Source organism: Salvia splendens, chromosome 17 (genome assembly GCF_004379255.2).
Source record: "Salvia splendens isolate huo1 chromosome 17, SspV2, whole genome shotgun sequence".
Classification (NCBI taxonomy): Eukaryota; Viridiplantae; Streptophyta; class Magnoliopsida; order Lamiales; family Lamiaceae; genus Salvia; species Salvia splendens.
In genome coordinates, this window is record NC_056048.1 from 21350040 (window position 1) to 21422128 (window position 72089).

At 39.1% G+C, this 72089-nt stretch overlaps 4 protein-coding genes and 1 long non-coding RNA gene across 10 annotated transcripts; 1 reads left to right on the forward strand and 4 right to left on the reverse strand.

Moving 5' to 3' along the window:
- The first annotated feature begins 21451 nt into the window (after positions 1 to 21451).
- LOC121774461 (cytochrome P450 98A2-like) lies at positions 21452 to 21919 on the forward strand. Its single transcript, XM_042171333.1, has one exon. The coding sequence runs from the start codon at positions 21452 to 21454 to the stop codon at positions 21917 to 21919; it is 468 nt and encodes a 155-aa protein (XP_042027267.1).
- Positions 21920 to 22935: 1016 nt separating this feature from the next.
- Positions 22936 to 29472, reverse strand: LOC121774954 (dr1-associated corepressor-like). Its single transcript, XM_042171875.1, has 6 exons — positions 29074 to 29472; positions 27887 to 27959; positions 27701 to 27794; positions 24612 to 24719; positions 24476 to 24533; positions 22936 to 23638 (listed from the first exon to the last, which is right to left on the reverse strand). The coding sequence occupies exons 1-6, from the start codon at positions 29104 to 29106 to the stop codon at positions 23165 to 23167; spliced, it is 840 nt and encodes a 279-aa protein (XP_042027809.1). The 5' UTR covers positions 29107 to 29472; the 3' UTR covers positions 22936 to 23164.
- Positions 29473 to 36112: 6640 nt separating this feature from the next.
- LOC121774172 lies at positions 36113 to 37202 on the reverse strand. Its single transcript, XR_006044944.1, has 2 exons — positions 36820 to 37202; positions 36113 to 36316 (listed from the first exon to the last, which is right to left on the reverse strand). It is a non-coding gene; the product is annotated as an uncharacterized LOC121774172 (long non-coding RNA).
- A 2190-nt stretch (positions 37203 to 39392) lies between these two features.
- Positions 39393 to 42585, reverse strand: LOC121775223. Of its 2 annotated transcripts, XM_042172259.1 has the most exons (8): positions 42350 to 42577; positions 41265 to 41294; positions 41098 to 41143; positions 40639 to 40734; positions 40196 to 40249; positions 40064 to 40129; positions 39707 to 39785; positions 39393 to 39636 (listed from the first exon to the last, which is right to left on the reverse strand). In XM_042172259.1, the coding sequence occupies exons 1-8, from the start codon at positions 42507 to 42509 to the stop codon at positions 39559 to 39561; spliced, it is 609 nt and encodes a 202-aa protein (XP_042028193.1). In that variant the 5' UTR covers positions 42510 to 42577; the 3' UTR covers positions 39393 to 39558. The 2 variants fall into 2 exon arrangements, with proteins under 2 accessions (XP_042028193.1, XP_042028194.1); XM_042172260.1 differs by lacking the exon at positions 41265 to 41294 and having other exon boundaries at positions 42350 to 42585.
- A 444-nt stretch (positions 42586 to 43029) lies between these two features.
- On the reverse strand, positions 43030 to 59921 carry LOC121774052 (exportin-7-A-like). 5 transcript variants are annotated; one of them, XM_042170969.1, is made up of 30 exons: positions 59721 to 59921; positions 59435 to 59511; positions 58638 to 58958; positions 58225 to 58385; positions 57217 to 57282; positions 56879 to 56996; positions 56671 to 56777; positions 56382 to 56477; positions 55739 to 55862; positions 54334 to 54401; positions 53245 to 53331; positions 52689 to 52841; positions 52511 to 52606; positions 52355 to 52414; positions 52154 to 52272; positions 51974 to 52061; positions 51056 to 51160; positions 50863 to 50967; positions 50732 to 50784; positions 50583 to 50646; positions 50350 to 50484; positions 49161 to 49273; positions 48986 to 49079; positions 47366 to 47585; positions 46445 to 46575; positions 46026 to 46172; positions 45219 to 45347; positions 44057 to 44155; positions 43919 to 43957; positions 43030 to 43723 (listed from the first exon to the last, which is right to left on the reverse strand). In XM_042170969.1, the coding sequence occupies exons 3-30, from the start codon at positions 58876 to 58878 to the stop codon at positions 43586 to 43588; spliced, it is 3156 nt and encodes a 1051-aa protein (XP_042026903.1). In that variant the 5' UTR covers positions 58879 to 58958; positions 59435 to 59511; positions 59721 to 59921; the 3' UTR covers positions 43030 to 43585. The 5 variants fall into 5 exon arrangements, with proteins under 5 accessions (XP_042026903.1, XP_042026901.1, XP_042026902.1 ...); XM_042170967.1 differs by having other exon boundaries at positions 59709 to 59921; XM_042170968.1 differs by lacking the exon at positions 59435 to 59511.
- Between the last annotated feature and the right edge of the window lie 12168 nt (positions 59922 to 72089).

Consider the following 72089-nt stretch of genomic DNA (forward strand, 5'->3'; position numbering starts at 1 on the left):
TTTTCAAAATTTCTATTTTATTAATGCGGGAGAACTGTGTGCTGTAGGCTTTTGATCAGTTGCTTTTTAGCTGGCGCTTCTGGCTTGGGTCTCCAACTGTTCAGTATCATCTTGTGGCTTTGCCACCCTTATTCCTTCTCTTTTTTTTGTGGTCAAGTTTCTGACCATTTTTCTCCACAATCTTCTCTCTCTTTTTTTTCTCTTTTTTTTTTTTTTTTGTGGCTTCGCCACCCTTATTCCTTCTTCTTCTCCCTTTTTTTTTTCTTTTTGTGGACCCGGGATAACTCCCTGGTCGATTTTCTTCCGAACCTTCTTGCCCAGCTGGAGTCTGCTTCCTTGTACATCTTTCTGGCCAGTAGGCTTCATTCGCCTCACGCTTTGCGCACACACAGTCCCAGTGGCTAGGGGTATTTATCTGGGTAAAAGAGTTAGGAAAAAAGGTTCTAAGGCTCCTTCTCCATTCCCAATCGAGCTTGCCTCTCCTTTTTCTTTTATTTTATGTACCAAAAATTTGATACCTTCTTTGGTGATAATTTGTAGGTACCATGGCTACCCATGTTTGGACTCTTGTGGGTGCCAAAATCGAGGGGAGGAAGAGGAGAAGATGGAAGTAGGAGTTGACTAGTATACTACTTGTCCCTTTGATAAAATAGTATAATTGCTAGAGTGTAGTGATGGAATCTTCAAAGTGAAGATATTGCATTCCAAAATTGTTATGCCTCATGGTGAAATTCTTATATGTATAGTCCTTTTCCCAATGTACTCATATACTACTTGTAATTCCATCATTCTTGTATATCTTGTACTCTTCAACTTGCTTATTAAATCGAAGTATAACCTCCACCTTTACTCTTTGCATAAATTCTCCTTGTATTTCGTTTCCTTCAAAATCGATACACTTTATTCCAACGTTTGGAATTACAACAGAAAATCCTACGTTCACACGCTTTCTGAACGAGAATTTCTCGAGCTAGTAAATCCGACTCAATCCAATTAAAAGGAATAAAATCTGGGGTGTAACATTCCACCCTCCTTAAATGAAATTTCGTCCCGAAATTTGTACGGCTTCACTCGAACAACTCGGGATATCGCTCCCTCATCTTGTCTTCCAACTCCCACGTGACCTCCTCCTGCCCGTGGTGTTCCCAAAGTACTTTCACTGAAGAAATGGATTTATTTCTTAACTGCTGCACCTTTTTGTCCAGAATTGCCTTCGGTTTTTCCTCATAGCTCAGATCCGGGTTTAATATCATCTCTTCCTGATGAATCACGTGCTTCGGATCAAACACATATTTCATAAGCTGGGATACATGGAATACGTTGTAAACGTTTCCAAAACTCGGTGGTAACGCCAATCGATAAGCCACTGGTCCAACTGCTTCTAGGATTTCATACGGTCCTATGTATCGGGGTCGGAGTTTTCCCTTGACTCCAAATCTAGCTCTCCCCTTCGAGGGCGATACTTTCAAGAAGACTTTATTTCCCACTGAAAATTGCAAGTCAGTCCGTCGGACATCCGCATAGGACTTTTGCCTGTCCTGAGCCTCTTTGATTCTTTCTCTGATCTTTCTGACAATTTCTATCATTTCCTCAATTACTTCCGGACTCAAAATTTTCCTCTCACCAACCTCGTCCCAATAGAGGGGTGATCTACACTTCCTCCCGTACAGTGCTTCGTACAGAGCCATATCAATCGTTGCCTGGTAACTATTATTGTAGGCAAACTCTATTAGTGGCAGTACTTGTTCCCAATTGCTTCCTCTATCAAGCACTACTGCTCTCAGCATGTCCTCGAGTGTCTGAATTGTTCTCTCCGACTGTCGGTCGGTCTGTGGGTGAAATGTCGTGCTAAAATTCAATTGTGTCCCCAGCTCTTTCTGTAAGCTCTTCCAAAATCGGGATGTGAATTTGGCATCTCTATCCGACGTGATCGTTGCCGGTATACCGTGCAGGCGAATGATTTCGTTCACGTATATCTGAGCTAACTTCTACGTGACAGGGATTGGTATAAAGTGAGCGCTCTTAGTGAGACGGTCGACTATTACCCAAATTGCAGTATTTCCTCTCTGAGACTTTGGCAGTCCCGTCACAAAATCCATGGCTATGTGTTCCCACTTCCATTCGGGAATTTCCAATGGCTGTAGCTTTCCATATGGTCGCTGGTGTAGTGCCTTAACTTGTTGACAGGCAAGACACCTCTCGACGTAGGAAGCTATATCTCTCTTCATGTCGTCCTACCAGAATTTCTTCTTTAAGTCTTGATACATTTTCGTACTCCCTGGGTGGGCGGTGTATGGGGTATCGTGTGCCTCGCTCATTATCTCATTTCTGAGCTCCTCTTGGTTGGGCACTCACAGTCTCCCTTCAAACAGGAGCGCATTGTCTGCCTCCTCCTGGAAATTCTCTTGTTTGCATGTTCTCGATTTCAAACGCCACTTCTCTAGAGTCTCGTCCCGTCTCTGGGCTTCTACAATCCTGGCCCTTAAATCGGGAACAACTACTAGAGTCGAAATTATACTTTCCATCGTTTCGGGCGATTGCACCATCTCCAGACTCATCCTGTCAAATTCTCTTAGCAGTTCTTCTTCCTGGGTGAACATGACTGCTAATTGGTGCTGACTTTTACGGCTCAACACATCTGCCACGACATTAGCCTTGCCCGGGTGGTAGTTTATGCCACAATCGTAATCCTTTACTAGTTCGAGCCATTTTCTCTGTCTCATGTTCAAGTCCTTCTGTTCGAAGAAATATTTGAGGCTCTTGTGGTCCGTGAAAATCTCACACCTAACTCCATATAGATGGTGTCTCCAAATTTTCAACGCGTGAACCACTGCTGCTAGTTCTAGGTCGTGTGTTGGGTAGTTGAGCTCGTGTGGTCTGAGCTGCCGTGATGCATAAGCAATCACCTTTCCATTCTGCATCGACACACACCGAAGTCCGCTCTTGGAAGCTTCCGTACAGACAACGTAATTCGTCCCTGTCTCTGGGACGGCTAGTACGGGTGCACTGGTCAATTTTTCCTTTAGTAGCTGGAAGCTTTCCTCACACTCGGGAGACCATGAGACTTTGGTTCCCTTCTTGAGTTGCTGAGTCATTGGCCTGGCGATTTTGGAAAATACCTCAATAAACCTTCTGTAGTAGCCAGCTAGTCCGAGGAAACTTCGGATCTCGTTAGGCGTTGTCGGCGCCTTCCAATTCCGTACTGCCTCTACCTTGGCAGGATCCACTCGGATTCATTCTGCTGTCACAATATGTCCGAGAAAATTCACCTCTTTGAGCCAAAATTTGCACTTGCTGAATTTGGCGTACAGCTTTTCTGCCCGTAGTGTTTCTAGGGCAAGCCGCAGGTGTTCCTCGTGTTCCTTTTTGTTTTTAGAGTATATCAACACATCGTCGATGAAGACTAGGACAAACTTGTCCAGATAAGGGTGGAAAACGTGGTTCATCAGATCCATGAATACTGCTGGTGCATTCGTCAGTCCAAATGGCACCACAGTAAATTCATAGTGACCGTATCTAGTTCGGAAGGCCGTTTTGGGCACATCCTCTGCCTTAATTTTCAGTTGGTGATATCCTGACTTCAGGTCCATTTTGGAGAACACACTGGCTCCCTTGAGCTGATCAAACAGATCATCGATCTTGGGTAACGGGTACTTGTTCTTGAGAGTCAACTTGTTAAGCTCTCGGTAATCTACACACATTCTCATGGTTCCGTCTTTCTTTTTGACGAACAGTACAGGTGCTCCCCATGGTGAGACGCTGGGTCTGATGAATCCCAGGTCCAGGAGTTCTTGCAACTGCACCTTAAGTTCATCCAGTTCCTTTGGAGCCATTCGATACGGTGCTTTCGACACCGGGGCGGATCCTGGTCCTAGATCTATCGTGAATTCCACTTGTCTGTCTGGCGGTAGGCCAGGTAGAGTGTCAGGGAATACGTCCGGGAATTCACGAGCGATCTCGACTTCCTCCAATTTTCTCTCATCTTTCTCTTCTTTGTTCAAGTAAGCAAGGTATGCCGGGCATCCCTTCTTTATCAACTTGCTGGCTTGCAGCATTGATACTACAGACTTTCGGGTTCCCATGGAGATTCCGTGAAAACGAGTGGTTTCTCCTTCGGGGTTTCTAAAGGAAATTTGCCTTTCCTTGCATAAGATGGTGGCATGGTTTTCAGCCAGCCAGTCCATTCCTAGGATTATGTCTATGTCCCACATAATCATAACATTGAGGTTGTTTGCTACAACCTTAAGTTCACCCAGAGAGATTTCTAAGTTCGAGCAAGTATGAGATAATTCTATCCGTCCTCCTACTGGGGAAACTACTTCCATCCTATGTTCAGATTCTTTTGTATCGAGTTTCAGAGTAGTTACGCAATGAGCAGATATAAAAGAATGTGAAGCACCAGTATCAAACAGAAGCATAACGGGTGTGTTGAGAAGCTTACCCATGCCTGTCAAATTTCCCTGGTTTAGCTCGGGCTGCTTCTGCCTCATTGCATAAGCTCGAGCCTTTGTTGGGAGTTTCGGCCTCTGCTGTTGATTCCTTGGTATCTGCTGTGAATTTGATCCATCCTGGACATTCATTGCGCGCAGTTGCGGGCGCTGAGCTGACGGGTTAGGTCTTGCTCCTGTCCCTGAGTTCTTGCTTGGACAGTTCTTAGCAAAATGTCCAGCTCTCCCACAGTTGAAACAGGTATCAGCCCTTGCCTTGCAGGTGCCTCCATGCAGCCTGTTGCATCTAGGACACGGACTGGGTCCTGCCACATTCCCTTGGAATGATCCAGGGTTAACTTGGTATCCGCCATATTGTGGCCTGCTTGGTCCGTAACCTCCTCTTTTTAAATCAGGTTGAGCTCGTGGTCCTTCCCACTTTCTCTTGTCCCTAGATGGTTGGGACTGAGTAGGATTCACGGCTGGGGCAGTCTTTTCCCCTGGCATGGCTGCCTCGATGTCCAGTGCTCGTCCTAGAGCCTCAGTGTAGGACAGTCCTTCGTGGCTAGCCAGCGTCATGCGTATCTCATGTCTCAAACCAGTACAGAATTTCTCAGCCATCTTGGCATCGGTATCTACCTGATCTGGGGCGTACCGTGCCATCTCACAGAACATTCGGTCATAGTCTGTCACCGACATTTGTCCTTGCTTCAGATGATAGAATTCAACCTCATTTTTCTTCCTGTAGCTCTTGGGAATATACTTCTCATAGATCTCAGTTTTAAATTCATCCCAAGTCATTTCCTCTACATGCATTGGACCCATAGTCTTTTTCCTTGTTTCCCACCAGAAATCTGCGGGTCCAGTTAATTGGAAAGTCACACAGGACAACCGCTCCTGGTCCGTGCAGTGTAAAAAGTTAAATATGCGTTCCAGTGCACGGATCCATGTTTCTGCCACCATTGGGTCTCCCAACCCGTTAAACGTTGGTGGGTTCTGCCTCAGAAACATTTCCTCAACCCGATGATCCTGTGGTTGGGGTGGTGGTGGGGGTGGAATTGGCGATGGAGGTGGTGTTACTTCATCCCATTCCTCTCGTACTTCCCCTTCATAAACCGGAAGGTTGTTTTGGGCTTGTCCTCGGCCACTTCCACGTCCTCGGCCTCATGGCCTGCCAACTCTTCGTGGTGGCATCCTGGTGGTTTATGAAACTCCTTTAATAAATGCACAACATTCGCGATGGCTAAACAGAAAAACGTGGATTTTTTCCAAGATATAAATGAACACTGCTTTTCAAGATAACGAGATTTCATATATATCGTAAATCGAGTACATCATCAAGAAGTTTGCCTCAAGAGGTCTTTTACAAAAGAACGCACATCCAAGTACGCATCATGAAGTCCCGGTACTACGGAACATCACCAAAAGTACTTAGCCACTGCCCTTCTAACAGATCGGGTCTTACGTGCTAATCAAAAGTAATCTGCTGAAATCTCCAAAAGAACACACTACATCAGAACGCCATCATACTAGGACGTTTCTGATGGTACATCCCACCTACTGCTCCTCAATACCAAACCCACTTCCCAGAAGGGGTGTAGTAGCCACAGTCCCGGATATCATCACTGTCGCTGTCACTATCGCTGCCCGGTGAGTGCTCTCTCTTTGGCCCGCGCTCCTCATCACTGTTGACGAGTATGGGGTTGTTCTCGTTCTCTCCGCATGCCCATTCCCAGAGGAGGTGCGGGTCCTCCCTGCTCTCCTCAGTGAGGGCTGGCGGCATGGCCTCATTCTCGGCCTTCCTGAGGTGAGGCCATATATCATCCACACGCACCATACGCCTCCCCATGTCTGGGTGGTCCGCCTCAGTTGCCGAGCGGATGTGCGAGTAACTGCTCGGAACTGTGATAGCCTGCAGACGGAAGCTCCCGACTGGTGCGACCACTGGCGGGTCTTCCTCCTCATCCTCCTCTGAGTCAGCCGCAGGGGCCTTCCCCTTTCGGGCAGCCTCCTGCGCCTCATGCTCTGCCTCTATAGGGAAAGTGGGGTCCCGCATAGAAGGTGGGCGTGCCGGCGGTGCCCTCAGAGTCCTGCTCCCAACTGGTCGCCGAGATGGCCCTGCTTCGGACTCCTACTGGCTGGGACGTCCTGGCTCCCTCGGCGCCAGAGGATCCTGTACCTTAGGTGCTGGCGAGTTGATCAACAAGGGTGAAACCGACCCGTAGCACACAAAGCGAGTGAACACTGCTAACAGAAATCTAGGAAAATCCCCTACCAAGTCATAAGTAGGGTAGGCAGTGATTATGTACTTATCGGCCACCATGGTAGCCCACTCTCTCCATCCATCGGGGAGCAAACTCAGCAGACGAACTATGTCGTCGTATCCGGTGACGCTGCCATGGAAGGCCGCATCCTACCATAGATGCTGGTAGTGCGCCAAAAACTCGCCCAGTGAGTCACCATAGCACCTCTGGTAGGTCTGGTAGGCCCTCACATATTCTTCGGGGCTAGCACCTCTCCTCACCCGTTTCCGGGCGGTAAAACGACGACGACCCATCTACATAAAGACATGTCTCGAGTCAGAGAAGGCAACGCAAGAGAACAGAACGCGAAAACACAGCGTAAAGCGGTGCATGCGAGTCTAAGGGGTCATCCTCTAGAGCCACTATACTGCGTGATCTAAAGTCATCAGACTAAGTTCTCATCTCAAACTTATTGTTCCATAAGGCTTTTGTGGTGAAGAACACCATTCCTTTGGATTTAAACGGGTGACTTGGTCACCATGAGGGTCCATCTTGTGCTATTCCCTTATAGCACCGTTCCTTGTCTTTCTGTCTGAACAGTTGCCCCTCTTGTGCCCTTATGCACTGGGCGTTGGCTTTTCTGGTAAAAACTCGTGTTTCCTTGGCTCACTCTTTCATACTCAACCTTGTCTCCACCTCATTTCAAAAACAAATTGCTCGGGAAAGCAATAATAGGATTTATGGTTCATCCTTTGTAGTTCCAGTTTGAACTACATCCTTTAGGAAAGTACTTGTCCTTTCCCTGTCCTTTCTATTTTCTTTACGAGGTGGGCATCCTCGTCGCACTTTGTGTAGTTATTTCAAAAGTTTTCTTTCTCTTTCGGCTTTCAACTTGGTTGAACGTCCTGGAGTATTGATCGAGTCGATTGCTTGGAAGGATCTAGCGAACAAGTCTAGATCTTGACTGAAGGAGTGTGTGGATATCAGAGTAAGAAAGAAACTGTTGCTCTGATACCACTCTGTCACGACCCAATTCTCATTAAGGATAACAAGAATGGGTGATTCGCGACTAACGGAGGGGATTAAAGAAGCGGGGATAGAAAAGGGGTAAAATCTGAAGAACTTGTCGAAGGACAAATGTGATATTACCAAAATAACAGTCAAGTATTTGGTACAATCTCAAAATAGGATGTTTGATATGTCAACTGAATCAGAGTTCAATGATGAGACGATACTATTCTCTTTCAACAAAACACAGCGGAATAGGTCCCAACTGAACGACTTCATGTATGAAGACACGAATCGTCGAGATACCCACAGGCTTATTTAATAGCATCGACTCCGATCAATCTTTTCTCCATCCTGACGTTCAACCTGCACGTTTATAAATACATGCAGGGCTGAGTACAGGAGTACTCAGTGAACACGTGCCGAAAACAAAACATACAATATAAGTTGTCATCCATCCACAGTATCACCCGGGGGTTTTTCTTAAAAGGCCCGAGCATACTAAATTCTTTTGTGATCTTAAAAGTCCGACTGCAGTCTAAGTTCTTTTATATTCTGTCATGTCTGAGAAACTAGTGTGCCGTGAAGGTGGCCACCTTCAACGAACACCCTCGCCGGCCAACCTCTCTCTAGGATGGCTCACAGCTCTTGTGCACTTAATTCCGAATAGGATTTGCGGTCCTATTGGGAACCGAATTCGTTACTAACCTTTTGGCATCTCCAAAAGTCTCGGCATATAGCCCTATCAGACAGGTCTCAAAAATAAATATTTTCTGGCATGACAACAACTTTAAAGAGATGATCACATTCTCATTTTTCAGAAAAGATATTTCATACTTCAAAACATTTACTTTATATCCACACTATAGTGCTGGATATTAAAAGAAAGCCCACCTCTTGTGCTTATCTTCACTTAAATTCCTCGTTAGGCCTCTCTTACCCTTGACTGTTTTCTCCCTTGAAAATAGCGTAACACGCTAATTAGTACTTGAACTGTTTCTCTGAAAAAGTATGCATGCATCCTACAGGATAGCATCTATCTCTTAGTCTCGGCTTATAGGATTTTTCTTAAATCCTAACTCGCCTTTACTGCTCTGTAGCACTTAATCATTCTCTTTTACTTCTTTTGGAGAAATTCTATTTTCTCAAATAATATGGATTCTTAAAATCCCTCCTTAAACTCCTTTTTCTTTGGATTTTTCTTAAGGCTTCTTAAGACCTCTTAAGGCCGCCCATGGCGTCGCGGGGCGACGCCGGTCGGCCCTCGCTTCCCATATTTTAATATCTCCCTTCCTCGGAATAAATTATCCAGAAATTAAATCCTCAACTTCCGAGTCTCCCACATTAATACTTTCTTTCCTCGAAACTCAATTTATCCGGAAATTAATTTAATTAAGCTCCAAGCTCAAACTTTAAATTAATTCCACTCTAATAATATCTAAATCTCTTCCCAAGACAATTAATCGAAGCCCTCAACTTAATGGCCCAACTATCAAATTATTCAAGAGGCCCAAACAAAAGAAATATGGAAGCCCAAAAATATACTCCCTTCTCCATCGACATCATCCCTCTTCCCAAATCACTTTCCCAAATCAAATCCCTAAAAGAAAAAATTGAGGAGAAACGGCGGCTCCTCCCTTCTTCCCTCTGCGACATTATCACTCCCGACGGCTTCCGGAGTCTCATCGGCGTATGCTGCCCCTACCTTGACGGATTTTCAGAGTCCGTCGGGCACTCCCTCTGAATCGCTCCGTCGGGTTCCCCGGGAGGCAGCGTCTCCGTCTCGATCTCGACCTCCCTTCGATGGTGTCGACGCTGGATGCTCCATCGCGCTACTGCTCCGGCAGCACCTCCATCCTAGCCGGATCCCTCGGAGCTCGTCGCTGCTCGTCCGCCGCCGGACAGCCCTGCCCACCTAAAGCTAAGTCCTTCTCCCCTACCCACTTTACTTAGTGTTCTTTACTGGAGTTAGCATTTCTCACTTTTCCTTGGTTATTAGTGTTGATCTTCTCATCTTGGCAGTAGCTATGTTTTGAGTTTCCACGATGAAGTCTTAGTATGCATAGCTCACTGGATTGAGCAATAACTTTGGTATTTTACAAACTATGATGAGGTTATACTTGGTTGATTGTTACCGCCGATGTTGATACTCATCCTATGTGCTACTTACTTGGGCCATTATTGTGAGGATCCTAATGAGCTTCTATGTTCTTGGCTATCTACTTGGTCTATATGATGCGATGGTGTGGTGTTGTGGGGATTACCTCACTTGGTGAATCCTCGGTTTGTGCGGCTGTTCCTTTGTATTGCCGCTGCTCCGCGCCGCCGCTACTCACTCCGCTGCACTCCCTTGCCTTGCGAGAAATTTGCAGAATATGTGTGTGGAGTGGGGAGGGGAGGGCGGTATTTATAAGCCATTCCTTTGGCTTCTTGTGGCAGCTTATGGGGCATTGAGCTCCTATTTTCGGTATCAAGCTCAGCCCCCTTTTAAGGTGGATGATTGTGCTCTTTATGCTATTTTGGTGATTGTTTTGGTTGCTTCCTCAGGGCTGCTACCTCAGCCTCGGATGGTGGGAAAGGAGGGTTCTAGATCAGCTTATTTTGAGCATAAACATTGGCTCCATTTACCATGCTCATTTGTTCTAACTTGCACTTTGGTGTAAGGTGGAAAAGTGATAAGGTGGTTGTTTTACAGTCTATTGTGGCAGCCTCTTGGCTGTACCATTCGGCTGGCTCCTTCTCCATTCCCAATCGAGCTTGCCTCTCCTTTTTCTTTTATTTTATGTACCAAAAATTTGATACCTTCTTTGGTGATAATTTGTAGGTACCATGGCTACCCATGTTTGGACTCTTGTGGGTGCCAAAATCGAGGGGAGGAAGAGGAGAAGATGGAAGTAGGAGTTGACTAGTATACTACTTGTCCCTTTGCCAAAATAGTATAATTGCTAGAGTGTAGTGATGGAATCTTCAAAGTGAAGATATTGCATTCCAAAATTGTTATGCCTCATGGTGAAATTCTTATATGTATAGTCTTTTTCCCAATGTACTCATATACTACTTGTAATTCCATCATTCTTGTATATCTTGTACTCTTCAACTTGCTTATTAAATCGAAGTATAACCTCCACCTTTACTCTTTGCATAAATTCTCCTTGTATTTCGTTTCCTTCAAAATCGATACACTTTATTCCAACGTTTGGAATTACAACAGAAAATCCTACGTTCACACGCTTTCTGAACGAGAATTTCTCGAGCTAGTAAATCTGACTCAATCCAATTAAAAGGAATAAAATTTGGGGCGTCACAGATATCCCCTGCATACTTCATCGGGTTTGGATGTCTCCGATCTATGGAGATCCATACATCATTCAATTTGTTCCATATCTCCTCTAGTGGCTCTTCCTTCTGTTTTAATGTGATTCCCATTGCGTACAGGTCGTAAACTTGGATTCTGTCACTCCCGCTGGCGTAAGTGACTTCTAGGCTAGCCCATATATCTCTGGCCGTCGGATATTGAGTCAATCAACTCACCAGCCTCTGCTCCACATTCTGGATCAGCCAGGTGAACACACAATGATCCGTCTGCTGCCATTTTCCTAATGCTTGGTCGGTCTTTGCCGGGGGATGGGACTCCAGTGATGTGAGAAATCATCCCCTTCCCACTACTTGCCGCTTTCATGAGGACGGACCACAGGGGTAATTGTCACTATTTAGTTTCTCTGCAATAACTAATGGTGAAGAATCGATTTTGTAAGTTTCTGGTGTTGGATCTGGAGTTTTGGTGGGTATTATTTGGTTCTGATTTTGTGCGATACTCACATGAATAAATTTAGCAAACATTCGAGCAAATTGCTCTGTTTCCGTTGGTTTTGGTGGTTCGTCGTTGTCTGACATTTTTTGTTTTTGCAGAATCTGTCGGGTTTTGGTTAAACAGTTTTAGATTGGTCTGAGACAGTGATGAGACTACTCTGAGTCTCAGCCCTGCTCTGATACCATCTTGAATGATGTATTAGACATGATTTAGTAATAGAGACACAATGAGAGGAATAATGAGATCGATAATTTGATGATGTTTTATTACTGCAGAGACTAGCCCTTTATATAGGGTTCATACGTGTATAAGTATGGTATAATTGTGGAGTATAATTGGGATTATTCTTTGATATATTTCCTTTCTTAACAACCAGCTCCTCGACGGACCGCCACCAGGCTCACCAAGTACGGCCAGGACCTCATTTGCGCCGACTATGGCCCACACTACGTCAAGGTGCGCAAGGGCTGCACCGTCGCGCTCTTCTCCGCTAAGAGCCTCGAATCCTTGAGGCCTATTCGCGAGGATGAGGTCTCTGCCATGGTCGAGTCCATCTACAACAATTGCACCGCCCCTGGTTCGTATCTCAACCTTCGATTCGTTGAATTGGTGATCCAGATTTAGTTCAACTCCTCTGTTCGATCTCAGCAATTTTGGATTAATCTGAATGGTTTAATTTTGGTTACCTGGAATCACTGCATTGCTATGAAGTTCTGTGATTTTGTTGATCTGTGTTTTTTGTTAATTTTAAGCTTACCTAATTAGTTGATTTGATAGAAACTGTATGATCTAGATCTCATTTTGCAACATTCATGAATATGTCTCTGATTTCTTCAATTTTTTTAGTGTTTTCTCTATTGCTCAATGTGAAGTGCGATTTTGCAGGAAACTCGGCTAAGAGCCTGCTACTGAGAAAATATCTAGGAGCAGTGTTATTCAACAACATTACCAGAATTGCATCCGAGAAGAGATATGTGGATACTGAAGGGAGGATACTGTTGACAAAAACGTGAGATACAAGTCTTGCCGGGCGAAAATTACAAGGAAAAGAAAACAATGAAAATTACACGTTAAACAACTGAACAATTACACAGAAAAATGTTGTGGAAAGCGGTAAGCCGAGTCAAGGAGTCCTCTTTCCGCAAGATGAGATACGCCCCGGTAGTGCTCTCGGTTTGGCGTGTCGTCCCCAAAGATAAAATGGCTTCGTCTCTGGAGTAGCAGCAACGCTAGCAACAGAGCTCTGACGAAGGGGAGTGAGGCGGGGGCAGAGCTTCGACGGGAAGTTATGAAGAGAGGGAGTATGCAAAAAATGCTTGTGTTATATATCTAGAATGCAGAGGATGCATGCCTATTTATAGGCCAAGTCCACCTGCAGGGCATTGACGGAGTCAACAACCATTATGTGTGCCATGATGGCTTGACTGTAACCGCCGGGGGTTATTGACTGGTGCACTAACCAGTGGGAGCTGAAGAGACACGACGCACCTGGACACGCTACACGACGGGATACACCATGGACCCGTCGGGGTCCATTGGGGACCTTTTGTCTCCCGTTATGGGTCGGGGTCCAGCGGGGACCTTTTGATTCCCGTTGTGAGTCGGGGTTCAGCGGGGACCTTTTGACTCCCGTTGTGAGCCGGGATCCAACGGGGACCTTTGGTCTCTCGTTATGCGTCGGGGTCCAGCGGGGACCATGACGTGAACCAGGACCCGTCGGGGATAGCGTGGAGTTTGTGCTGGTCTAAAAAGAACAAGCGGGGCTCAAACCACGCTCAACGACCAGCTCCAAAGAATAGCCCAAAGACCACCCAAAGACCAATTTCCAAGATCCAAGATCCAAGGCACAAGGCACCAGGGGCACGGGTCACGAGTCACGGGACACTGGACACGGGTCACGGTGGGCGGTGTGTGGGTCACGGGCGGGCGGTGGCGGCGCGCGCGTGTGGGCTCTGTCACCCATTTTATTCCACGATAATTATCACACATGATAATTCATCTGATTAAATACTTCATCAAATAAGTCTATCATCCATGATGTGGGATAATTAACACTTAGTTAATTAATCCCTTAGTCTTTTCACATAGCTCATTTCTAGCTTTATTGTGACCAACTTTAATATATTATTTCTCACTCACCGGGAATCGGATTTGAGAAAATGAATATACTATGGTCATCTACTCGGAACGTAGATCGACGTTATAGCATTTAATTTCACAAAATTAAATATCTTGTAACATTTATTATTAGTAAAAAATTATTTGACCAAGCACGATTCCAACAATCCCCCACATGAGTGGAAATTGCCAAATGCATATGTATGCAGACACAAGCTCAACCCTCAAGAGGTATGTAAGCATAAGGATAGGTAGTTTTTGGCTTTGAACCATCCATAGTCAACACCATCGGATACACAGGCGGACTAATAGCGCGATGCTTTGAACTATTCCTCCACGGCGTGCACCGAGACAATGATGTTAACACTTAAACACCTCAACCTCATCAGTTCTCATGTTTTGTGTCCATTTCAGGCCTTGGACACCACTTTGGATTCATAAGTGTATTGTTTGAAGCGGCCCCACTTCACACTTACATAGGTGATTCCTCGTTGAGTATCTTGCCATACTCGTTCTCCTTGAGAACTTTATCTCAACGAGATCCTTTAGGAATCATTAAAAGTCATAGACTTAGCCTCACCACTAGGCAAGTTTTTTCAACACTCTATTGCTCTCTAGGGAATAGATATAGATGAGTGTTTCACACGAACTCTCATAGCTTAGTTTTCCCATTGAACCAAGTTCTTGGGATCTCCAGTCATCATGGTTGGGTTACCACTATGACAATTCTTTAGTTTGTGGATTTCAAACCCATTCTCTCTAGCAATTTATTCATTTGATCACGATTTAACCCTTTGGTTAGCGGATCCGCTAGATTATCCAATTACTTCACGTAGTCAATTGTAATCACCCCTGTTGTGATCAAATGTCTCACGGTATTATGTCGTCGACGAATGTGTCGAGACTTACCATTGTACGAGCCACTGTTTGCCCTCCCAATAGCGGCTTGGCTATCACAGTGAATTAACACTGGAGGCACGGGCATTGACCAACATGGAATATCTTCAAGGAAGTTTTTAAGCCATTCGGCTTCTTCCGCGGCTTTATCTAAAGCTATGAATTCAGATTCCATGGTGGATCGTGCTATACATGTCTGTTTCATGGATTTCCACGAGACAGCACCACCCCCAATAGTAAAGACATATCCACTTGTTGAAAGTGAGTCTTTGTTATCTGAAGTTCAGGAAGTAATGTATAGGAGCGAGTGTGTTTTCAGTAAAAATGCGATGTGTTACGCTGGGTCGAGATACCAAGACCTATGAATCCACTAGATCACTTGGTCTAGGAACTCAAGGGAACACGGAATACTCTGTCGTTGTACACACTAACCTCCCCTTCAAAGATCCCTCAACCCGAATACTATGGATTAGTATAGAGAAGCAGGGGTCGATCCCACGAAGATGGATACGTAAGAAAGCATTTAGAGACTCTTGACAAAGGCGGCTGTTGCCACACAAACAGGGTTGAGATATAACTATAGGCAGGAAATATAAACACTAGACCTAGAAAGCTGTAAACATGCCGAGACCAAACATCATCAAGACTTCGATATTTTAAATTCACTTCCTAGACCGTGTAAACGACTACCTAATTTAGCTAGACATGAAACAACTAACAGTGGGGACCATGACCCAGAAATAGCGAGTACGGCAGAAAAGCTGCAAATAACTGACTGAGAAAATAACTAACAACGGCATGCTTTTCTTCAACGGATTTAAACACGAAGATGGAGTAAACAGAGCACATACCCAGATTCGAACAGAATGTAAAAGTTTGATCGTCAGAAACTTACGACAAGCCAGAAATAACTCAGATCTACATATACTAGACGAAGCGAAATGAAAACTCAAAGACTAGGCATCAAAATAAACCAACTCTGCTCAGATCTCACGTCGAACGCTTAATCCACTTCGGATCCAAGCAATCCAAAACCAACAACAACTAGATTCCACTCCATAACTTCCGATCTAACAGATCTACTCCGATCAACTCCGAATTTAAACGTTTCCACAATCAAGCTACAAAACCAAATTCAAACCTCCGACTCATTCACCAACAAACTCCGATCATTCCGATCCAGCCATTACTCTGCTCAGTTTTCGTAAACAATTGCGAAACGCATCCAAAACAAGTAAGCTAGCTCAAACTCCAGAAAATCACAACGGCAAAAACAGAAATCAACATTATCGACATAACAGAAAATTAAACTTGCATAAAACACGGGAATAGTTTATAAAACAGAATGTCGAGCTTCGAACAGCGAAGCTCGGTGGAAACTACTAAATACGAGAAATTAAACGGGAACTTGTTTCTTCACCCTCAACAGGACGGTGTTACACCACAGCTTGAAAATACGAGAAAGCAGAAAGTGAACCCAAGTGAGAAACCCCATGAATTTCCCTCGAAGAACCCAAGTGTATAGAAAAGTGAACTAGCTGCAGACTGTTAGTGTGGTCTCCACCTCAGAAGATCCCTCCAGAATGCATGCATCCTTCCTTTTATAGACACAGACATAATCTTCTAGAACCTTCGTAGAAATCTCCATTCTACCCTTCAGTTCTGAGATTTACTCCGTCTTGCAATTTCTTTCACAATGTTCACTTATTCGCCAGTTTCCTCGGGCGTGTGATTGTCTCCTTCTTTTCCTGGACCTAGCGAATTTCTTCTATACACCTGGCTTAAGACATGTGTTAGACCCAGCAAATTCACGAATTTATCCCCTAGACCTATGCATGAAATTAGCCTTATCATTATCGGATATCCAATTTGCATCACAGTACCCTTCAAGTATCGGAGGGTATCTCGAAAAGTGTAGCCCATGATTTTGAGTATACTTGAGATATCTCAAAACTCTTACAAGAGCTTTCCAATGCTCTTTGCTTGGATTGCTCGTATAACGGCTCAACTTATTTACGGCGCAAGCAATATCAGGTCGAGTGCAATTAGTAAGATACATAATGCATCCAATGACCCGTGCATAATCTTCTTGTGCAACAAGCTCATCTCTGTTCTTGCTCAAGTGAACATTGAGCTCTATAGGTGTCTTAGCCAGGACGCCATCATAGGCGTTGAACCTCTTTAATACTTTCTCAGGTCGAGTGCAATTAGTAAGATACATAATGCATCCAATGACCCGTGCATAATCTTCTTGTGCAACAAGCTCATCTCTGTTATTGCTCAAGTGAACATTGAGCTCTATAGGTGTCTTAGCCAGGACGCCATCATAGGCGTTGAACCTCTTTAATACTTTCTCAACATAATGAGATTGTATTAATGTGATTCCGTCGGATGTACTTAGAATTTTCATTCCAAGAATTACATCGGCTAGACCCATATCCTTCATGTCAGAGTTTCTCTTTAACATGGCTTTCGTGTCGTTAATCACTTGGGTGTTACTACCCATGATTAACATATCATCAACATAGAGACACACTATAACATATCCATTATCAGTGTTCTTAATGTAGACACATTTGTCACATTCGTTGATTTTAAATCCATTTGATAACATCACGTTATCAAATTTCAAGTGCCACTGCAACGGCGCTTGTTTCAATCCATAGAGGGATTTAACCAGCTTGCATACCTTTTCTCTTGTCCAGGTACTACAAAACCTTCAGGTTGTTCCATATAGATTTCATCTTCGAGGTCACCATTTAGAAATGCAGTCTTAACATCCATTTGATGAATCTCAAGATTGTGCACAGCAGCAATCGCTAGAAACACTCGAATTGATGTAATCCTCGTTACAGGTGAGTAGGTATCGAAGAAATCGTACCCTTCCTTTTGTTTAAAGCCTTTGACTACCACTCGAGCTTTATACTTATCCACTGTTCCATCGGCCTTAAACTTTCTTTTAAGGACCCATTTGCATCCTAAAGGTTTAGCACCTTCAGGTAGATCAACCAACACCCACGTGTGGTTTAGCAAAATTGAATCAATTTCGCTTTGAACAGCTTCTTTCCAATGCAACCCGTCTGGGCCTGCAAAGGCTACTTTTATCGATGTTGGTTCTTCATCCAACATAAATGCAATATAGTCAGGACCAAATGTCTTTGGTGTTCTGATCCTGCTACCACGTCTTAGTACCGCATCGTTTGGATCATGCCTTGTTCGCTTGCGCGATTCAGGCTCTTCATCCACTGATTTAGAACTAGTGGCTTCATCCTCAATTCTCGTATCAGAATTGGGTGCAATATTTTCCTTGTCTTTGCGAGGAAATATATTTTCAAGAAATACAACATTTCTTGACTCGATTGTTGTTCCCACGGTCACAGTCGGTATTTCAGACTTGTGGACAACGAATCGATATGCACTACTATTAAGTGCATACCCAATAAAGATACAATCAACCGTTTTAGGACCGATTGTAACTTTTTTGGGCGGAGGAACCATTACCTTAGCCAAAAACCCCCACACTTTGAGGTATTTGTAGGATGACTTCCTTCCCTTCCACAGCTCATAAGGAGTAACATCCTTACCTTTACGTGGAATTTTGTTTAGGATGTAGTTGACTGTCAAAACAGCTTCCCCCCACATGTTCTGGGGCATCCCCGAACTGATCAGTAACGCATTCATCATCTCTTTGAGAGTTCGATTCTTGCGTTCTGCAACACCATTAGATTGTGGTGAATATGGTGCAGTCGTTTGGTGAATTATACCACTTGCGTTGCATAATTCCTCAAACGGGGCTACGTATTCACCCCCTCTATCACTTCGAATCATTTTGATTTTACATCCAAGTTGATTCTCGACTTCGTTCTTATAATTTTTGAACGCTTCTATTGCTTCGTCTTTACTTCTTAAAAGATAGACATAACAATATCTTGTGCAATCATCTATGAATGTGATAAAGTATTTTTTACCATCTCTTGTTTGCACCAATTTTAAGTCACATACGTCCGTGTGAATTAATTCAAGGGGTTTTGTGTTCCGTTCAACCGAATGAAACGGCAACTTAGTCATTTTCGCCTCAAGACAAGTTTCACATTTGTTTTGAGTTTCTACTTCATTTGTCTTTAGTAAATCTAAACTTACTAATCTTTTAATGGCATTTTGATTTACATGTCCCAATCTATTGTGCCACAAGTTAGAACACTCAGTCAAATAAGAAGAAGTAGATGCATTCTTATTATTAGCCAATGGCTTAGGGACATGGCGTACAGCTACACTAAGCTTGAAAAGTCCGTCGGTTACAAAACCTTTTCCGAGTGACTTTCCAAACTTGTACAAAGAAAACCTATCAGATTCAAATACAAGTTTAAACCTTTTATTCACTAGTATTGATCCTGACACTAGGTTCTTGCAGTTGTCTGGGACTTGCAGCACATCCTTCAAAGTGATGGTGACGCCGGACGTCATCATGAGGATCACGTCTCCAATGCCGAGGACTTGAGACGAGGCTTGATTCCCCATATTGATCTTCCTCCCTTCAACAGCGGTGTAGGAAACGAACTTGCTTTTATCGGCACAGACGTGGGCAGTAGCTCCAGTGTCGATATACCAGCCACCTTTGTTATCAACAAGGTTGACTTCTTCCGTGACCACAGCAACAAGGTCACTTTCATTCCAGTCCTTGAACTCCTTTTCAACAACGTGGGCAGCCGACTTCTTCTTCGGCTTGCGGCAGTCCTTGGAAAAGTGGTCAGGTTTGCCACAGTTGTAGAAGTTGCCTTCAACCTTCCTCGCATGCTGCTTCTTCTTGCCCTTGTCCTTTGCAGTTGGACGAGAGCGTTTGTTGGAGGGACCACCCGCTCCAACAGATTGGCCTTAGCAACAGGTGGGCCATGGCCCTTAGCCAAACCATCGCGTTTGCGCACGTCTGACTCGATGCGCAACTTCACGATCAAGTCTTCAAGATTCATCTCCTTTCGCTTGTGCTTAAGGTAGCTCTTGAAGTCCTTCCAGCCGGGTGGAAGTTTTTCAATGACCGTGTCTGCCGTGAAGGCTTCAGGCAGGGCCATTCCCTCGGTGGCGAGGTCGTGGATGATCAGCTGGAACTCTTGCACTTGGTCCATGATCGGTCGGGAGTCGACCATTTTGTAGTCCAAGTACTTGGCTATTACAAATTTCTTAGTACCCGCATCATCACTACGGTACTTCTTATCTAGCATTTCTCACACTTGTTTTGATGTGGGAATAGTGCAATACACGTTATAGAGACTATCATCTAAAGCACTTAAAATAAAGTTTTTACAAATATAGTCTCCTTTGCGCCAAGCGTCATACTCGACGTACATCTCAACGCGTGCCTCGTTCTCACTTGGCGGGGTTGGCTCGTTCTCCTTGAGGAAGTTCAAGACGCCCAACGTTGTTAGGTAGAACAATATATTCTGTTGCCATCTCTTGAAGTCCGTTCGAGTGAACTTCGACGGCTTCTCAGCGGGTGGCATCATCCTTGGTGCCATTGGCGCCGAGGTTGTCCCATGAAAGAGACCAAGTCCGTTGCCCCCGTAGGAGCTAACAATTGGTTGGGACACAGTACCCCCCATAGTTGCGTGGAGCATGGAGGCCCCCGCATTTGTGCCGACCCCGAAGGATCCAGCACACGTGCCGACCCCGATGGATCCAGTACTCGTGCCGACCCCGATGGATCCAGCACCCGTGCCGACCCCGATGGATCCAGCACCTGTGCCGACCCCAAAGGATCCAGCACCCGTGCCGACCCCGAAGGATCCGACACCCGTGCCGACCCCGAAGGAGCTAGCACCCGTGCTGCCCCTGAAGGAGCTAGAACCCGTGCTGCCCCCGAAGGAGCTAGCACCCGTGTCGTGCCCGAAGGCCACGACACTCGACCCACTGAAGGATCCAATGGAACCACTGAAAGTGGAACCGACCGATCCACTCGAGGTGAATCCGGTAACCGTCCCGAATGGGTTGTTGATGAAGAAGTTGAGAAGCCAGGGGTCGGAATCATCGTTATGTCCGACGACGTGTTGACGGGAGCGACGGGGAACACGGTGGAAGGAACGGTGGCAGCGGCGGTAGACGGGTCAGTCGACATCTCCAAGCAAAGGTGTTGATTTCAGTTCAGTTGGTGTGTGTAAAGTCGTTTAGTGGCAAGAATATCTCGTCTTGCGATTGTTGACAAAAACGTGAGATACAAGTCTTGCCGGACGAAAATTACAAGGAAAAGAAAACAATGAAAATTACACGTTAAACAACTGAACAATTACACGGAAAAATGTTGTGGAAAGCGGTAAGCCGAGTCGAGGAGTCCTCTTTCCGCAAGACGAGATGCGCCCCGGTAGTGCTCTCGGTTTGGCGTGTCGTCCCCAAAGATAAAACGGCTTCGTCTCTGGAGTAGCAGCACCGCTAGCAACAGAGCTCTGGTGAAGGGGAATGAGGCGGGGGCAGAGCTTCAACGGGAAGTTATGCAGAGAGGGAGTATGCAAAAAATGCTTGTGTTATACATCTAGAATGCAGAGGATGCATGCCTATTTATAGGCCAAGTCCACCTGCAGGGCATTGATGGAGTCAACAGCCATTATGTGTGCCATGATGGCTTGACTGTAACCGCCGGGGGTTATTGACTGGTGCACTAGCCAGTGGGAGCTGAAGAGACACGACGCACCTGGACACGCTACACGACGGGATACACCATGGACCCGTCGGGGTCCATCGGGGACCTTTTGACTCCCGTTGTGAGTCGGGGTCCAGCGGGGACCATGACGTGAACCAGGACCCGTGGGGGATAGCGTGGAGTTTGGGGTGGTCTGGTCTAAAAAGAACAAGCGGGGCTCAAACCACGCTCCAACGACCAGCTCAGCTCCAAAGACCACCCAAGGCACGGGACACGGGTCACGGTACACGGTGCGCGGGCGGGCATTGGGAACGAACGTGTGATGACAGAATTGGACTGTGCAAACCTGCCCTACCTACGGTGTGTGGCCAAGGAGTCACTCAGATTGCACCCTCCAACCCCACTCATGCTTCCTCACCGTGCCAGTACGAATGTGAAGATTGGAGGGTACGACATCCCCAAGGGCTCAACTGTGCACGTCAACGTGTGGGCAGTTGCTCGTGACCCCGAGGTGTGGAAGAACCCCTTGGAGTTTCGGCCGAGGTTACTTGAGGACGATGTTGAGATAAAAGGACATGATTTTAGGCTTCTGCCATTTGGTGCTGGGAGGAGAATATGCCCGGGCGCACAATCCATGCTAGGTCGCCTTCTGCACCACTTCAAACGGGGTGAGCCTAGAAGCCATCAACATTGCAGAGAGACCTGGCGTGGTCACCTTCATGGGCACTCCGTTGGAGGCAGTGGCTACTCCGAGATTACCGGGGAACTTGTACCAACGTGTCGCGGTTGACATTTGATTTTTTGGTATGGCGTTTGACTGCCAGCATGAGGTTAGGAGAGAGAGGACCAGCAATTTTCATATGTTTCGATTGATTTTTCAGCTCAAAAGCAGTGAATAATGGCAAACCATGCAGTTTGGTGTAACCAAAGTATAGATATGTAGATTCGTGCTTTTCTTTTTATCCTTCTGTTTTTTTAAAGGCATCTGATCAAATTAGCATCACATTTATCTTCATTTTGGTGAATCATAGTAGTAGTATAATTTTTGCAGCTATGTCTACAATTATGAGCAACTTCTTATTGCACATTTTACTTAATTCGGTCGTCCACTTTACTTAGAGTTACTGTTTTAATGTGTATTTTGAGATTAAACAAAAAAATAGAGGGACTTGCAGAAACAAGACAATTGTACAACAAACTACTCCATAAAGATATTTTTAAAATATGTAGACAAAAAAATATGATTTTCTTACATTTACTACACATATATCGATTTAGGATTCAAAGCAGCATAGTATATGCATTCGATAATTATTTAAATACTCAAATTACCATATACCCCATTTTACATAGCATGTGAGTGGCGTATTTTCGACAGTGGTGAGATTTTTCCTAAAAATGACTAATATAATGTCATAACAATTGAATAATTTTTTTGAGTATTCTAATTTATTTTTTACTTAATTGGAATAACTGAAATTATGAATTTAATTTCGGGTAATACCTTCAATATCCTAGATTCAAAATACAATTAGGGTGCGTTAACTATAAGTTACATGCGCTATTTACCATTTTATATCTCGTTTATTTCTCAAAATTATCTTCAAACTCCACCCAACCTCATTTTGCTGAATGTTCGTCTCCAACAATGCTTACTTCCAAAAATAAATATTTTATTTGTCCATTGCTTAAATATGGAAAACATAGATGCTAAAATTCAAAACCATTACACTGAATTTTAACGTAAAAAAGGTTATTTAAATATCACCAAAAAATAAAAGTATATCCACGCCAACTATTTTAGGATTTAGGATAAGCTAGTCCGAGGCGATTGTATTAATACAAAACTAAGTGTTTGATCTGTGACAGTAAACACATAATGATACATGTGGAGCAAACATAGAATAAAGCTAACAAATTAAACCCCCTTACCTTAGCATTGATGTTTTGTCTTATCAAGTTTAGCATTTACCTAAATCTGATCCTAGTGGATTAGAAACAAGCCCATCTTCTTCTTCTTCCAATTCAAACTACTCTAACCTTCTGCATCATAATCTTCCTCCTCTTCATCCCGTGTAGAACCGAGCTGCGCAAGATGAGCGGGATCTATAGCCATCCTATCCATTTCAGAAAGGCCAGGATACTCATCACTTTTCACAACAGGGGTAGGTTCTGTTGATGTAGAGGCTGCTGCTGAAGCTGGTTTCTCGGAGTTGTCTTCAGTGATAACTCCAGCATTCAGGTCAAAATTCCTCGAGTCTGAGCTGACACCGTCGTTAACTTTGTGCTCTTTTGGTGATTCCTTCAACTCTGAGCCATCTTCCATTGGCCTTCCTGGACTTGGGACTTGTTCTTGTTTGACGCTTTGTGGAGTGTTAGTAGGGCCACCGGGTTCAACCTCAAGTCGAGGGAGGTCTCTCTCTGCCGCTCCGGCTCTGCCCCGTCCCCTCCCTCTTCCTCTACCCCTTCCTCTCCCCCTGCCAGTGCTACTTGGCTGGCATGTTTCAGGCTGCAAGTAGAACATGCAATTTTAGGTGAATATAAAGTGGACTTCAATCTCGTAAAATAACACCTTGCAAATTCATTCCATCTTATCAACAAAGTGGGTTGCTGAGAGTGAAAGCAGACTATCGTCTATCGCCATGGGAATTAAACAGAACATTGGTTTAACATCACAAAGTAACACATTACAAGACCCATCAGTTTAACTTCACAGAACTAATCAACGATTCGATTGGGTGGTTAACGAATACTCATTATACCAATGTTTATAGAGACATACTGATGTGAGCAAAATTAGCAGACTCAAACAACCAAATTCAGGGAAAGTCACACCAAAGCATACCTTAGGTTCAAAGAAAAACAACCATGTCATTTTTATGTTATTGATTAGATCCTAGTCATCTTACATGTACAAAATAAGGGCAACACGAAACTGGTGATATAACAATAGAATTATCATTTTCAAGAAAAAAACAGATTGCACTACAAATGAACTCTTTTGAGGATTCACTGTACCTGCAATTTGGGTCCTTGTAGTCTGATTTATGTTAAATTTGCCCTTGGCACTACAAAGCATGTTAAGATTTGGTCCTTTTACTACATGAAAATTAGAAGATGAAGTAGGGACCCAGTCTCAACTCAAACAAAAGTACCAAAATACATGAACTTTAAATCTGAGAGTAGAAGACTCGATTCAAAAGGACTGGAAATACATGGATCAAATTCAAAAATAAAAATGAAATTAACGAAATAAATCGAATCCAATTAAAAATCAAGTCAAGTTAAACTAAATTAGAGAGCAAAAAGTATACTTTATTCCTAGTCAAAATAAAGCAAATCTTACCATGATGTTCCTTTTGGGCTCTTCATCACAGTCATGAGATTCACTGGCAACAATTCTCCTGGTAAAACAATTAACATATTGATTTCAGCCAGCAGTTTGGGGATTTCAAACGAAACAGTAACAAAATACCGCAGACCTTCTCTTTGACACATCAGCAGCAGAATCTGAGTGACCGTAATCAGGAACTTTACTGACTACTTCCTTGAGAAAGTCAAACACATTATAACTATGTACACAATGTTTCCTGCAGGCAGGGAGAGAAACTTAGAAGCTGTACCAAATAAATGATAATTGAAATTCGGTAACTAAAACATGTACTTATTGCTAGTATAGACAGAGTCAATAACAAACATTAATTTAACAACAGTCGAGCTCAGTCCAAATGAACTAAACTAAACCTAACTTGAAATAACAATATGTAGAGAGTTTACTTTTCTTTTCTCCAGCTTTTCTTCAAAAGTATAGTGTGAGCAATGAGAACATGTAAGGTTTGTGATATCAGGAGTATTTAAATCATGCGAAAGATTAATCTCATTCATTCTACAACTTGCATGTTGATACTGATTACTGAGAGCCAAAAACGATATCAGCAATTCAGCAGCAAATTTCAGCAAGCCGTTAAAGCATATATGCATAGATGCAGATGAGTAAAAGAGGCACAAAAAGTTGCTTGAATGGTGAAGCTATTATTATGAAATCCATACATATAATGAATTTCCTAAAAGGCATTTTTTGATAAACACTCACATCATCCCATGATTCATACAGAAACTTCCAACAATGACGAACTTATTTCCTTAAAGGATAGCGAAACCCTTGATATAAAATTGGTAAGCAATTAGCAAATTGTAAAGAAGAAACTTCTAAGCAAGGAAATCATCTTTCTTACAGACATAGAACAGTGAAATAATTGGCTTCTCCAGTAACGTCAATTTACTTTCTTGCGAGCATTGGAAAGAGATTAACATAAATGGATTCACCCATGACGTAGTTTTGATAAGGAGCGACAAAGAGTTTGTCTTCTCAACTGCGTGCAATCAGGTTCCCTGCCCCAATAGCTTTGCAGGTCAGGGAGAATTCTTCGAATGCACAAAAACCATGAATTTAAATTGAAATCGTCATCACCAACATAAGCATCTAGCATTGTTCTAAGTATAAACATTGATTTTCTTAATAAGAAACAGAAAAGAAAAAAAGAATAGTGAAAGGTTAATTTGTTCATTTTCTTTACAATTATGACTTAAATACTAATTTGGTTTAAAAATGAATTTTTAAACTATCTCAGTTACAACATAAACTAAGTAAGTTTTGCAATTAAAACACGAAAGCTATAATGAGAACGAACTAATCTAACACACCCGGTAAGACATAGGAGAGAGCATAGTGGCGGCCAGGTAAAACATTGTTATTTTACTTAATAATCTATTTTAATCCAAAAAGGGAGAGAGCAATTTCTCCTCCCTCAAATTTTGTCATCCGGGAAATAACAGTGGTAAAATGACCCAAGTGGCTACAATATTGTGAATTTAACAGCATGTTCATTATTAATCATAAAAAAAATATTGCTTGAACCATTTCATTCCCCTTGTTTTTCCATCAGCATCCTAGCGCCGCATTGCACACCAATTGACGCACTGAGATCTCCGTTTTCTGTCCAGCATAGCAGCTTCATCTCAACAACATTTCTTCTCCACTGCCTGAACCTCTAAGACGCCACAACTGAGCCCTAGTCTTCATTAAGGTCCGTGCCAGAGCTGTTGTAAGCATTTTTGTACATGACTGCATCTCGAACAACTGCTTGTCTGTTCTTCGACTTAATAGTCGACTCAGCTGCTGCTTTTCTTTATTTTCCCATCACAAAAGTCACGCCTTTGCTTCAGTTGTTGTCGTCTGAACAACACAACTGTGTCACCACTTCTCAGTTGCAGGGTGGAATTTTCAGGATTTGACTTTTTCATTCCCTTCCCATAACTCCTGCTAACGCTTGCTCATTGTTTCAAATTGCCACCTCTTGGTTTTACAATGTTATTGGTTTTTGTATCATTGTATGAAACATCTACTTTGGGTGTATTGATTAGGGGAAACTCAGTTAAGACAGAAGAATAGATTACTTGGGAGTCCTTTCTCCTTTCTTTTTTGAATCCACGGTCTTCTATACAACTGTCAACTGCGTGGAGAATATTTTTCTAGGTAGAAATTAATTTAGTTCCAACTGTACTAATCTTCCTAAAACATCTATTAAAAGTACATAAATTAATCATAGCAGGCTAGAAGCCATGTTTTGCATTTGCATCAACTCCAAAGTTCAGGTAGCTTGTGAACCTCCTCCAGGGTATGTTGGCCAACTTCTCTGATAGTAATTTGCAACATAGAAACACATTTCCCAACTCCCAAGTGCATAGATTAACGTGTACGAGCATTGCATCTTAATTCATATAAACACGTTTAAAGTAACTAAAAATTTCGGAGCCAATGGTGTACAACTAACTGCACATTGTCATTTAGACTTTGAACCAACATACCAAAAGAAAATAATCCGAAAAAAATCAGGAATTTTGTGAATTGTTGCGCCCTACACAAACTGATTCTCACAAGAAAATCCATAAATACTGGTAGAAGAGAATTCCACGACATTCTTTTGTTAGCCTCTAACATTTTTCTAACTAAGTTATTCCACCAAAACATGACAAAAATATGACAGGTGTTGATCTTAATAATTGGGAAATAATGTAGTATGTCCGACTAACAAGCATGTTTTTATCCTATGTGAAAACAATGGGTTGCATTGCAGCAATGCTGTTAAGCAGACACAATAACTAATGGGAAAAGGCACTGACTTTAATTTTCTTCAAAAGCACCTATGGGAGACAAGATAAAAATATGAGCGTTTTTTTTTTACCAAAGAAACTAACTGAAGAAATCGGCCAAATATAGGCCGAGGAACCACACCCAACAAGAAATAGAATAAATTAAGCAAAGGGGAGTAGGAACAAACTGAACCAAAATGAGGAATCCGAAACTGTAACCCGGTGGTAGCCGTGATCAACTCCTAAAGAGGATTTTATTCTAAAAACACTAAAATGCATTCAAATCAGGCCTATAATGCATTTGCTACTTGATATCATAGGAACCCCATAAGTCAAGGTCATATCAGGGTCTAGCATCAATGGATGAAACGACACAGTAACTAAAAGAAAATGGGTAGAAAGGGAATTTGGTACTCACAGATGCAATGAATTAACAGTCTTAGCTCCTCTTTGCACAGTAATGTCATATGTACGGTCACAAAGATCTTGGAGAAACAACTCCAAAGCTTTAGCTGCAATTTCGCGTCAGAAGAGCAAATAATTTTAGAGTCTGTAAACAAAATGGGAATTGACATGCAAAGAGCCAAATCAAATTAATACATACAGACTAATACAGGAACCGCCATCGCAATCTTCCCGACATCCTCATCAGCTTGCATGATCTTTTTAATTCGAGCCTGAGAGAAACATGTTCAAGTCAGAATTTAAGAAGAAAATCATCGTGATTCCTTTGTCATCAGGAGGACACAAGTAGATACTGATATAGTGCTCTCTGAAATGCGGAATGTTAGACAAACATCAGGACCTTCTTAGACTCACGCTTATCTATGCACAGAAAAGATACACATCTTTACACTTCTCACACAATAACAGCAGTTCCAGACCCACCTAACAACTTTTCCCCAAATAATAAATTCCTATACCACCAATCCTGCTGCATACATGGTAAAGTTGGAAAGCATGGTCAATCATCAGGCGATTAAGAATCATTAATCTCATTCCTTAGTCATTCTTCTCCCATTTCTAATTTCCTTCCATCTGAAAAACACTGAGAAGTGCCAAGATTTGGTGTACCATGCAATCTAATTTCAAATTTTCTTTTTTCAAATTATGAGTGTGTTTCCCATGACCCATCTTAGTGACACAACCAGCTCATCTCATTATGTAATTCCCAAAAACAGGTTGGATCACCTCGCTTGATCTGATTTTGAATATTTATCCAACTCCAATAGGGGCTTAAAATTCTTTCAAAATGAAAAACAAATGCTGAGTAAATCGAGAATTGAAAAACATGGCTGGCTTGTATTCGCTTACAAATGTCAACTTACCTCCTTTCACTATAGAAAATCCTAAAATATTATTCGCCCTGCTATTTTCATCAGAAAGTACAGCACGGTCATTTGAGTACTTTTGTTAAACTCAGAAATGAAAATTCACCAAAATTGACTTTCTTACCAGATAATTTGACATCATTTATATACTAAAAGACCTACTGTCATTTGCACGCCTACCTTGGGATGTACTAAAAACTAATAAAACCTAGTCTTGACTCTTGATGAATGAATATAAATTGGAAATGGGACAGTTATTGTAGATTATGTGAACTCCAATTAACGCCTAACCCGGATTTCTACTAGTGAAATGCAAAGAAAAAGAAAAAGTTCAAATTTTTATTCAGGTAGGTGAATACTCTCATTCAGAAACCCAAAACGACAACAAAAAGCGAGGAACAGGAATAAGAAATCGCACAAAATTGCCGGCGAAAACGTCGAAGAAGAAAGAGAAACTTACAGCGGGAAAACGGGTATCGAGCTTCTTCTTCATGGCAGTCAGATTTCGGGAGCCATAGCAAAAATTCAACTGAAAATAGAGATGGACTGACAGGAAAGAAAACCCCAAGCCAATCAAATTTACCTAATTTACTTTACCTATTCAACCATGAGTGGTGACCCATTAATTTAAAGAGAATAAACAAGGGTTCACCGAAATTCCAAGAAGAAAAATGACGAGAAAAAAGAAGAAAAACGATTGATGAAATGATTGCGAGAGATGAATAGGAGTGAGAAACGGGCTTTTGGAATCAGATCCGAAACTCAGATACAGCAGCTGAATTAACGAATTCTTCCTCGACGAGCCCATACAATGATGGATTCGGAAGAAAAAAGTCAATTTTTTTATTAATAATTTTAGTATCTGCAGTAATATTTATTGAGTGTCAGCGTGAGGGAACTTTTTTATGCATCTCACGATTTGGGGGGTACAACTGATGCAGCACAATGTACCTTCGCCACATACCTGATTGATTTTTCATTTGAAGTTATATTAATATGCATAAGAGTATCCACAGCCACTCTAGCCATGCGGACGATGTCCGATACATCATACACGGATGATGGCGTCGGATAAAGCAATGCGTTTTTGCTTTTTTTTAATTTCTTTTATCTATATATACCTCACTTTTCATTCCATTTTTTCACACTTTTCTCTCCCATCTCTCATCAATTATCTTTTCCCCACACACCAATCTTTCCCTCACTAAAACAATGGGACCCGATGACGATTGGAGTACCTTGGAGGGAATTACTCGGGCCTTGTTCGATTGCGTTCATGAGGCTGCAGCGGAATGCTTGGCCGAAATGGAGCGGGAGCGTGAAGCGGCGGAGCAGATCCAGAGGCCGATTCGCCGTCGGACGTTTGTCCGCCGCGAGCAAGACCTAGCTCACCAATGTCTGTTCGCAGACTATTTTGCGGAGGAACTACGGTGGGGCCCGACGGTTTTTCACCGTCGGTTTAGGATGAGGTGAGATCTTTTTCTCAGCATTGTCCAAACGTTGGAGGCACGTGATCCTTACTTCCAGTATCGGGAAGATGGCATCAGCAGACCCGGACTTACGTCGTTGCAGAAGTGCACGGTTGCGCTCAGGCAGTTGGCCTACGCCACCACGACGGACATGTTCGACGAGTACCTTCACGTCGGGGAGACAACTGACCATGAGTGTCTGAAGAAATTTTGTAGGGGAGTCGTAGAGGCTTACAGCGACACATATTTGCGAAGGTCGATTACTAACGATTGTCAGGCCTTGATGAAGATGCACGAGACGGCGCACAGCTTTCTTGGAATGCTAGGGAGCATAGATTGTATGCACTGGGAGTGGAAGAATTGTCCGACGCGTGGAGAGGCCAATTTACTAGTGGATACAAGGGCAACCACCCGACGATGATCCTCGAAACCATCGCTGACCATCGGCTCTGTATCTGGCATGCTTACTTCGGTGTGGCGGGGTCGAACAACGACATCAACGTCCTAAACTCCTCATATCTCTTCATCGAGCAATGCAATGGCAATGGCCCGGCCATCGAGTTCACTGCAAAGGGACGCCAACATCATATGGGATACTACTTGGCCGATGGCATATACCCGAGGTGTCCTGTTTTTTTGAAGACGATCAGCTGCCCAATGGGTGGGAAGAGAGTTTTATTCACGCAAAAGCAGGAGGCTGCGCGGAAGGATGTGGAGCGGGCATTTGGTGTGCTCCAAGCGCGGTGGGCAATAGTGAAGGGTCCGGCGCGGTTCTGGTACAAGGACGTCATCGCTGATGTCATGTATGCGTGCATTATCTTGCATAACATGATAGTCGAACACGAAGGTGGAAGAGACCGATTGGGGCGATGATGAAGCTGGATCTAGCTCCAGCACGGCGACCCCGCCCCACGTTCAAGGATTACAATGAGGTTCTAGCTAGACAGGCCTCAATGTGCAACCAACAAGACCATGCTCGGCTCATGTCTGACATGGTTGAAGAAATTTGGAACCGTAACGACCGTTGAATTTGTAGTTTTTTTTTAATTTCGTATCGTACTATTTGAACTTTCAATGAAATGAAGTTTTTTATTCTAATTTTGTAGTGTTTATTTATTCAAATAAATAAAATGCTATAGGGCGGACTATAGGGCATCCCACTGCAGGTGAATGGGTAGGAGGATAAAAATGCTGATGTGGTGGAGGATAGGGCGCCCTATAGTGCAGGCTATAGGGCACCCCATTGTGGATGCTCTAAGACTCGCTATTTGCCTGTTAATTTCGTAGATTATTGTTTAACCACAAAGAGATATACTCCCCCCGTCCCACCTCAAGTGATCAACTTTCCATTTTGGGTTGTCCCATCTGAAGTGATTGATTTCCTTTTAGTTAAAAACAAAACTTTAACCATCTTTTACTTTATTCCCTTCTTTCTTATTTTATTCTCTCTTTATCTCTCTTACTTTTTCTTCTCTCATACTTTACTCTCTACTTTAACTCTATACATATAATTTTCTTAATTCCCATGCGGAAAAGAAATCCATCACATGAGATGGGACGGAGGGAGTATAAATCATTGGACACGAGTAAATGGAGTATGGAGTATTAATATATTATAGTAGTACTACTATAAGAAAATGTCCAAAAGGCTTGATATTATAGATAGATGTGTTAGTCTGAATAGTAGTATTTAATTATGTCAAATTTCAACAGAAATAATTATATCACGTACGGTAATATCTATGACTGAAACTATATTTCGTTGAGCTTTGGTGGATAATTAGTATGCATTTATATGTGATAATGTAAAAACAAAATTTCATATATTTTGCTAAGATTTAATTATCCGGGATTATTGATCCTCGTGGCGGAACATAGAGATTTAGCAACACCATGTCACTAAAGTTCAATTTCCCAAAATCCTTGATCATATATTCATATTGGAGGACGATGATGAACCCAAATAACGAGGATGTGATACCGTAACCACCCTGTACCCGACCAACATCAAACCGAACATAACAATATATTAATTCAGTATTACATATATACGTATATATTAAATCAAACTTTAACATATATACGTATATATTAAATCATTCGCAAATACTCCTTTCCTCATCACATATAATTATAATAATAATGATTATGATGATGGATGTCTTTCTTAGAAAAAAACACCAATTATCTTTATGAGTTACGCATTAAAAGAGTAGTTCGGTGTGCTCAACTAAAATCCAATTTGCATTTGAACACAAAAAAAAACGCAGACATTACAATACTAAGTAGTAGTAGTACTAACTAATCAACCCTTGAAATCCAAAAATAAACAATGTAACAAAATACTAGAAAATCCTAGAACAAAATCCAAAAATAAACAATGTCATAAATTACTAGGAAAAAAGCAACAAAATAATTAAACCAAAACGAAATCAAAGCGTAAGCTCCAAATCAATCCCTGAACCATCATGTTGATCGCCGCCGCCATCACCAACTCTTAATCCCAGCCATTGATCACCGCTACTTTCACCTTCCTTGGCCTTGCTTGTTACTCCATCAATAATGATAGGATTATGATACCCTCCTAAACTAAGAAATCCACCTAGATTCTCCACCCTCACCCCATCACAAGCCATTTTATGGTAAGAGTAGGGTTTTTGAATTATGGATTTTGACCTAACCCCAAGCAAAGACCTATTGTTAGGGTAGGGGTACCCACACGGAGGTGGGGGAGCGCCGCCCGTCATGTCCACCATGTCGCTGTGGTGCCTGGCATGCGCCATCTCTTGTTTGTGGGCATTCTGGTGGCCACCAGTGCTTGCAAAGTTGAAAACATCCTCCTACAATACTTGCAAGCCAAAGTTTTCAATTCCAATGGGGAGGGCTGCTGAGAACTGCCCTCCTCATTGGATTCTCTATTATTGAGAAATTTGAGAATTTCATCGACGCCCGTAAGCTGAGACCTACCACACCACAAGGCGCGTTTAGCATGCACATTGTGGCATCTAGCATATTACTTCTGGTTATGTATGTCAATCGGGCCGGCCCTACTTAGGTTATGGGTCAATCGAGTGCGGGCTAATCGGGTTGTGAATTCTTTCGGGTTGTAAAAGTTCAACCCTAACACTAAAAACTCGGTTTTCGAGCTAGCTTAACGGGTTAATCTCGTTGCTACCGATAAGATTAACATGCGATCAATCCAATAAATAATGATGAAAATTAGTTATATTCATAAAATGTAAAATATTTAATTATGATAAATTTGAGATATATGGTCAAACTCAATCATAAATATGATCAAATACACTAATATTTGAGATATTTCGTGAAATTTTAATGCATGTTTTAGAAATTTAAATATTTTTTAAGTGAATTTGAAGTTTTTAATTTATTTATCAATTATTATATTATTAAAAATTCAATATATAATTTGTATATTTAATATAAAATTGAAATTTATTTTTTTAGTTATCTATATTATAAAATTAATCAATGAAGTGTCGAATTAGGAGTAAAAAATAGAATAATAGAAATTTTATCGGGTTTTCGGGTCTACCCCTAACGGGACGCGGGTTAATCGGGTGCGGGCTAATCGGGTTTTAATTTTATCGGGCTAGAAATTTCTAGCCCTAACCCTATAAATTTGGCAGGCTATTCGGGGTCAGCCCGCGGGTTGCGGGCTACATTGACATCCCTACTTCTGGTTGACGACGTCGGAGGTTTGTTTGATGTCACCGAGACATCAGAGGCCTCCGATTGGTACGATGGCTCGACCGTTTCCATTGGAGAAGTAAGAGAGAAGGCTACTTCGTCGTCTCAAGCAAGAAACTCTTTTTGGGTGCTGAATTTTTTGAAAGTATGATTGAAGAGAAAATTAAGGCACATTTTATAGTATAACTTTTGCATCAATTATAGAAATTAATTATGAATCTCATAATAAAGGAAAAAAGATCGCAAATATCCTTCAATGCGTAGTGTTACACGTCAACAAATTTAAATTTGGACAGAAGGTTATTTTAAAGGGAAATTCTTAATTAACAAGTTTATATATATGTTGTATATTTTCATAAAATGTATATCTCATACCTAGATATCTCTCAATTCCAACATGGAAACACGCGTTTTTTCTTCTTTACACAAAAATATTCTAATTCATTACTTGACCTAATTGCTAGAGATGATCTTAAACTTTGAAATTCATAATCTCATTCCAAAACCTATGACGCCAAAGGGAGTCAGAAATAAGTTTATCGAGAAATCGATCAGATTGGTAAAGCTTTTTGTAATTCAGTCAATTATTTTATACTAGGAATGAAATTATGACAGCTAGTTTCTTTAAAAATTAATTAATGATACAATTAAGATTGTATCAGTGAAATTTATACATGGTACGTGGTACAGTTATCCTCTCATAACCTTTTATTTTCTAATAATATTAATATATTATGTTATAATTATATTCATACCGTACAATAAAAAAAATTGTTAAGGTCTTAAGGATATTTTTTAATACAATTAAGTACGCTAATTTTTATTTCTAAATACGCTTCAAAATTATTTTTATAGTTGGTGTCCCAATTAAAATTAGAGGACGCAAATGAGAGCTTCCTTAAAAAGTAATAAAAGATTAAGTTAATTTGTTCTTAATTTAAAAATGCTTTTTTTTAAAGTCCTAAATTGCTGTTATTTTTTAACATTTTCCAACGCAAATAACTGTATCTCAAATTTTGTATCCTTAACTTTTTTTTAGTGCATGTTCATCAATAGTAATAGCTTTATATTCATTCGTTCATCAATATTAATAGTTTTATTAGTAGATGATACAAATTAAAATATAAAATAGATAAATTAGAATTAAGAAAAAAAATCGTTAGAATATTAGTAATTCAATTAGAAGATGACTCATTTTTGTAGACAGATAAAAAAAATTTAAAAAAAATATAATACTAATTGATTATAGATGTGAGAGTATAATATTATTTATTTATTTATTTATTATATCTAGCAGAAGTTCGACATGGATATGTTAATGGTATGATATATTGTGGTTGACATGACAAGATAATAACACGAACCCGATTTATACAATTATAATATGATATTACATGATTTAATCTTATTTATTTGATAAAAACTTGATCTACATTATTAAAACGTAACATTGCATGATTAAACATGACTTTTAAACCTGATATACACAAACTAGAATAAAACTAAAAAATGAATTAAAATAATAATATTAGTTTTAATGGGTTACCAAAATCCAACCCAAAACAAACCCAAAATTATCGGGTTTCTAATGGGTCAATTCGATAAGGACACGAAGCCAACAAAGTTAGATCTAAAATTTTAATTTAATGCATGTTCGTGTCATGTCAAAAATTAACACCACTTATATAGGGTACTCTTATTTCAATTAATTAAACTCATCTTGCTATGTTTGAATTATGACATTAGTTATTTGAAATATAATGTACTACCTCGTCCCACAATAAGAGTTACATTTGGTGTGAGTGCGAATTTTAAGAAGTAAAGAAAAGTAAATTCAATAAGTTAGTGTACTATGAGTCCCACTTATATATATTAGTTTTATAATAAAATGTGAGTGAAATAAGTTGGTGGACTATGGGGTCTACTTACCATTTACGATAAAAGTGAAATGTGACTCTTATTGTGAAACGGACCGATATGGCAAAATGTAGCTCTTATTATAGGACGAAGGTAATAAAAATTTTGTTTTAAATTTCGGAATGACAATTGAAACACAAAATCCCTAAGAATGCCAAAGTGTTTAATTCAACAAGTTCTATAAAGTAATTGATTTACTACTTCAAAACTTAGATAATCCATATGATGAAGTTAATATGGATTTGATCATATGCATGAATATGGGTTCACTTCTTTTTGTAAGAAAATATATTTAAAATAATCACTTTTATCCTTTTGAATTTTCAAACATTATGTTTATGGTTCTTGAGTACCAACTTGATATGTTCATGGAAGATATGAAAAGAGATAATGACTTTCAGATTTTGTAAGATATTAATTCTCTTTTGATAAAACTTGTTGAAACAAAGAGAGATAGGGCTTAGGTCATTCACAATGGCGCCACACCCATCACTAGAGTCCAGCATAATTGCAGTCTATATGTATTACTGGAATGTGATGAATTCTCTTCTCCCAAGGATATTATCAACATGATTTTGCCATCACATGCTTCAGTGCATAACACTCCTAGCACCACCACATATTAATTATCATTGCCCAAGAAATCATCATTAATTTGTGTTACGAAAAAGGAATGCAATGCATAAGACTTGGACTCATTTACTCCAAGACATAAATTCTTGGCATTTAATGAATGAATGAGCTGAGATTATACACTTATATTACTTCTTCAATTTCTAAAACCGGGTAAGTGAATTCGGAGTTTATCGTACGCAAACAATCGTTCGACTTGAAACCATGTTTTTTCAGCATACCAACTCTAACAAGGATACCCACTTGAAACCCTTGAACCCTTTTCAACAGTATGAAGGCAACCCAAAATCAACTTTCACAAAGAAGATAACCTAATTTGGTTCCACTATACTAGCAACATAACAAACTAAAAAGCATGCATTTACATTCACTGATGAACATAATAAATACAACCAACCAAGTGAAATTGATTCCAAAAGATAGAGAGAAAACTCAAATAAAGAGAGAAAAATACATAAAAATGGATAAAATCTCACCTCATGTGCCTTGTACACGAACAGGTGGCTCGAGTCACCTAGTCGGGTGAGAGCTCTGGCCCCGCGACACCGAGCCCAAGCTACCTGGTAGGGTGGCTAGGTGGCCAAGTCCTAGTCGGCAAGGTAGAACCTCCATGGACCCGTCTTCGCACCACCCAGTTAGGTGGCATGTTGGCTCTTGCCATGTCGGCCGGGGCAGGGGACTTAGCCAGGACATCATAATAGGTGGAGCAATATTATATATATAGTAACTTCTGATTGTTAACAAAAGAGCATTTAGTGAATATTATTAGATATTATTTGAAAATACCTAATATATAAATATAGGAGAGTGAGAAGGGCATTTGCCCATGTAGCCTAAAGGCTGGCTCCGTCCCTGCGGCCCCGTGAACCGCTACTCGGTCAGGTAGCTCGTGCGGCATCATTCGATCGTCCAGATGCTTGTTTCTCCTTTGTTAATGCTTCAGATGAGAATGACCAATGAATTTTGCAATGGTTGTGTCATAGCTTTCGTTTGGGGTAGGCTCAAGTCCTTAAGTGGGTCCAACACATGATGTACTCCACCTAAGATTCTTATATGAAAAATGAGACAAATTTGATAAAAAGAAAATGACTGAATTATAACAATGAGTTAGAGAAAATTTTGAGAAGAATTGAAATTGAAACATGAAAATGTTAAAATGGATATAAAAAATCAAAAGAATCGTGTTTGACAAAAAATAAAATTAACAAAACACGACATGGTTGCTGAATACTACAAAAGTAAACACAAGAATATGAACGATTTTTAGATTCTCAAACATGGTTCAAGAGCCGCACTTGCAACAAATCAACCCGCCTTCATTCAACCCAAATAATTTTTTTGTATTCAATAAATTATACTATTACCAGGGACGGAACTAGAAATTGGTATAAGCTGGTGCTGAAATTTAACAATAAATACAGTAGGACACACGATGCCCCTAGAATCTCTGGTAGCAAATAGTCTTCTCTAGTAGTAATAGTGGTTGATGTACCTAGGATTTTTGATTTGAGAATCCGAAAAAAATATTAGTATACGCATAGATAGTGACATGGATAATCTAAGAGTCCGCAAATTGAGTTGCTAAAATATTAATTTAATATAAATATCGTATTTCATCAATGAGCGATTACTTGTCCCACTTTGGCTCGTTTTGAATATTAAAAATGTATTGGAAAAAGTTAATGGAATGTACGTCATTTATATGGAATATTGATTTTTTTAATAAAATATAAGTGGAATGTGGGGGTCTATTTATCAAATTAGTATAAGGTAAATGAATATGTATTGGCAGACAGATCAAAAGTAAATTATGAGACGAATAATTCGGACAAAAAAATTAATAAATAATTTTATTTATACAATATATTATCATACAAATTAAAAATAATGAATTTTGAAACAGTATTTAATTCCTTAAACATTTTTAAAGATAGATGAGTCAATATTTATATATTCCTAAACTAATAAACTCACAAAATAAGAAATGGAATATCATTTAATAATGAGGTAAGATCCTCTACTAATACTACTATCCCAAAATCAGAGCATCGGGTGCTATCCCATTGATGACGCCGTACTAGTGACTTAACTCAAGTAGGAAAAGTTTAAAATTATTACTCATTTTTTCACCACTAAAATTCTGCTTTGGATTGAAAATATATTCATGTAATACAATGAATTTTATTTAACAAAATGAAAATTGGTGCTTAAATAAAACCAAATATATTGCTGCCTAAATAAAATAAGGTAAATTAGAGGAAGAACTAGACCGAATTTTAAATATTTTTATTTTCCTAATCACACAAAATAAGAAATAGATATAATCATGATCTCTCTTCCCAATGCATAATCATATCCTTATCCTCTTTACCCCTCCGTCCCTCACCCTTTCCGTTCTCTTTTTCAAGCTTCTTTCTCCATCTCCGTGAATAAAAGCATATAATACTAAATGAATCGGTGAATCTAGGAGGATGGTGCCGGCCAAGCCCCCGCTGAAGCGGTGGCTTGGCCTAAGCTATCTCCGTCCCAGACTATTACCGAATTTAGTAACTTTATATATTTAATGCAGTAATAATAGGTGAACTCTCAAACTCACCATGAAAATAACTCATTCCATCCTCTTTACCCTATCTATAAAGTGAAATCTGCTTTTACAAACCATTTTAGACCGTGAAAATTAAAACTACTCTTACACTATAAAACATGACCAATCTTCAACCCTCTATTCATAAAGATGTAAAATAGGTTCATCCCTTGTTGAAATTGCAAAAGATGACAAAATTTTCAACTTTTGTTCTTACAATTTCCAGCATGCTGCATAGAAAATTCATAGTTAAAGGTGTATATTTGTCCCATGTACATACTATTTGATTTTTGTCAGTTCGATTTAATATTTAAATTTTTGGATGTTTCTACTAGTTTAGATACTTATGTTAAACTCAGTTTTTTTTTAAAAATCTAACCAAAAAGTCAAAAACTGAATACTCAGCCTAACACAGAAAAAATTCACAAGATAATAAATGGAGTACTAAAAATTACACCAAAAAAGTTAAGCCACAAGAATAATTCATATTGATTGCCTCACGACGAAATATTCACTGTGTTATAAACATTTTGAACTTACACAAAAGATAACAAACAAATATGCCATCAGCCAATGTTGTTCAAATGCTGAGAAAGAACGCTAAATTTAACAAAACAAAAGGACAGGAGATTTATGCCCAAAGTAAGGTCACTATAACAAACATCAAGAAAGCCAAACCAAAGCAAAAGCCAGCTATCACCATAAATGCCTACAAAAATCATCACAATATTGGAATCAGAGAGCAGGTAATAACATCAACAGAATTCTCGTTGGCCTACCTTCCCTTGCGACTCAAATCCCATCTTGTTAGTGAACCACGATAAACCCCTATCCACGAATGGTGAAAGCGCCAGCGCCCTGCCACAAAGAGACTCATGTTTACATCTTGCCATCAAGTATTCTCATTTGTCATTACGAGCTCATACAACATCAACTCCGTTAGCATATTATTTTATACTGCATGGGATGCAATGACATAAAGAAATGCATAAATGTGAGATAACTATAACGGAGGAGCCATAACTCGGTTATTCATGTAATTTGGATGAACAAAGAAAAGCAAGAACAACCATGAAACTCTGACAAACTGTAACTAACCCCTAAAGGGATGTTGAAAATATGGTTGGGCAGCTCACCCTCCAGCTCGTATGAGCTTGGTTACTTGGCTTCCTGCCCACACCATAGCCATCACCTTGAGAAACCTGCAAATAAGAGTAAATTCTAAATAAACTTGGAACCACAAACAAACAATTGAAAGCCTATCTAACCTTTCCGCAGCTGCCAAATAACCCATTTTTGCAGGAGCAGGAGTGACATAAAACCTGTCAGTTAGTTCGGTGAGAAAATCAGAGTTCAGAGCAGTCTGGCAGATCAAAGTATAACTTAAAGACAGAAAATAAGGATGTATGAACAGCAGTCTGGCAGTCAAGGTACTATCTATAAGGAGTCATGATAGAAAAACATGGAATTGGTGCATGTAAACTATTTGAATAGAAAAAGTATTTTAATACAGCAGACGAGTACTTGATTAAAGACCAAAACAAAAGAGTTCAGGATCCAACACAAATTGGTTGCTACACAGGCCTCAAGAACAGCAATTGTAAGATTATGGTATCAATTAATGCCAAACATATGAAATGATATTTAATGATCTGCTGATAAAAGAATAGAGGTTGACTTCATATTTTATATGTTAAGCTAAATAACTCACCAGACGACCAGGAAAGTAGTAAGGTAGTAAGCAGTATTTAGCAAGCCATAGGACAAAACTCCAGAGATACCATATCTCTTCAATCTGGCTAATATCCTGAAAAGCTCAACAAACAATCATCATCAGAAAATAAGATAATACTCTTGCCAAGTAAACTTATCATAGTAGCAAACAGAGCCACTACAAAAAAAAATCAAGGTTTGATGGCAGAGTAAACAATCTCCACAAGGATCTTTCCTTAATGTTAAATCAGCGGCCAGTGCATTGATGTATTTAAATCGATTAAATAAGAAATTTTGTCAATGAAGTACAGCAATTGCATCAGGAAAAATGGCAAAAATATAGGAACAAATGCAAAAATATTATTTTCAAGGAAAGATGCAAGTATGTTGGCATGGTCCAAAACTAGATTTTAGGCATCAATAATAACTAAAACTTTGCATGGCCAGTAGAAAGTACTCATTTGATGAGGCAGCTTGAGAAGTATCGTCCCTTCCATTTGAACCTAACAGACATAATTGGAAAATTCTCAGGAACAGATTGAACAGTAATGTAGCTTATTGTAACCAGTTATAATATCACACATGCTGTACAAAGTTTGTTGATAATCAATCATCTGTTAATACCTAGCTTCTCCACAGGACCGCCATCATAACCTGAAGAGCATGGTCTCTATCAATGCACCAACAGCATGAATATGTAAACAAGCAGCAAAGATAAAGATATACCCAAGAATAAAGCAGCAGCAGTTAGAAGATAATAGAACTTCAGATTCCAGTAAGATTAAAAGGGCACCATACATCCTACAATAATTTATTTATAAAATACCTCAGTCTATTTCATTAACAGAGAAAAACTGGACTAACCGGAGTAAACCTCGGGAAATCAAATTAACCGAGATCAAACTAGAAGCAATCATATTAGACCAAATCTTTTTGTTCACCAGTTACATATGTCAGGGTAAACCAAGCCAAAAATCCCAACAAATATAGATTGACACAAAAACATCATTGCAAATGGACATAACCATCCAGGAAATGATTTAAGTGCAGCAAAGCCTTGCATGCCGAGAACCTCATAAACGAACAATTATCTTAAGATAGCTATCATTTGAGTGGAGGGCTGCTTGTAGTCCATAATGGCTAAACAGATCATATTAACCATCTCCAGCATTGCATCAACTTTTCGGAGAACATAGACTACCCCATGTCCAATGCAAATGATAAAACATTATTACAATCCTGTATTTACAGGCATCAATGCAATTGTTTATCTTCGGGATATTCTAATCCTCTAGCAATCCAGAGAAAAGGAGTCAGCAGATCAAGCCCTGGTTCCATCTCTATTAATAAGAAGAAGTTCAACTATCCAATTGTAATGACATGGCAGGCCTCAGTGCAATTAGAATAAGAGAAAACAATTAAAAGAAACACACAGACTCACTGTATGATACTCTATTGCTGATGGATGAAATGCAACCATCAAAGTATATACTAGTAATACTCTTTACTAGAACTATATATAGTGTAGCAAACAAAATGTAATAGAAAAAGGACAATTAATAATCAAATAGAAGAGTTAGATACAATTCACACCAAACTGCAATTTCGACTTTTACAATATTTGTAATGCGATGTAAAATTCCTTGAAAAAGAAAAGCAATTTTTCGAGTAATATTAGGATTTTGCAACGAATCGAAAGTAAAATATACCAGTGTTGGTGGAAGTAGTAGAGCATAAGCGAAGCAGATGGGTTTTGGTAGAAAAAGGAATTCCGGCAAATCGAGCGGCGGAGAAGAGCGGCATTTGAGGCGGAGGACGGAAGTGGACGACAGCACAAGTAACAGGATTTAACGCCAAGGAGATGCTCATTTTTTAAGAAACTGAAACCATGAATCAGATTGAACATTGCTTTTGATGTCGTTGTAAATTATACTCCCTCGGATCGCCAAAGATATGCATTTTGGGTTCGGATTTTAATGCAAATAGGTAAAGTAAGAGAGGTAGAGAAAAAAAAAGTAAATAAAGTATTATTAGTTGACAATAAGTCTCAATGACTCATTAAAGAGAAATTTTTTTTTAAAATTGAAAAGTTCATATTTTTGTAGAACAGACTAAAAAGAAAAGAGTATATATGGTTACAGGACGGGGAGAAATAATTAAATCAAATTAGAGATTCTCTTAATTAAATGCGTACGCAACTTTTGATGAAATGGAAATTTTAGATTAGTACTTGAGAATATTAGTTCCTTTTAATTTGTGACACTACATATTGCCAAGTTGGTGGAAGAGTAAGTAATTGAGGTATAAATATAAAATGGTTATGAAACATATTTCTTTTTTTGGTATATTACATAGAAATAGTCCATATGCATTTACGACAGCCTTAGAGTTGCTTGAATTTTCTTGTTTCAATACATTAGTAATAATAGAAATCAATACAATATGATGTCAAGAAAGGTTCAAACTGCAAATTCTAATCATAAAGGAAACCGGGAAGAGATATAACAAAAGGGGGAGGGAACTTTATACAACCGATATAACCTATAGTTTCTAATCCCCATAAATTAAAGAATCAGATTGCATGCACACGATGCAACGATGAAATTGAGACATTAAACCTGTATCTATACAGCACAAAATTACACCACCTACCATATCTAACATGCCTCTTTCCATATTATATGTATTAGTATAAATTTAACCCTGGATCAGAAAAAGGCAAGTATTACTACTACTACTTAGCAAAAGCCCCAATCATGAAAAAATTATCTGATTCTAATGTAGAGTGAGTGACTTCCCCTTCTTCCACCGATGACATGCTTCAGAAGCCTCTCTTAGCACCGCAAAAATTAAGGATTGGTAACACACCCAATAGGAGAGGTTGGGACACCAATCGGAGATGCCTTAATTCCAACACGAATGATAATGCCCACAGAGGAAAGGTGCTATTTGACACGGAAGTCATGCCTAAATACGGTCAAATTCTGCGTAAATTTGTCTCTGTTCTTTGAATCCAAGCTTCGGGTTATATCAACCATTAGTTTATCAAAACAGGATGCAAGGCGCTGGTGCTGATCAGCAGGCTGCAATGTGAAGGAAATGAGATCAGCATGCTTACACATACAAATCTAATTGATGTGCAATCTACTGAGCACAAGGTAAGCTATATGTTGCCAGTAAATACAAAAGATGTTTTCAATTTTGGCTGAAGATTTAGATAACTGAGCTAGAAATGCTTTTAATAACCCTAAGTTGTAAGAAATAGCTAAAGGGCTTACCTGAGAAGCCAAAATATGAGCTTTCAAGTCCGTAAACATCTGCATGCATGTATCGCCAATCATAGCCATATTGTCAATATTGAAACATTATGCAGTGAAAAATATAAACATTAAAGAATATAAGCTAAATATCACCACCTGCTCATTTATAAGAATCAAGCTTAACATTGGCCGACTGAGACTCCATTGGTTGCTGCAATCCTCAAAGAGAACAATCTCAAAGAGAGTTTTCAGTATCTGGGAATAATTAAGCTTTGATGTTAGGATAAGATAATGAAATCTGGTTAAGGAAAATTCCACAGCAAATAGCGAACAAGTTCAGTTCGCAGAGAACAGTTAGAATACTATAGTCTGGTACTCTGGTTCAAAGACTCAATACGGTTGCTAAGAGTTTATAATAACTCACACGTCAATTTTATGTAGTAGTACTTGAGGGAGGCATTTTGCAATTTTTTAATGCTTTTGATATTTCAATCTTATAGAGCTTGGGACTTGTTCCTATCTTTTGTTTGCTTATTATGGCAATTTTACAACCAAAATACAGGGTACTTAAATGACAACATGTCTAAATGAATTAACTGACAAATGTACTAATTACCATAGCACATTACTTGAGTCAACGCATACTCCTCAAAACCAAATATATATACATACATAGTCATCAAGTATTCCCCAGCACATGAACAGGGGTATGCCTTCTGATATTTCAATCTTATAGAGCTTGGTACTCTGGTTCAGTTCGCAGAGAACAGTTAGAATACTATAGTCTGGTACTCTGCTTCAAAAACTCAATACGGTTGCTAAAAGTTTATAATAACTTACACGTCAATTTTATGTAGTAGTACTTGAGGGAGGCATTTTGCAATTTTTTTATGCTTTTGATATTTCAACCTTATAGAGCTTGGGACTTGTTCCAATCTTTTGTTTGCTTATTATGCCAATTTTAGAACCAAAATACAGGGTACTTAAATGACAATATGTCTAAATGAATTAACTGACAAATGTACTAATTACCATAGCACATTACTTGAGTCGACGCATACTCCTCAAAACCAAATATATATACATACATAGTCATCAAGTATTTCCCAGCACATGAACAGGGGTATGCCTTCTGATAGTCTCGACTATTTAGTCAAGTAGAGAGTAACCCATCTAATGCCACTTTAGGTTAGTAACGTTAAGATTAACTATGAGAAAATTTTACTGAAGCAAATAACCTAGATTCATAATAGATATGGAAATGTCATATAACAACCTAGACCAAAAGCTTAGACTAATTTAAGTATCCAAAACTTACTTCAGGGAGCAGTGCTGGACACTCGACAATGTGTCTGGCAAGATTAACTGCGGCTGGTGATGTGGGAGCCTCCCCAATGGTGATGTTATTAAAATAAAAGGCAGCCAAATTATCTACTGCAGATGCACACTGCCACCAAAAAAGTTAAACATTCAGCCTGACTTATGCAAGAATCTTAACTACTGGTGAAACAAAAATAAGCAGACGGAAGAATCATAGGTTATGAAATTGTAACGGAAGCATCAGGAGTATAATCTATGGCTACTACCCTCAGATAGTCATTAGTAGAATGGACCTAGTGTACTCAAGGATGTATCAAAAATCGTGAAGTACATCAGAACATGCCAACATAGAGATAGGTAATCATTCTTGACCGATGGAACAACAGACACAGAGAAGTGTGCTGGAGATCTTTGGTTCTTTCTACCTTTTCATGAATATGCTTATGAGGGAATTATGTGAGTTATAGTGAGTGCAAACTCAATTAAGCACAAAACCTATTCATGTCCTGCTTAGTGCTCATAAAATAAGAGATTTTTGAAGATTTATCATTCTAGATCTACAAGCTACCCCATGTTTATGGAGAACAATTCATGAAAGTAAAGGTGCATTTGAATCTACTTAACCATCAAGGTCAATATAAGTTCAGAAAAACTAAAGCCACATACGAATATTCCGTGGACTGCAACAGCAGAAGAAAATAGCATCATCCTATGTTTAAATTTAGCATACTAAAAGAAATCAACAGCCAGTTTTTTGATAGAGTAATGAGTTAAAATACAATAAGGGATGGTTGCTCTCACAAACCTGAGATGATATACCAGCATCTAGACCTTTGAGTCCGGACTCAAGCGAGCCAACAATGTGCATGAAGGTGCAAGTATCAAGACTCAGTACAAAGAGAAGATGGTTGTTAAATAGAACCTCCACAAATACAAAGTACGCCCTTGTTAACTGCCAAACATAGAAAGTTAATATAACAGCCTCATATTATGATCATGAAAAGGTCTGGTATGAAACTACAGGACAAAAACTATCATTCTTGGGGAGACCTCAACTCAATCACTGGTTTCACTCTCTTTTAAATGCATAAAGAGAAGAGTTAGCATTATAATGAAACCAAAAAGAAAAAATAAATTCAACACACGTTTGATATTTGATAGGCTAAAGAAACTGAAATAACCATAGCAAAGGACTATTCAGAAAAGAGTGAAGTATTAGCAAACCTTCCTGTAAGCCAAAATGTCCGCCAGTGGAATTGATAGTGTCATCTTGAGAGCAATATCAAGTGCATCAGCTAGTGCTCTATCACCATATAGTTCAAACACCCCAAAGTTGACATAATTCCCAGCAAGCGCTGTAATTTTGATTTTACAAATTCATAGGAAAAATAAGAGAATAGAAATCATAATCACATATATAGGATATTTCAGTATCCAGGATGTGAGCCATATGGGAATGTCAAATTTTCTTATGTGCCATATTTGTTACATTCAACAAAGTCAAACGTCAGAGGATGAACATATGAATGTAGATCATATTAATTCTAGTAGCGTGTCCTAAGTTGCATCCGTGCATGTTCCATCAAGTCCCAGTAAAAAAGGAAAAGCTAAGTATCTGACTGATGCAAATTAAGTTCTTTTTAATGAAGTTGTTTCAACTGCTGGTGATATCTCATCTACAAACTATACAGAGATCTGTAAAGGCCGATACTATGAAGAAGCATAAATAAGTGTAGAAAGAAACTTTACAGAGTAGTTTAAAATGTATCATCACATGCAAATGGATTATTTATTTAGCTTTAGTTAAAGCCTCATTTTTTTGCAACAAGGTGGTATTGAGATTCATCCAGTCTTATATTTGTTATAGCTCCAATACTTATGCAGCTAAAGCCCAAGATTTTATATAGAAGTTCGTGTTAATTTTTAAACACACAACCTTTTAAAATTGAATAGACTCTAATACTACTATTTTAAATGATAAACTTTAAACCCATCAGTCAAGAGACCTGCGACTCGTTAAATTTTTTGAACTCTAGTAACGTAAAATCATAAAATAATAAGCAAAAGATAACTTGTTCACAAAGACGATAGAGTACAGAACAAAACTCCAGTTTGATATCTCGAAGCATGAAGTTACAGACTTACCTCGAGAAAGAATCGTTAAGGAAATCCACATTCCCTTGTATTTGAAGCCATATATGTCACTAGTACTTGGAACAGATAAAATTCTTGTGCCGTATGCAACAAGCAATTTGCTAACTTCTCTGAAAAGAAGTATACCATTTGGAGATGAGATATCAAAAGTCAAACGCTGAGTTTTGTTTAACACGAATTCGGCCATGAATTTCAGCAATGGTGTTGTCACCTACACAAGAGTTTCCAAGTCAAATTTCGTACATGCAATAAAATAAATTAACATTGAACATTACACAAACAGTATTTTCTTTTTTAAAATGGTACTCCCTCCGTTCCTTGTTAATAGTGTGTTAAATGGATGGTGAAAAAAGTAAGAGAGAGTAAAGTAAGAGAGATGAAGAGAGAATAAAGTAAAAAGAAGAATTACTTTTTGCTAAAAATAGAAATGACTCAATTAACTTGGAACTTCCCAAAATAGAAAAATGACTCTATTAACATGGAACGGAGGGAGTATCAGAAAAGCAAGGATAAAAAACAGTTGTGGTTGTTTCCTTTTCCTTCTCAGCCTCTCTGCAGGGGGGCGAATGGCTCTGCACATACTAGCCATTTTGTGGAAAGAAGAGGAATGTTGAAGGAAGAATTTGATGTAAGGTAATTATTGTAATTATGTTAGCCAAAATAATAGGAATTGTGGATAATGGATATACATGTAGACTTTCCCGCTCTGTTGGATAGATTATGCTTATAGAATTGTTAATTGATCTTTCAATAAGGTCATAACTAGGTCACACAAGGGTGGTGTCAGCATTACCACCCCCAATACAAATGCATCACCAGAGTTTCACATGCTAGCATCACAAAGGTCTAATGTCCTAGAATGCAGGGCATGTTAACGATCACATGTCACTTTCAGGAATCTGATTCCCCATTCCCACAAAAAAGACAGTCACTAGTTCATGTCCGGAACATAACAATGTTTCCAGAGAAACAAGCTCCCAAAACCAGGAGTACCCCCAGATCCAAAGACACATCTTATATCACCCTTCATATACATTTGTAGGGATTAATCTCAGTAACAGGTGGCGTCTGTTCAATATTTAAGCATCATGTTACATCCTATACATTAACCAACAGGCTTTGACATTTCAATATTTATGTCTGATTATTACATCCTAAACATTAACCAACAAGCCCATCGTCAGGTATAAGTGACATTATGACATTGTAGAGTCACTCAGAAAATTTCAGCATGAAGCTCTCTGCAACAGTAAAAGTTATTCTCAGAATTCTACTTTCATCGACCTACCCCCACAAACCTGCATGAACTTCTCTCCCCTAAGTCCCCTTCTAAAATATTTTTACCATATAATGCAACTGATTGAAACTTATCAGGCAGAAATAGTTGCAGCATAGTTCAACTAGGTTCCAGTGATTGTTTCTCATTTTCTACTAGTTAATGAGCTTCTTACCATTGTCATATACTTTTATCCTACATGCTGTGATAGACTACCTCTAACTTAATATGCCTAAGTATCCAGTTCGATAAACAAATTGAAAAATATCAACTGCTCCCATTCAACATAGAGTGAGAAACGCAACACTTATGAAGGACTATCTTTATAAACCAACCTCCGGTGTGTCAGCCCAGTGTGAAATCCCTCTTAACAGAATTGGCATGTGAGCTGGATAAATCCAGTCAAAGAGAAGCCCATATGTCCTGCGGCTGAAAGAAAAATAGAGAGGAGTTTACAAGAGCTAAGGTAAAATACATGAACATGTGTTATTTACAGTCAACTATACCAACCTATTTGTGGCCATAGCTATCCCCCTCAAATCTCTCATCAACCCAATTAGAGCATATTTCACAGAATCGGTTCGAAACATAGTCTCAGGGGTTGATTCCAAACTAATAAATACCTATATGATATAAAAATTATCAATCAGTGACCATCAATAATAATACTATGAAAACCTTGAAAGCGTTGAATCTGCCAAGCTAAGTGATGCAATAAGAATTCCACAATCATAACTAAAATTCCGTATATCTTGTAATTCTCTGCAGGATGCCCTCAAAGTTTATTTCATGTAAATCAAATATTGTGTTCAAAGAAAACTAACATAAATAAATTCGACTGATCAGTCTGCTTGTTTTCTACTTTTGCCTTAATTGACTGAAGTCCATGAATGGACTTATTGTGGTTAATTGGAGAGAGAAAGAGTGGGTGTAAGTACTAACTGGAGAGAGAAAGAGAGTTGAATATTTAATTGGAGAGAGAAAAAAGTGGTAGGGTGTATTAATTGGAGAGAAAAAGTTACCAAAAATAGAAATGTGTTATCTTAGTTGGGACAAACTAAAAAGAAAAGTGTGTCATCTTAGTTGGGACGGAGGGAGTATTTTTTTCAGAAAAAATGTATTTATAGGCATGTTTTTTTGAATTTAAAGGCATGTTTTTGCTAAAAGAAACCAGCACTCTTCAAATAATAAAACATCTATGGACCAATAAATCTGCAAATGTATGAATAAAAATAATGCATGGCAAGATAGCTTTAATCTTATACATAGAGTGTTGCATCCTCCCACAAACTTGTTTCAAGCACAGAAATAAACTAGAGATATGTAAATGCATAGTGTGCAACATAGTTAATTATCACGTTGTTTATCTGATAATGATATTGTCATTTTTGAGAAAGATGACTAAGTTATCTTATCATGATATTTTAAATTTTTTCCTTCTGTATAATCATATAAAAAAAGTTATAGGTTGAATTGACAAATATAAATGTCCTACCACCCGTGCCAACATACTTGAACAAATACATAATAAACATATAGACTTCAAGGATAAGATAGAGGAAGAAGGTGTGGGAACAATTATGTTTAGAGTCGTTAGGTAGACCTCGAGTCACAAATACCAAACATATATCACCAAGTGCATATCAGTGAAGTGGGGTTACGTAAAACATAAGATAGAGGAAGAAGAAGTTCAGTATACTTGAAGCAGAGGATCCATTGAAGACTTGAAGAGGGAGGTACTGTCTTCCAGGAATATCAACCACCCAATAGTGTAGTAGAACGTTGTCCTGCTCCTAGAGCATCTGTACTCTTCAAGAAAAGGGAAATGCTCCCTCTAAATTTATAAATGAACAAGAGATGTTGTAAGTGAGGGTATAAGAGAAAAAGGCATACATTAGAAGCTTTTCAATAAATAAAACAACAAGGTCTTACAGTGTGATTAGCTACAATGAACTTGATTGTGTCCAGCTTGAGTAATAGCTTTCCAGTCATATAACTACAATAAAGCAAAATAGATGTGCTTAGAAGATGAAGAACTAGTAACCTATCGCATTTTCGAAATCCTGAACAAGCAAACGTACCCAGATGCCAGCTCCAAGAACAGACTCAAGGTTTGATCGATGACCTCTTCACTCTGTAATGACAAAATAACTGAGATGCAGAATGAAGAAAATTGCAGAAACAAAAGCAAGACCAAACATAGAAAGACTACCTCTGTATAACACTTGAGGTTTGTAGCAATTTTCCGAACAAAAAAGTCCAACAGCAACAGATGATCATTAAGCCCAATGAGTTCAGACAATCGGGCATACAACTGCTGCAACAAACCAGAGAGCCTCTGACACTTATAAACATTACCGGACAGGAGAGATGATTCCTTGCGAGCAAAAAAAGACTTTTTTTACCTTTGATGAGTGCATAGCTTGATCACCCACATAGGACTTCCTGAAATTCTGGAAAAACGTGAGTATTGCTCGATCTAGTCTTTGCTTGCTTAATTCACTGTATCTCTGCCAAATACAAAAGTACAGAAGTGTGCTTCAGTATCATCCTAAAAAATGAGATGGCTCAACAAAGAGAAGGCACTGATTTATGCTTTCTGGTCTTCCAATAGTATACATTGAAATGAACATAATGTTTTTGACTTACACTTAGCTTTCGCTTTGTCTATTACTATTTCAGGTAACAATAGTTTATAGAATAGAAATATGATGTTGTAAGTAGACAGGGATAAAAAGTCCACCAAATCATTTTATAAGAAACATTACACTTCAATCCCTAGCAATCAGAGAAATCCTTTAAACTCTTTTCCCAAATCCCATGTTGTTACTAAGATCTTCAACCCATTCTATACATCCTCAAATGGCTCCTCAGTGTCTTCAAGGATTGGTTGCTTTCCAGCCAAATGACTCTCATGGTTCATAAATAGTGACCCATTATAATCTGCCCTCTATCAAGATGTACTAACACAAACCTAAAAGAGTGCCTCACTATTTAATAAGCCATTAAATGTTCACTCATGCAATATTGGAGTGTTTTTGGTGAATATTCTCCATCACTCATTAATTCAAATGTACGAGTTCAAGAGTTTTAAGTCAGGTATATATTCGAAATTATTTCAGATTTATTGGAAACTTTGCAAACCAAATATATAAATGAAAAGCCTTCAAAACTGATCTCTGGAGATGAATTTCATACGAATTTCCACTCACACAGATATCCAACCTTATTCACTTTAACAAGTCAAAATCAATACAAAAGCCACACAGAAAGAACTCATACTTCTAGGGGATAAGTGATAACTAATGCACTTCTGGTCATACCTGATTACGTAACCCACTGTCAGCAACGTTTACTAATCGCAAAACACGAGCAGCAAGTTCTGCATCGATTACTTCTTGGGATTCAGCACTGTAAGTCATACACGCTTCTACATGGTTAACAGCAATATGAAAGAAACCAAGCTGCTGAAGAGATTGTAAGAGGCCAAGAAACAAGATTACCTGCAACCAACAGATTGCTTTATTTTTAAAATAGCAGCAATTATATGTACAATCCAAGCCAGCTTGGCTTCAACCACAGAAAGTTCAGTATTATCACCACCTTGTACCTGCGCTCTTTCCTTTTAAAGAGGAAATATTTTCACCCAGTATGTTAGTGCCCAAAAGCCCAATATACAACATAATAATACAAATTCAACATACCACATAAATTTGCAAAACAGGCTCCATGATCTTGATAATGAACAAGCTGCTGTTTTCATACTGAAACAAGAAACTTCCAAGGTAAGGTACAAAAGAAATACAATGTAATTAAAAAATTAAAGAACGTGATAACTCAAATAAAAAATCACATTCAACCTGGAATCTGCAGAGATATGGAAAACAATCAAGCTGATCTTGAAGGAGGTCAACGTTGTCAAGTGGATGCTCTGAAATATCGTCAGGTAAGCCTGTCTAAAATAACAAGGAGATGCACATAAAATCTACAATACCAGACTATTCTGAAACTCGGGGTGATTTTAGTTAAGATCCAAACCTGAGCAGAATCCAATCTTGAAGTGATGAAACCTTCAGTAATTTTGGGCACAAATTCGTCAAGCAAACTTGGTGCATCACCCTTCAAGTAGGGCACAGAACTCACCAACCTAGACCATAGCCCTAAAAGGTAGTAGACACTGCTACTGGCCCACTGAAAAAGCAACAAAAGCATTAGGTTTCTAACACCAATATTCCTACCATTCTGTTATACTCCCTCCGTCCCGTGCTACTCGCACGTTTGCTTTTCGGCTCGTCACAAAGTCCTTACACTATTTATAATTTAAGTTAGAATTAATGCATTTAATTAATATGTTAGTTTAAGTTAAGAGCTCTTTTATTAAGTGATGTCTCATTACACCTAAAATTCTTTTTTAATTACACAAAAAAATCAATCCCAAATTTACGGCCTAAAATGAAAAGTGCGAGTAGCATGGGACGGAGGGAGTATAACCTAATTGCAATAAGTCAGAGATGAACAGCCGAAGAAGCTCTGTTTTAAGTTAAACCAAGTTATCAACACAAATTACAAGAAATTAATGAACAACAATCAAGACCTGCCAGGACAACAGAGATTTTGATGTAAACTCTGCAACTAAGCGTATCCAATCTCCATAGCCTTCCATTGTCACAAGCTCAGACAACTGCAATAGAATAGAGAGTGAAAACAGAAAGTTCCGATGAGAAAAAGAAAACCAAGTCAATATACAGAAATAATTATGCTCTTGGTACATATTCAATTGCATGTGCCAGTGAGATGCACTTTTTCCTCCTTCATTCTTTTATAATAAACCAAAACTTTTGTAATAAAAGAAAGGGTTCTAATTGCTTCTAAAATCATGAAATTTGCACATAGTTTATTTTTCTCATGAACTTAAATTTGTAACACTAATAAGATGATCAGACAGTTCGTTGTAATTTTTTCCTGAAGAAATATTCAGAAAATTTTTAATTCTTAAATATTGTAGAAGTGTGCTAAAAAACTATAGTCCCTATAGGTAATAAAAAGTAATTCTAGGGAATCGATTTCAATGGATAGTCAAACTTAAACTTACTTCATCAACCAACAACATGAAAAGCTCTTAAGTTATTGCTAAATGCATGAGAGTGATATGATTCATTGTTATGGACTAAAGTCCAATATTGGTCCTCTACATTTGCCCAAAAAAAACTTTTTGCTCCTACACATTACGTGTGTTAGCTTTTTGATCCCACCATCCCACACAGCATGTTTTGATCCATAATTAATAGTTCTGCCAAAAACTAACGGTCAATCTTTGACTAGATTAGTGAGTTTAATATCATTCTAATTAATCAGATTTATGAGTTAATTACCATTCTAATTAAAAAGACAAAAAATACTTAAATTTACAATAGTTAATTAGAGTGATAATTAACATAGTAATCTGGTCAAAACACAGTAGATAGTTAAATTTTGACAAAACTATTAATTAACACACTTGATATGTAGGAGTGGGACCAAAAAGTTGTTTTCAGACAAAGTGCATGACCAATTTTGGACTTCAGTCTAACATTACACCAAAAGGTGTTGAGGGCACAAACTAATTAGCTATATTGTATAAGGAACTCAATGACTGAGCAAAATTAGTTGCGTTAAGCCACGATCAGGTAAAATATAACAATACCTGATAATTAACTCTGAATCTTCCAAGAAGGCGACAAAATTCATGGTAATTATCATGGTCAGCAAGACCTAATTTCAAATTCAGCAAACATTCAAATGTGGAATGATAGGGCTATCACGATATGCTGTACATCATTTCATGAAGAAATATAGGGATCAAAGTACCAGCAGAAGTAACAATAAGAAAATTTGTTATGGAAGAAAAGCGCACAGTAAAGAAGAGCCTACGCACAAAATATATTCTTCCTAGTATAATTCAAGTGTATTTCACCAATATAGATTGGCTGTTCCACCCTTTCAAACAAAACAAAAAACTTTAACAAAATTTCCTAGTGCCAGAGTAACCTAAATGAAGTCTTAAATCTCATGGAAGGAAAGCGCAGAATAAAGAAGAGTCTAAGCACAAAATATATTCTTCCTGGTATAATTCCAGTGTATTTCACCAATATGTAAGGTTGTTCCACTCTTTCAAACAAAACAAAAAACATAACAAACATTCCAAGCTCCAGAATAAACTAGATGAAGTTTCAAATCACATGAGCAAACCCACATATATCCTAAACAATTGCATTAGATTTGCATTTCCAATATCAAGTCTGACATAAGGATGGCGCATGCACCAGTCTCATGGAATAGTGACAGTTCCTGCTGGCTGATATGTAGAACAACACAATGAATCCAACAGAATAAATTCAGACAAATGATCTTAGAAGTTAAAAAAATTGGACACAAAAGTGTCCCAGTATTAAAATTCTTTGTAAGCAGCATAATTAAGTGTTAGTAAAGTAGAATATAACAACTTAGCTTGTTAGTGTAATAGAAAGTACATATTCTATAACATCAAAATGTCAAGAATGATGTCACCAATGTTTAGAGAAATATCATCTAGCAATGACTGGAATTACCAATGCATCACAAGACTTCAAATTGAAATTAGAACAAATCACAGTCACAATCTTACAAGGGAAAAAATTGGGTATTGAGTCCTCAAACAATGAAAAAGGATATCAAGGTCTTTTTCACCTCAAGGTTTTTTTCACCTCATAAGTTATTCAGAGCTACAACAATAGAAATGCTGTCATCCTTTTAGAACTTAGAATTAACAAGATACCAAAAGTCATCATAGATAGTATGAAATGGATCCATTGAGCAAGTAAACATGATAACATTAAAGCCTAAGAGTTCACCTTCCCAATTTAACGAATTTATAATAAATACTCATTTTAAAATATGAGCGGAATTCACTAATTTAAAAGGAATATTAGCAGAATGATTTAAACTGAGTACAACTACAAAAATGTTGCCTGTACTCAATCCAAATAACCAAATGCACAAAATATCAAAGATGAAAGAGAACTGTGAAATTATATAAGCAAAACACTTCAAGATGACATTAGTTTACAAACCTTGCCCAGTTCTTAAAATTTCTTTGGTTCCTGACATTAGATGGTCCAAGAACTTGGACCGTGCAGCATCATTGGTAAACAGAGAACGTCTGACAGAAGCTAATCGGACCAAGCACTCCAGTGACTGGAAATTAACAGGAGATAAATATGAGTAGAAAATGAACACTGAAAAACAGACAAAAATTTTGAGGAAACAAACTGAGCTCAGAGGTGTCAAATCAGAAAGAAAGAAAAATACATGATTTATAAATTATAAGCAAAAGCAGAAAAGTGAATGGCAACCCAATGAATGAAAGCCCAAAATAATTCCTACAAGTTAATATTAGTAACAACTAACAAAGAATAAAATGTTCCAAAACAACAGTTGTGTGCGTGTGCATATGTATGAGAAGAAATCTAAGTAAGCCTGCTCAATAACACATACAATAGACACAATTTCTAATATATTCAAATAAAACCATGTAAAGCTAACAAGATAACACAGTTTTGGTCACCAAAGAAAACCTATTCTGGTATAACTTAGAAAACACTTGTTATTGCATCTTGACAAAACAGAACATCAAACACAGAACTCAAAAGAAAATTATAATTGTAAGGCCTTCAGGAGAGTATAGCTCACAAATGAAGAAATTGGTGAACTAACCTCCTTGGAGATGGGGGGCTTTGTGAGTGCATAGTAATCAAAGTATATCTGTAATGTTGAAGATTCCTCTAATATAGGTTTCCAAGAAGATGGAATCTGTGGAATTAAACTCAGTCAAAGGAATAAACCTTGTAAAAACAATTCCCTGGGTATCATATTTACACGATATATTGTTATAATGTTATATAAATAAAACATATAATAGAATAACACATCCTTGACAATGGTAGTAGCTTTAAAGGTCATGCAAGCAAAGTATCAGTTCTATCTTTTATCTCCAAATATGTACCTGCACAGTCCCAAACTCTTCAGAGCTTTCATCAATTGATGTCCCGACAAAATCAAAAGAAAGACACTTTAATGAAAGTGAGAGAGCCAATTCTTGCAACCGGTTAGCTGAGTATCACAAATTAGTGTATATTAGTTTCAATCTAACTGAGGAAAAAATCAATATAACACCAACATTATAGAAACAGCTTGTTAAGGCAGTGCTGTACCATCATTTTTAAGTTGATGTAATGAAGTTAAGGATATTTGGAAGATTTGGAAAAGGCATTGATCCCTGAAGGAACAAGCCACCCTTCGATGATGTGATGAAGGCAACCCAGGATTGGCCTGAGAGTACAAGGAATATAAGATCCACGTGAGATTCGAGCATGCAAAGAATTGTAAGGAAGAGGAAAAGGAAGAAGTCATTGAAGGTCTATCATACTGACAAAATAAGAAACATTTACACAGTATGTGTATATTGGGTAACAAGGCACAAGTAATTCTCCTCCCATATTTTACTTTTATATACTTCACAAAACTAAGAAAAGTGTTAAGAAAGACGAACCTGATTCATCTCACAAACAAGTTGATTTAATATTTTTAAACCAATAGCGTAATGATCTGATGTGGCCTGACAAATATAGAATCCATCAGATGTAATGCCCACAACATGTATAAACAAGTGCTTTAAATGTGACATACCAGAGTAAAACAAAGACATCCAGAAGGTTGAATTTGCATATCCCAAAAAGATTATTATGAGGCATTCAAAATGACAAATGGTAGTGAAACATTATAATTATATACATGGATAGCTGGTACAAAGAGAGAGGAGTCTAAATTATGCATATGTGATTGTGCTACAAAATTAACTAAAGAGGTTATAATACAAACTAGAGCTTAGGACAGAGAAACAAGATAAGAACAAAAATGGTAAAACGAGCTGCACATTAAAATAATACTCATATTCATACAGTATATATCCATGACATGTACTTCACCATTATCATTTAGCTAAGAGATCCCGAATCTATTCAGGAAAATATGATTTTAATGTTCCCACTTCTAGTTTTAAAGTCACGTATGATTAACATTAGGGTAGAACACTCAAGTCCCCACTTCAAGGTCCTCTCAGATATCTTGTTAGGAGAGGTATAAGCAGAGAAGAAGGTAATATTATGACAATCGTAAGTACTTAGCTTCTGATACAGTGCCTTGAATTAGCCAATCAGTTCATATTAACCATATGCTCAATCAAATAATGTCATAAAGTTCAACTAATGTGGTCATATTACACTCTTTAGTATCTTTCAAACAACTAAATGAAAAAATAAAACAAGTTCTAGTGAAATAAACTGGCACCAATTGTTAATTCATCAAATACTACAAAAGTTACTTAACGACTTACTAAAGCACTTTGTTGTCTCCTATGAATGTCTTTACTGCAAACTTAACAGAACACACATAATTGGAGATGTAGAGGTCAAGAACTTTAAGATGCATGTAGCAAATCTAAAGACGAATTTGCATCATCATAAGTCATAACATAATTTTATCTGACACAATAAAATACCTGGCTCAAAAAGTTAATTGATTCTTTAGCCACATCTCTAAATCTATCATCATCGAACCATCCGAATTTGGTAAGTCGACACAAAAGTTGAACTAAAGATCCGATGACAAAGGGCTGCAGCTCAGGACCTCTGTTTGCCAGATAGTTTACAAGATAATTTCCTTCATAGACAGTTAAAGCCAAAGAATTTAGATTGCATAATAAAGATGATGGTGATAACAATATCAAATACATAAAAGTGGCAATCAATTCTGTGATGAAAACGTTTTAGCTTGGAACTTGATTGTCAAAATTGTCATAATGTTACGATGCCTTGCTAACATTAAGGATCAGACCAATTGAGACAGACAGACAGACAACAGAATAAATTCATTTAACATGCCCAACATAATATGTAAGTTGGATATATTTACGGATATCAAGGCGAAGCTGCAATGATAGACTATGCTCAGTCACTTGCTTCAACAAGCTTGAACTGGCCAGCATCAACGCATAAGGGGTCAAAGCATTGTCCAGAATATACTGACACTGTGAAATATAATCAATATTTGTGGAAAAGCATTTCAGAGTGTTCTCAGCATGTGTCCTTTCTGTTGAATCTTGTGAGTTATAAAGTCTTTCACACAACAGTTCCAGCTGCGCTAAGCTCTCCATTGACACTAAAGCCACACCAAAATGCCCTTCTACAAATCCCAGCAGATCAAGGACCAGCACTCATCCAATCCAATATCAGTCTACAAAATGTTCCACATACAAAAATGGGTTAAATACATACACATTGTCAGTGGTTAGGTGGTCGTGAAAGATAATGATACACATGAACAGGGGAAACCAATCAGAGAACAGATCAAACAGTAGATGAACTTATGCATAAGAAACGAGATCGACTTAGGCACATTCAAAACTAAGTCCAGCAATGCATCAAATCTATCTATCTAAGTTCAACAAGACGGCATCACAACAATGCTCTCATACAGCATATCGAACCGCAGTAACAGAGGCCCTGTACCCTTTGCATCTAATGGTATACCATTGCAGAATAGATCGTTTGGCATGCAAAACGTGATTATGAAAATAGCCCACATAAAGAATACAAATCCAAATGTTACATATGAATCCACAATAACAAAGATACAACAGATGTTCTCTCTCCTTTGGAGAAAAATCCCCTACATAATAAACTGTAAAAAAAAAAGAAAAAACCCCTAACAAGGATGAAATACAGCTATCACAGATATCATAAGAGCTCCAGTAAAATCAACCAATAGCTGTTCAGCATCTCAAACCCTGACAACAAAACCAACAACAAATAACAAAAAAATTAAATCAATTGGAGCTTGATCAATGTAAACGGAAAAATCAATCGTAGACGCACATTCAGCTCATACATATTACTAATTGATTACAAATTGATTACAAATATATTAAACCCACTGTAAATCCTTCAGTTTCGTACAATACACGAAAGAAAAATGAAAAATTACTTGCGGAAGAACCTCGAAGTTATCAGCTCAACTGGTGAAAAGGAATTTATCAGCGATCGGAGCCGAATAAATCCTTGGATTCCTAAGCGATTATTTCAATTATATTTATCTTTTGGGAAATAAAAAGCAGAGAATAACTGTATTGAATTTGTGAGAAAGCGAGAAGTCTACAAAAGGTGTGCAAACAGATCAGAGAGTCAAAATCACGCAGACTCGAGTTGAAATCATCAACCAATTGATATAAAATTCACTAATTACTCCTTAGTAACTTTTTTATTTACTATAGTCAATATAATTAAATAAATTAATAGATGCTGTATCGAGATTCCTGATGATCTTCTCAGCTAGAGTTGAGAATGTAATTGGTTTCAAAATACTAAGAATTAATTAAAAGAATAATTTTGTCGTGTGTGAAATAATTATTGGAAATATTAATGATCGACTTTATAGATCTGTTTTCGTAAAAATAAATTATATGATATTTAAATTTATATTTTTATTTTCAATTATTCAATAATGTTATCATGGTATTACTCTGAGTCGAATCTTCTCATTCAACTATAACCTTTTTATATGCATTAGTAGAAGATTACTATATTACGAGATGGGAGCACTATGATGACACTATAGTTAAAATGACAGCCTAGGTAAGCAAACTGCGATACATAGAAAAACAAGTGGCATAGGGTTTCAAGCAATCTGTGATAAGAAATCGAGTGATAGGATTTAGGATCCTATCGGGGTTGAGAGCACCTGCAATTTGAGAGATTGTAAAATAATGAACGTTGACTAGTGGTTTAAGAGAGACGTGATTTCGAGAAAATAAAATATTCTTATTTCTAGTTGGTTTTTTTATTCTCTAATTAACTCTGTATATAGAGTTCAGACAATGCTTAATCCAACTCTACCATTCGGAAAAGAATTAAAAATAAAACCCAAAAAGATTTACCTAATCATGGAATTAAAATTACTAAGGAAATAAACCAAAAATAAGCAAACATAATAAATCTTCCATATCTATCCTAATAAGACGAGAAGTCCTTGAATTGGGCCGGTCTTGACGTATTGCACTTGGGCCTAGCAACACTCTTTGATCGACCCCTTTTCTCCGGCATCTCGTCTGCATGGCTGGTTGATGTGTCGGCAGTATGAGTGTTATCGTCGTCTTGTACGTCGGCGTGTAGCTCTTGTTGTGGTGGCTCAATGTCGGGGTTAATTCTTTTGTTGTTCTAGACTACAATTAACATTCCATAAGTATACTGAACTTTTTTTTTCATACTTTGGGAGAGACGCATGACCCTCATGCGTCTCTCGTTAATGAAACGCATCACGGAGATGCGTCTTACACAAAGACGCATGAGAGACATGCGTCGTTTGTTTTTTAAATTTTTTTTAAAGACGCATAAGCGTCATTAGTCATAGGGAGAGACGCATCTCCATCATGCGTCGCCTTTTTTTAAATTTTATTAGACGACGCATGACCGTCATGCGTCTTAGGGAGAGACGCATGAGGCTCATGCGTCTCTAATTTGCATAAATCAGACGCGAGGGAGGCAGAAAGGGCAGACGCGACGAGAGAGATAGCAGACGCGAGAGAGAAAGATACCAGACCCTGTTTCGGCGATTTCTTGGCGATTTCCCGTCATATTCCGGTAAGTTTCCTTCATTCTTTCAACATTCATCCCTTATTTGTAGTTTATTTGTATATTTTGTGTAGGTTTCTCTCAATTTTGTAAATTAGGGTTTATAACAAATTGTTCAAATTTAACCGATGTTTTGTTGTTTGTTAGTTGTAATGGATTTTATTTGTGAAATTCATTCAATTGTATAGTTTTTGATATGTTTGAGATGCTTGGTGTTGCGATTTTGGTTGTTATTGGAGAAAAGAGTAGGGGTTGAAATGTATCTTGTAATTTAACCTTCTAATTTAGTAGTTATATGTAAATTAGGCCTTATAAAGCATGAATTGTGATGAATTGGAGTTTCTAATATATAGTAGAACATGGATTAGGAGTGAATCATTTGGTTTATAATGTTTTGTTGTTTTGATGATGAATTTGAATATGTTGTTTTGTGAATATGTTATTAGATTAGATGGAAACTTCAATTTTAAGCGGATGATTATTATATGGACTTGAAGATCCGTCAGTGCTATATCTTCAAAAAAAACACATTTCAAATAAACTACTGAGAGATAGCACAACACAAGTTTTCAAAGTCCGACGGACGGAAAGTAAGACATGGGACGTGGACATTCATGAGAATGTGAGGTATTGGCTTGACGTCTTTGGTTTCAAAGGCATGATGGATTGTGGGAAGTCGATGAAGGTCGACAATGAGCTGATCACGGCTTTGATTGAGCGTTGGAGGCGGAAGACGCACACTTTCCATCTACCGATTGGAGATGCGAAGGTGACCTTGGAAGATATGCAAGTCATTTGGGGCTTGAGAGCGGACGGTCGCGTTTTCACAGGTCGTGACCATCATGTCGGATATCCCGATTGGCCTGGAAAGTGCCGAGATTTGTTGGGATGGATACCGGATACAAACACAGAGACAAAGCAAGGCGGTTTGCTGATGACCGCTCTGATAAACCAGACGAGGATACCTTTGGGTGATGACCTACCTACATATGTATACATCCAAAGGGCACGTATCCATGCCCTAATTTTGTTAGGAGGTCTCATTCTACCAGACACCACGGGGTGTAAGGTTCCTTTTATGTGGTTGAATGCATTTTAGGATCCGGACGAAGTGCAGAATATTAGTTGGGGAAGTGCGGCTTTGTCGTACCTGTATCATTACCTGTGCGAGGCTTGTATGGATAAGAGGAAAGAGTTGGGCGGTGTAACGACCTGCTAAGACGATATTATTAGAAATAATAATATTGGCATAATTATATATATATGTATATATAAGTGACTTTTTGCGTAATTAATTTCGAACTACGATAGAGTGTTGTTTACGATGGAGTGTCGTTGCTGTTGTTTCTGATGTTAGCCAAGTATATAAAATATATATATGTATAATAAAAGAATCAGATCCCAAAATCAAAATCTTAATGCCCGGTACATTCAACAAAAGTCCAACAAGATTTAATTTCTACATCGTGCGTTGAAGAAGGCGGGTACATCAACAAGAGCAGCCCAAACTGGAATTGGTTTTTCCTACACCAAATCAAACAAATAAACAAATAAATATTCTAAATAATTAAAGTAATGCAAGTTAAATAATAAAACAAATATAAAATAAATTGGCAGATCCTAAAAGATCGATTTTTCCGACAGCTGCATTAAATGCTGCATTTAATGATAACAGGCGAATCATATCTCCTGACAAAGGAGAATATTTGAGAGAGGGATGTCAGGCCACTTGCATTCCTTACACTTAAATACCGTCACTTTCACTTGCCCCACCCTCCTACCAAAATTTACTCATCTCCAAAAAGGCAGCAAGAATCCTTCCACCATAGTAGGGAAAAGGACGTCCACATCATAGAGGAAAAGTCCAAAAACAACAAGTCATTTTCTTCTTCACACCACAGAGGTGAGTACCATCAACACCTCACTTTTTTTCCACGTATTACAACATATTGCATATAGGCAATTTAACACCTCAAGAACATAGTTGCTATAGCATCTCAAGAACATAAAAAGGCAGATCCTCAAAGGATAATAGGAACTTAGCTTGAAATGACATAGGAGTCTGCCGGAGAGGCTTCCGGCAGTGAGCTCGGCACTCCGTCGCTGACGGTGACAGCCCACGCTCCAAAACCGTCTGTCTGTTTTCATTCTTTTGAATCTGAAAATTTTGAATTTAACACCAAAGCTATTAGATTTGATGATAAAATTTGAGAACATAAAACATATAAATGAAAGATTAAGTCTTCATAGAAATTAAACAAAAGAGATAGAAAGTTAAAACTGTTGGAAATATTGCAGCATTTACACAGGCAAACTCTTGCTATTACAAAAGAACAACAAACTAGAAGGTAAATAAAACGAAGTAAATACAATAAAAGGAACAAGATGCAAACTATAGTCTTCTTTAAGTCGAGTCGAGGTATCCCTCTCTCCGCAAGACGCGATACGCCCCGGCTAGTGCTCACGGATTGGCACAATATCCCCAAAGATGAAACGATTTTCCTCCTGCCGAGTTGAAGCACCTCAAACTCATAGGCTCCGGCGAACTTGAATTGGAGGTGAGAACCGAGCAACGCACTGCTCCTAATGATGCGAACTAGAATGCTTAAGAGCTAGAGAGAAGAGATAATGATTTGTTGGTGTGTTCTTCCACTCTAAGATCAAGCCTATTTATAGGCAAGAGAAAGCACTTGAAAGGTCTTGCAATTAAGTTATCTCTTTATGTATTTGGGGGTTACCTAAGATGAAAGGCCATAGGTCTTGGTCATATCAAAGGTCTCCCATATTTTCCACATGTTTCTAATAATCTCCCACATTGGTTAGAGCGCTACAAGCTCAAACAGCGCTCTAACCAACACCAGACACAAATGCATGTATGCAGACTCTTTGCTCAGTTCTCGAGAAACGATACTGTATTTGGAGAGGTAACTTGTGATTTTGAACCTTCCATAGTCAACACTATCGGACATACCGGCGGGCTAGTGGACGCGATGCCTTGAACTATTCCTCCTTGGTGTATGCCTAGTCAATAGCATCAACACAATATTGTCTCAACTCCATTAGTTCTCACGTTTGTGTCTGTTTCGGCCGTGGAACACCTCTTTGGAATTCATAAATGACTCACACACACGAAGCAGCCTCACTTCTCACTTACATAGGTGATTCTTTCATGAGTATCATGCCATACTGCATCTCCTTGAGATTTCAAGAATCATTAAAAGTCAAAAGACTTAACATCTTACCACTTGCAGGTTACAAAACTCTATGCTTTCTAAAGAATGAGCGAAGATTAAAATCTTCTGAATGTTACAGATAGATTTGTATAACTTTGTTTTCCCATTGAACCAATCCCATGGGATCTCCAATCGTATGATTGGGTTACCACTATACTCATCTTTTAAGATGTGATTTTCACTCCCATTCCTTTAAGCAATTTATGCATTTGATCACGATTTAAACCTTTTGTTAACGGATCCGCTAAGTTATCCACTGACTTTATATAGTCAACTGAGATAATGACACTTGTGATCAACTGCCTTACGGTATTATGTCGTCGACGAATATGTCGAGACTTACCATTATAAAAGCCACTTTGTGCTCTACCTATAGTTGTTTTGCTATCACAGTGGATCAATACTGATGGCACTGGCTTCTTCCAACATGGAATACAATCTAGGAAATTTCTGAACCACTCGGCTTCTTCCCCTGCTTTATCCAATGCGATAAACTCAGATTCCATGGTGGAACGAACAATACACGTCTGTTTCGTTGATTTCCACGAGACAGCACCACCCCCCACAGTGAACACATACCCACTTGTTGAGATTGCAGCCTTTACACGGGAAAACTCTTGCTATTACAAAAGAACAACAAACTAGAAGATAAATAAAACGAAGTAAATACAATAAAAGGAACAAGATGCAAACTATAGTCTTCTTTAAGTCGAGTCGAGGTATCCCTCTCTCCGCAAGACGAGATACGCCCCGGCTAGTGCTCACGGATTGGCCCAACATCCCAAAAGATGAAACGACTTTCCTCCTACCGAGTTGAAGCACCTCAAACTCGTAGGCTCCGGCGAACTTGAATTGGAGGCAATAACCGATCAATGCAATGCTCCTAATGATGCGAACTAGAATGCTTAAGAGCTAAAGAGAAGAGAGAATGATTTGTTGGTGTGTTCTTCCACTCTAAGATCAAGCCTATTTATAGGCTAGGGAAAGCACTTGAAAGGCCTTGCAATCAAGTTATCTCTTTATGTATTTGGGGGTTACCTAAGATGAAAGGTCATAGGTCTTGGCCACATCAAAGGTCTCCCACATTTTCCACATATTTCTAATAAAAACTTAACCATACTTGTCGATACGGCGACGGTGAGAACCGACAGAGAGGGAGGCAGCAGCGGTGGGTTGCCGCCGTGTGCAGCAACGGCGAGGCGAGGAGGCTGAAGCCGCCGCCTGTGCATGCACAGTGGCGGCGGCGGCAGAGTCGAAAGAGAAGAAGAGATGGGGAGACGAGAGGTAGGAGAGAAGAGAGGATAGGGAGAGAAACCGACAGAGATAGAGAGTACAGATCTGCTGCTGTCTAGAGGCGGCCGGACTGCCGGGAAGAGAGAGGCGAAGCCGCTGCCTCTGCATGTCGGCGGTGAAGAGGGAGAGAAGAGAGAAGAGAGAGAAAGAGAAAGAAAGAGGGGAGAAGAGAGAGGAAGAGTCGGCGGCGACGACGGGCGGTGGCGCTGAGGATGGCGGCGGCGGTAGCAGCAAGTGAAAAGGGGGGGGGGGTTCTCTCATTTTAGGCTTACTGTAAAGAGAGGAAGATGATGAATGGATATACATGTGGGTTTTGTTTTAATTGATTGGACTAGCATTTTATTAACTTGGGCCAAGGGAGTGAGGAAATTAATATGAGCCCAGTTCTTTTAAAATCATAATGGTTGTTTTAATTGGAGGGAGGCCCAATTTTCGGATTTAGTTATTGTGGGCTAAAAATGGGAGAGAGACTCGGCCAGTTGCGAAAATGGTATCTTTTGGGAGCAAATCTAATATTAAAATTTAGCCCAAGTTTCAAAATAAGATTTCATAAATGTTTACATTAATTAGATGTAATTAAACTAAAATGATTGATCTTGGGATTTATTTAGAGTTTTACGTAAAAATTTTAGTGACACATGGAGTATCAACTTAGTCAAAGCCGGAAATAGCAAACGAAGTAGTAATAAATAATGTAAGTTTTAGAAATTTCTTAATGAATAATAATAATACTAATAATACTAATAATGTTAATTATGATAATAATAATAATAATAATAATAGGGTTTGAGCTTGAAATTTTTCTTTCTATTAGATTAATTTTTGGAACTAAAATTAGTACTTTCCTATTGTGATATTTTCAAAAAGGTACCTTCGCAAGTAAAGTCGGAACGAAAGATTCAAGTTAAGGAAACTAAACGATCAAGGTGAGCTTTCTTATACTAAAAAAAATACAAATTATATTTTATGAAAACACGAACACATGTTCTTGATTTGTAAAGATGTTGTCTTGCCATAAGTATTTTTGTGTATGATGTCTATCTGTTTGGCTAAGACCAAGTGAATTATGAATGATGATATATAAGCCGAATTCGGGTCCCAGTGAGGGTGGTGTCCCCGCTCGGACTAGTGTACACGGGATACCTCTGACCGTGAATGGCAGAGAAGGTGACCGTGGAAGGTGGCCACCTTCCCAACACGAGAAACCTCTGTCATGATGGGCAGAGAAGGTGATCGCGCGAGAACACCATCTCGGCGGCACAAGTGATCAGATATGGCTAAGTACAGGAAAAAGGGGCTGCAGCCCAATGTGAATATTTTTAGTAAGCTCGGGTCTTTTTAATAAAACCCCCGAATACTATTGTGATGATGGCTTGACAATATTTTCAAATGTATATTGTATATTTCGGCAATGTGTTCACTGAGTACTTTTGTACTCAGCCCTGCATATATTTCTAAATGTGCAGGTTGAGTCGTGGAAGAGGGAACAAGTGCTGTGGAGAGCAGGCTATTAGCTAAATAAGAATAAAACTCTCGGAGATTCATGTCTCCACACATGGACCGCGTTCTTTTGCTTCCGCTGTGCCGGTTAAGAGGCAGTGCATATTTTACTTTTGACTCTGATAATCAGAACTTGTATGAACAGTCGCTCGATTTTGCATGATCAAGTGTATTTTGCTATAAGTATTTCCCTATCGACTTTATTTTGTGTGTCTCGTTCTGCCTTGGCTTTAATTCCCCTAAATTCTATCCCCGCTTCTTATAATCCCTCCTTAGTCACGATTTCCCCGGGTTATGCTATCCTTAGCTAACTACAGTCGTGATATGCGGGCCTATGATGCTTCTGCAGCTATGGGCGTGGGAAAGAATACCCACATTGAGGTCGTCGTTCATAGGAGCACTCGTGCACGAGCCATATACGCCATGTGGTGCCAGATATATATTTAAATATTTATTTGTTTAGGCATCTTGGGTTATTTTTTTCACATCAATTTTATTTATAGGTGGAAAGGAACTACACAAATAGGAAATGCTCCTAGATATTCGGTTGAGCATTACCGTGATCAAATATCCCTGATTAGACCTAACCAGATGAATATTATTTTAATGTTGACTTAATTTATGAATTTATTATGAAGTTAATTTGGCGTTTGCATTGCTAGTTTGTAGTTTCTGTGGACGCCATATGCACGTTGCATACTGCCTAACTACTGCAGTGATGTGAATGGATACTCCTTGTGCGACACTTACTTGGTGTGTTGGTCATATGTCGAGGCACATGAGACTGGACGAGTGCGCCAACAGTTTAATCGGTACCAGGATATTCCTCAATATGTAGATAGGATGCTAAAAAATGCCGATCATTTGGGCAAAAATGATCGGCGTGGTAAGAAGGGTAACAATTGGAAAAACACTCATCAGTTATACATTGGGGAGTGGGACAAGAGGTACGAAAGGTTCCAGGCAACCGAAGATGCCGCAACGATGTCCATGAACATTCCTATGAGTCCGGGATATATGGCATGGTATAACAAGATTACAGTGACATACCTGACTCAACCTGGGGTATGGTCAACTGCTGGGATAAACGAGTCGGCTTCTTCGATGAGATTACTTGTAAGTTTGTTATATTAAACTATATGCTTTCATGTGTTATAGATTGTTTCGTATTGATATTTGTATGATTTTTTATCTAGGTTGAGGGTTTTCAGCAGGTTTGGCATTTAACTACTGAAGAAGAAATGGACCCAAGAATGCGACAGATTCGAGAATTTGCTAGGCATACCCTTCAGACTACGAACCACGCCAATGTCATGGAGTACCCGGCTTCCCAACACCAAGATGTGGTCATGCCTTATCAACCACAAGTAATTCCACCACGTCGTGGAGTGACTGATGTTTGGACTGATGGACACGGTTTCACAAAACAGTTCAGGATGTCGCAGCCGTATCCCGATTATGTAGCACCAGAGCCGATGAATCCAGAGCATGACCCACCTCAGTGGTCTTTATACCCGACGCATGAGTCTCAATCACAGTGGGACCATCCCATGTATTCTCCAAGCCAGCCTGAGCCTGATTGGAATCGTCGCCCCTATTCACAAAGTCAAGATGTGTCGCAATGGAGTGGAGTCCGAGCATCAGTTGATTCATTCTTCCAAAATTATCAGTTTGTGCCTCCTGTACAAGTTGAAGAAGAAGATGATGATGAAGGAGAAGAAGAAGAAAATGATGAAATAGAAGAGGAAAATGAGGAAGAAGAGGTTGTTCAGAACATCCATGTCCAACCTCGACCAGTTGCGGAGGGTTCATCACGCGGCGGGGTTGGGAAGATCATGAGCAAAGTGTACAAGAGGTTGTCAAGCAGGAAGAATAAGGGGATTGAACTGTCGAAATACACTCCATCGTTTATGGTGACTTATTTTAAGATGTTTAGTGATGTTTTGATACTTGATTGATAGGTTTATGGTGACTTATTTTAAGATGAATTCATGCAAAAAAATTTCTTGTGATTGTATGTGATGTGATTTTAATATTTGTGATTTTTCTGATAATTTATCCATTATTAATCATATTTAAGGAAATTCAGTTATTTACATGTACTAAAGATAGTAAAGTATTATTTGAGTTAACTTGATAGATTAAAGTGTGTACTATTCTATAAGACATTATAAGTTTATGTATAATCAATATCTACACATCTAGAAAAATAGTTTAAATTTAAAGAATAAGTTGAGCAACTCCAATTGGCAATATGGGAAAGTCTGCTAAAACTTGCAAACTTTGAGAATACGACATCCGATTTCAACAAAAAACAAAATAATGACAATCTAGTTGTGAGTCGAGCTTCTCCAAAGCAACCTTCTCAGCCTTTACTCTCAACCTTATCAGCCTTGACTCTCAACCTTCCTCTTCTTCCCCAGCTCCTAAAACAAAATTTAAAAAGAAAAAATTTCTCTTCTTAGCCCATTCATACAAACAGTCTACGAATAAAGGTAAATTAAATTTCTTATAATAAAAGATTGAGGAAAAAAAATACCTGCACTGCAAGAAGTGGGAGGATCCTACATAACACGATCGACTAAGCAATTTCTTCGGTCATGCCCCTCTACGCCGCAATTCCTGCAATTGCGGGGAGCTCTCGATTCATCTTCCTCGCGGACATCCATTTGATTAGGAATCCTCCTTGTTCTGCCTCGTCCGCGCTTTCGAGGAAGCAACTGCTCAGGGGTGATACGCAATTTCCATCCAGGTTTAGCCCAATAGTCTTCGTGTCTTGGTGTGTGAAATGGGCCACCAAAGTACTGTGCTTCCCATATAGCTTTGTGGTTGTGTTTATCAATGAGTTCAAACATAGTGTTACCTCTATCTCTAACAACGGCGCAAGCATGTGAACAAGGAACTCTCCACATCTGTCGCTTCCCACAAGTGCACTTTGAATCCAAAAACTCGACATCTTGTCTGTTATTGCCCTTTGTGTGTCCATTTCTAAACGTGGGCGACTTAGAATTTGGTAATGGCCTAGTTCTCAGTCAAGTACTGAACAGTAATGTATTTTCCCCTTCGCATCGCAGCAAGTTTGTCCCTCGCCCACGGGGTTAACCGACCTTCGGTATGTTGTATTTCTGCCTTTCTATCTGCCCACCATTGCACTGTTCTCCAAAAAGTCAGATCAACCAAAGCTCTAATTGACAACTCTCTTATACCTTTCAACACTTTGTCGTAGCTCTCTAACATGTTTGTTGAGGTCACCCCCATCTCAGTTCATCATCGTAACAAAGAGACCAGTTTTCTTTTTTAGCTTTGTTGAGCTCTTGTATCGCAACAAGACTTTCCTCCCGTAGTGCACGTCGTCTTCTCATGTATTTACGCACCTGAGTTGTGACACCCAATGCCCATACCATGCCTTTCACATTAGAGCCCTTACCCTTAAGTTTCGTTAAGATATTTTTCCTCAAATGGATCAAACAAAATTTGTGGTGACATATCAGCGGCTTTTTCTATTCATCAGAACGCATAGCCTTAAGGATTCCTTTATGCCTATCCGAAATGATGCACACCTCCCTTTGGTATTTCACCACATGAATTCTTACATGATCCAAAAACCACTCCCAACTGTCGCCAGTTTCTTCATCAACAACAGCATATGCAATAGACAGACATTTCTTGTTAGCATCAACACAACAAGCAACTTACATTTAAATCTTCCTCAAATGTGAGTCCCGTCTATTGTTAAAACTGGTCGGCACTCTTGGAAAGCATGTATAGCAGGCCCAAGTGCCCAGAAAACGTAGTAGAAGAGTTTATTACGTCCCTGGCTCAACAACTCATTGTGCCTCCACTCAACAATTGTGCCTGGATTCCTTGACTGCAGTTCAAGCATGTAGCTTGGCAAATCCCTAAATGACTCCTCCCATCCACCAAATACAATCTCTATAGTCATTCTCTGTGTATATCATGCCTTCTTATAACTGACTACCACATGAAATCTGTCATGAACAAAATTTCTTACGGCTGCGGCTTTGTACTCGGCATTTTTTTAGCAATTGATGGCGAATACACAAAGCAATCATTGATGATGAAAAGTTAGCATGTCCTCTATCATTACGATGGCCCTCGCAACTATGGCATCCCACCCATTTCCTAATTTCCCACATATCATCATGGGCCCTTTGTGTAACAGAGACTTCCCACGAACATTCATTCACTTTTTCAGCGTCGGTCTTGCTGATAATAGCTACCCCATCTTCTGTCCTCCCTGCTGGATATTTGCATACGGCATGCCACCTTCTTAATTTGCTCTCAACCACCTGAAATTGTTAGTGTTGCCTCAGACTCCACATAGTAATAGCAGTCTTCACATGCATCTTGCTATCAAAATTTGTTCCCGCATTAATCCGATACGGGTGCTCTTCATCCCAGTACATAGTACTGTGTTCATTGCCAACATCAGGTACCTCAGAAGGACCACTCGGTAGTCTGCGAAAATATTTCAACCCATTGTGAACGTATTCTGGAAGTGGTTGTTCACCTTGCACGACGGGTTTACACACTATCTCCTCATCACTAGAAACATCATCTGGAGAATCATCACTTAAAATAGCATAAGATGATGATGACGACAATGGTGGATCAAGGTCTCTTCGTACAACATCAACAGCAATATGCTCTTTGCACATTCACTTGATTATTCATTCCAACATCAGCTGCAT

Bases quoted from the DNA above. Each gene is read 5' to 3' on its own strand.
- LOC121774461 (XM_042171333.1), top strand. From the start codon at position 21,452: ATGACAGAATTGGACTGTGCAAACCTGCCCTACCTACGGTGTGTGGCC.
- LOC121774052 (XM_042170968.1), bottom strand. From the start codon at position 58,878: ATGGAGAGCTTAGCGCAGCTGGAACTGTTGTGTGAAAGACTTTATAAC. The intron at 53,332-54,333 runs GTATTGTTATAT...ATTCTATTGCAG, and splicing joins GATTCAGAGTTAATTATCAG to TTGTCTGAGCTTGTGACAAT. The intron at 45,348-46,025 runs GTTTGTGAGAGC...TTTTGGTGGCAG, and splicing joins ATGCTGGTATATCATCTCAG to TGTGCATCTGCAGTAGATAA.
- LOC121775223 (XM_042172259.1), bottom strand. From the start codon at position 42,509: ATGAGCATCTCCTTGGCGTTAAATCCTGTTACTTGTGCTGTCGTCCAC. The intron at 41,295-42,349 runs GTATATTTTACT...CATGCTCTTCAG, and splicing joins TACTACTTCCACCAACACTG to GTTATGATGGCGGTCCTGTG. The intron at 40,250-40,638 runs GTGAGTTATTTA...ACTAACTGACAG, and splicing joins ACTACTTTCCTGGTCGTCTG to GTTTTATGTCACTCCTGCTC.
- LOC121774954 (XM_042171875.1), bottom strand. From the start codon at position 29,106: ATGAAGAAGAAGCTCGATACCCGTTTTCCCGCT. The intron at 27,960-29,073 runs GTAAGTTTCTCT...TGTTTCTCTCAG, and splicing joins TCGATACCCGTTTTCCCGCT to GCTCGAATTAAAAAGATCAT. The intron at 24,534-24,611 runs GTCTGCGGTATT...TTGTTTTACCAG, and splicing joins GCTGATGTGTCAAAGAGAAG to GAGAATTGTTGCCAGTGAAT.